Consider the following 67,677-nt stretch of genomic DNA (forward strand, 5'->3'; position numbering starts at 1 on the left):
CATGTTCTCTCCAATCAGCTGGTAGCTTCAACTAATGTCAAACAAAGAAATTGAGAAAATAGAAACAGTTTGAAGCATTAGTGTGGAGAACCTGAGTCTGTTACATACATCATCACCACTCTGCAGCCTCCCGAGAACTTACTCAATCATCAGCTTTACTACCTCGGGATTTCAGTGACTTTGAGTGTGCTCCTCAGCCATCAAAATGACCTACAGATGTTTGTCAGAATGCACATTCTCAGGGCCTATCAGTAACCAAAGAATAGGATCTCATAAATGTAGACTGGAGATCTTTATGCTAATAACTCACAACCTCTTTTCCAAATTTCAAAGGTACCTATACCCCATGGTGAGCTAGATAGCAGTTTGAGTCCTGATTTTACTACCTGCTAGCTGTGTGGTTCTGGGAAAGATACTAAATCTCCTCATACTTCAATTTGCTCAAAGCTGACATAATAATGGCACTTACCTCAAAGTGTCTAGAGCAAACAAATAATGTGATGCACAAAAAGTGCCTGGCACCAAGTTAGCATCCTATGGTGTTGGCTATTATGATTTCACCCCTGGCAGGCAAAATGTTAGAACCACACCAAAGAAACAATTGGTCTTCTTTGATAAAGTGTTTGTGGTAACTGACATTAATTTCTTTTTAGAAAATAAAGTCAAAAACTCCCCAAGCAGGATCTGTCTTCAAATGGGCAATTACTTTGAAGAACATAGAAAATTTGTAAAAGGGAGAGAAATTAAACTGGAGAAGAAAAAACGATGTTGAAAATTGAGTATTTTTGAACCAGCTTAGAATGAGAATTTAACTGTGGTCATCCTTTGTTTGGCAGAACCATTCTTTCAAAACCAGTCAACTTGAACTTGTTTGAGATATCTCATGTTGAAATATCTTGAGTTAACAACACTCTTTGGACAAGTTTCACAATGTTTATTTTGCGATATCCATTAACATATTCACCTTACTTGTCTATATGTCCCTGTAATCTACCTACCTTTTCAATCTCCCAGAGTCAATGCATTGTAAATTATCACTACAAGACAATATTTTTAAGCAGCATAAAATGTGTCATGACCTTTGGGGTACCATTTTTATTTTCTTTCAAAATCTAAATAATTTACAGAATACTAGGGCTTATTAAAGATATCAGGGCTAAATATTGGTAATTCAAGGAAACTATTATTAAAAATAATAAAAAATTTTAAGATATTAATATTTTTTTAAGATTAAAAATATAACTGGGCACGGTGGCACATGCCTCCAATTCCAGTGGCTTGGGAGGCTGAGGCAGGGGGATCATGAGTTCAGCGCCAATCTCAGCAAAATTGAGGTGCTAAGCCACTCAGTGAGACTCTGACTCTAAAAAAAACACAAAAAGTAGGGCTGGGGATGTGGCTCAGTGGTTGAGTGCCCCTGAGTTCAACCCCTGGTTACCCCCCCCCACACATATATGTACATATATAGAGAGAGAAAGAGAGAGAGAGAGAGAGAGAGAGAGAGAGAGAGAGAGAGACAGAGAGAGAGACAGAGAGAGAGAGAGAGATCTTGTGTCAATACTCTTAACAGTCTTTGCAAATCAAACTTCTCAGTTCTGAATTGATAAATCTTCTCAGTCTTGTCAAATTATACAGATAATATGTTTATCAGGACAAATGATAATATAGCATCCTTTGAAATCTAGACAGGCTGGTGATTTCTCTAGTAATCAATATCTGGTTCTATTTTGCTTAAACAGTTCTCTTAATCTCTTTCTTTCTCTTACACTTTATATAAATAGCAGGCCATGTCTTCAACACTTGCTTAGAAATCTCTTCAACTCAATACTCGAGAGCATTATTTCCACATATCTGGTGCACAACTCAGCTAAGATTTCTACCACTATATGTGAAGGATATCCTTTCTTGGAATTCCCAGTAATGTTTTATTCATTTCCATCTGGGTCCTCACCAGCAGTAGTTTTAACGTCTATATTTCTACTAGCCATCTGTTAATGATTTAGGTCTTATCTATATGATATCTCTTCTATGATTTTTCCTTCTGAGGCCTCACTAACAGGGTTCACATCTATAGTTCTCTAAAAATTGCATTCAAGGAAATCAATGCTTTTAAAAAGCTGGTTCTACAAAATTCTAGCCTCTGCCATTGACCAATTCCAAGACACTTCCACATTTTTAGGTACTTGTTGAAGTAGCACCTCTTTTCCAGTATTAAATTCTCTGCTAGTTTCTTATTGCAGTCTTAATAGGTACTCCAACGAGTGCTTAAAACCGCACAAACCTATTATCTTACAATTGTGGTAGTCAGAAGTCTGAAATGAATCTCACTAGACTAAAACCAAGGTGAGGGCAGGGCTGCTTTCTTTTCTGGACACGAAAAGGAGAATCATTTTCTATCCTTACCTAGCTTCAAGAGGGGGCATGCATTCCTGGAAAAGCCTCTCTATCCTCAAATCTGGTAATTTCTGGTCCAGTCTTTTTCACTTGTATCACTGACCCTCTGTCTCTGTCCCTCACCTACATCTTTATTTTTAAAGGACCCTTCTGGTAACATCAGCGCCTCCAGGTAATCTGGGATAATCTCCCCTCTTTCAAGATTCACTGATTATCAATTCTAATTCCTCTGCATCTTTGATTTTTCCTTTCAGCACACAGCAGATTCACATGTTCAGAGAATTATCTTGTAGGGGTCTTTGGAAGGCCATTATTGTGCCTACCATTCTACTTACTGCTAACAAATACCACACTTGGGGCAAAATATAATGGACAACAGGTTTGCCACCATCACAATCTCTTTAAATTTGGATTGCTTCAGGAATGTACATGATAAGAATTGAAATGTATGGACTGTAACCTCAAATAATCTGCTATTCCTAACTAAAATTTCACATTCCAAAAGAGACATTTTGGAATGCTAATATGGCCCTAGTCATTGTTAATTACAGTGCAAAATTTATCTAATCAGATGTGTTAAAAACAGGTTGAAAATAGTAATACTAAGAAGAGAAAGAAAAACAGAAATTAAGAGGTAGAAGTTTATCTTATCTTCCGTGTTCGATAAGTTATCTCCATTTGGGAAATAGTATAGTCAGTGGTTTGTTTATTTAAAAATAAAGAGATGTCTCTCAATCTCTTAGCTCCCCGTGGCTTATGAACTTATTGTGGTACATGGAATCAGTAGAAATGAATCTATTACTCCTCTTACTTTTTTTGAACAGATATGGCAATAGTAACCTCCCACAAAAAATGCAGATGATAGCTTTAAAATTCCTGGATTTAGAAAGACTCCCATAACCCCTTTTGACGTTGAACATTCTTAATGAATTGATTTCAGATCAGTGCTTCTCAGACTTTAAAATGAATAAGGAACCCCTGAGGATTGTGTTAAAGGAATATTCTCATTTGGTTGGTTTGAGGTGGGTCCTGAGGTTATGTATTTCTAACAAGATGCCAGGTCATGTTAATGTTGCTAATACACAAACCACACCTGGAGTAGTAAAGATTTAGATCACATCTTTGGTGTCATTGTCACTTTATCTGCAAGTGTAAAAATATTGTACATTTGAATATTTTTGCAGTGTAGTCAATTGTAGGTACAGAAAGAACAAAGCATTTTGAAAAGAGACACAAACATTGGGGGCTTTTCAGCCAGACACGACAAAGCTACAGGGGGGCCTTACACTGAATAATTGCCCCTGTTAACGTATGTGTTAGGTAGTCATGATGATTTTTCTATCCTCAAAAAGGCAAAGTTGGAAGGCTTTAACCTACATGTCAATCATGACAGACAGATGACTCTGGAAGATGATAAGTACTTAGGTATTCGTTTATGCACTCAATAGTCATTTCATTGAATCCCTATTACAAATCATGTTCATTACTTAGTTTGTGAAGATTATTTCCCTGATATCAAGAAATTTTTACTTCTTTATTTAGATTTTAATGTTGTACTTATGAGGATTTCGGTGACCCGTAAACTTTGGCATCAATAGAAGCAGAAATGATTGGTTTAGGCAAATAATATTCTAGAATGAAAGTGATAATAAGAGTAATGTCAATAGGGGAATAAAACAACACTAAAAAGTTTTTATATAAAACCACAACTCGTAACAACTCAAGGACAAACTAGAACATTTGGACCCAACCAATTTCCACTATATCTTCCTCTACATTATTTTTTTTTTAAGTATCAGGGATTGAACTCAGGGGTGCTTAATCACTAAGCTACTTTTTAATATTTTTATTAAGAGCCAAGGTCTTGCTAAGTTACTTAGGTTCTCACTAAGTTGCTGAGGCTGGCTTTGAGCTCACGGTCCTCCTGCCTCAGCCTCCTGAACCACTGGGTTTACAGGAATGACCATCATGCCTGGCCTTATGTACTTTTTATTTCTACCAAATGGGATCCCTCTCTATTTGCTGACTTTCAATGCCAAGCCTTCCGACCTTGCACCCTTTGCTCAGGAGTTTTTCTGTGTTAGAAAACAAAACAAAAAACAAAAACAGCTTCTATTTCATCTTTGGCCAAATAGGAAAAAATCCTTCAACATCTAACTTTAATGCTCTTCCTTTGGAAGCTATTTAATCTGTCTGAAGGTAGCTCTTCTTCCTCTAAACATTCCTATCATTTACTTAATAACATGACGAATCCCTTTTATTTTTAAGTGTATTTCTTTTTAATTTTCCTTTTAGGTCTTAAGTTTGAAGTCCTCTAAGTATGAATGGTCTACTGATCTGGAAGAGAGTCATGGATTACAGGTAAAGGAAGTTTCTGAGATGGCAGAAAACAAACAAAACAAAAAATGCAGCCTGACAACTCTGAAATTTTGCCTGGTTCTAAGGCAAAAGTTTTTGCAATTACCTGCTTTTGTATTACTTTTAAATCCTGTTCTTAACTTACTTAAATCCCTTTTTTCCTCTTATTCTGACTGATGTTTGCCATGAGGTGAGTATAGTAAACAGCACCAAGAGAATATTGTACAAATGCCAAGAGCCTACACTTGGACCAAACTAAATGATGGAGTTGGAAAGTCCACAGAGGAGGAGATAACCATGAACAATCTGTCTCAGAATTCCTAGGCTTGAAATGGATCCCAAAGAGATCAGGATCCAGGATCAACTCTGACTGCATAATGAACAGCACCACTGGATTTTTTTTTTTTTTTTAATCAGAAAGGCAACTCATAAAAATATCAACAACAAAATACACTTGAATACATGTATTCTTAAATACATTAAACACACACACACACACACACACACACACACACACACAAATAGAACTAATTGTACTGAACCCAGCAGAAGCAGGACCTTCTCAAAAGAAGACAAAATTTCTTACAAATTTTCTGCAACCATTGACTCACATTCACAAAGAAGTACGTTGGCTTCAAACTTGAAAACCAGGACAAGGAAACCATCCAAGCATATATCAACTTCCCAGCAGAAATGCTGGAGTTTTTAATTATGGAAAACTCCAGTATTTCCCAGCCAGTACATGGTGGAGAAAATGTTTTTGTTTTTGTTTTTAAGCGCGCCAAATGTTCCTCGAGTTCCCTCCCTCTTTTTCCTTTCTCTTCCTCGGTCTCCTTCCCTTTGGTGTCAGTCTCCCCAGAGTAATTTCTAGGCTGGCGATTGGGCGGCTGACTGCAGAGACCAGGACTCAGTTCCCCTGACCTAGTCTGAGAATAGTGGGTGGGACTCAGCGCGGAGTCAAACCACCGTCAGGTTCCTATGCAGAGTTTTTCTACACTCTTCCTGAACTAGATCCTGAGGCAAAAACCAGCGAACAGCCTGGGGAGGAACTCCTGGCAAAGGACACCTGCGAGGGAGTGTGTGCTGTCTGCAACTGAGTGACCCAGGTTCTGCGAGACTTCACCATGGTGGGTTTTGGCCCCCACTTTTTCTTTTGCAGTCCTATGGTGCAGAGAAGGGGAGGAGGCGGGGCAAGGTCTCAAAAGAAGTCGAATGTTGTAGGGAAAGGAACCGCTAGGGATCCTTTGGGGTCATCAAAGAGAGATAGCGACTTAGGAAGAAGCAAAGGCTAGAGCGGATTGTTTTAGAGTAACGTGAACAATCGTGTCTCCTAGGCACGTCGCGTCCCGCCTAGCCTGTTGAGCAGGTTGCAGAAGTGAGTCCAAGCGTAAGCGCCTCGGCTGTATGTGCAGTGCGTGCACTCGCGCGGGGACCGACAGGTGCCATTGCAGGGACCCCTCTGGCACCCACTGCCTCCCGCCTCCGACGCTCTCTTTCTCTGTTCACAGTGCAGATTTGCAAGGCGTACCCTGGAGCTAAAGGAGATCTGGCAACACAGTCCGGAGGTCTGGGAAAGCACTAAGTAAGTGGTCGCCACGTAGCCACGCGGGTCGAGGCTCCGCAGAGAGGCGGCGGGTCTCCTGGGCCCCTGGCCTGGGCTCTTCCTTCTTCTTCCCTTCCTGGGAAGATTTCCTTGCGCTCCCAGCTGCCCAGCCCCAGGGAGCCGGGGCCCAGTTCCCACGCTGGGGAGGAGCGAGGAAGCAAAGGAGACGACGCCCGGGTGTCCGGCTCAGGGCCCCGGGGACCCGCGGCGCCCGAGGGAGGAGCAGTGACCGGGTGGGCGCGTGGCCGCGCCGGCGGCTGCGCTGGCGGGGCCGGGCCGTGAGAACGTGCGGAGCGCGCCAGGCAGCTGCTCTCCCACAGCCCGGGCGCCGGGGCAGCGGAGCCCTTGCGAGCCGCGGAACTCCCCAGCCTCCCGCTCACCCGCCGGCGATCCCTGGCGCAGAGGGGCTTCTTCTGGACCTAAGAGCCAGCCGGGACTGCGGGCCGCGCTTGGGCTTTCCTCCAGCCTGCAGGCTGCAGGGTGGGTAAGCGGTTCACCTTGCTCCTGAGCTACATGCTGTTGTCATCGTATTGCCTCCAGAAAGCAGCCAGCAAACTTCCAGCGGGTTGCTCAAGGGCTCCACCAGTGTGTGAGTGCGTGTGTGTGTGCGTGTGTGTGTGTGTGTGTGTGTGTGTGTGTGTGTGTGTGTGTTACTGCTTAGCAGTCTTATTTCTGTTTTTATTACAACGGTGGCGCAACGGTGGCACTTTGGAAAACGTTGGGTAGGGGGTCATCATCGATTTGCCTCTGTGTGAGCAGCCTGTACCGGGTCTGCTGTGACATTTGTGTGAAGGGTCTGGCTTGTAATGTGGTCATGTGATTTCAGAGTATGGATTTCATGCATCTTTCCTGCGCTCACTGGTTTTCACATGTTCCTTTATTTTTGCCTTTGATAAATAGTTTACATCTTCTAAAGTAAACCAGAATATTGTACAACTCATTTATGATGAGATGACTCGTTGAAGGTATCTTTGGTTCTTAAGATATTAAAACCTTAAAGAGGAAAGATTTTGTTTTTCTCCTGAACTTCATTTATAGCCTATCATTAGCGTTTTTTTTAAAAGGATCAATCCTCCAATGGTGATTTCATTAAATGTCTATCAACTCATTAGAACTGGTCCTGGTATAAATATGGTTAACATCTCCCTTACACACATACAAGTGATGAAGCATTTGATGATAGTGATTTTTATATCTTGGTTCATAATGTAAAAATAATGTGTTGCTTTTTCTAAAATGGCTACATATATATACATACATACATACATATGTGTCTTTCGGGAGTGATCACTTTATTATGACAGTGGTAGAAATCATGATAGGAACACTAGCAATATCTGCAGTTCCAAAGCAAAGCTTAATTTGTCCAAATCTTCTAAGCTGTAGTACTTTCTCAGTGACGGTTGAGTAGGTTCTTTGCTTTGTTCAGTTATTAAACATCTGGGTCTATAGGTCTATTTCAAGGGATCACGGAGTACTGGAAATTGTTCACAAACATTTGAGTTGCTGTATTTTTAGGAAGATAGTACTGATACCCAAAAGGAACTGTGACCCATTATAAAAATAAGAAGCACGAAGTTCAACCAAGCAGACCTTGCTGTTTCTTGTCAAAACAACAGACTCTACATAAAGATTTTGGACATAGACTAGGAGGAAGGAGTAAATGTTTCACATAATATAGACTCAGTTGTAAGTTTTAAAATACATCAACAAACTTATTTCTTGTAAATTTTATCAAGTAGGAATTTGTAATGAGGAAATGGGCATCTTTTGTTCCTTCTTGTACTGTAGGATCTTTCTAGTACATATGGAAAATAAAAATGATTTTCTCTGCTTGAAGTCCACCTGAACTCTAAAGTCCTAGGTTTGATACAGTGCTTCATAGTGCAAGAAAAATAAACAACCCTGTAAAGGTCTTCTTTCTAGATGTTCAGGTATAAAAACAACATATCTGAGAGAGTTTTCTTTCATTTGAGGATAAGGAAGGAGACAACTATTTTCTTTCTCTCTGGCAACAGACACACCCACAAAGAAGTGTGGAAACTTCACAATGCTGTACGCTTTTATCTCATAACTATGCTTATTAGATGATTTTAAGACATTTTGAAAAACTTTTCTAATTAATATATTTCAGTATAAAATTAAGTGATAACATCACAATTAAATTTTAGGACTAATACATCAATAATATTTTCTGTACTATTAAGAATTTTGTCAGATTTTTCAAACAAAAATCAAAACATCTAAATGTTCAGCTAACACACTTCTTGACACATTAAGATATTATAAAATTTCAAATTTTATCAGAAAAATCATACAAGAACAATTTATCGTATTTATATTTTTTAGCAATTAATGACTGTGTGCAAGAGTAGAATATGCTTTCCTTTTTACAGGTTGGTTTAAGATAGCATGATATGTAACCCAAAAAATCCCAGATTCATATTTCTTCAGAAGTACATAAATATCAAAATAGGCCTAAGAATTAATCTCTGCAAGTTAAGAGGAAATGGGAAGAAGCAGTGTTTAGCAAAACAAGCTGAAATGTATGTTATCAATGGGGAAAAAATATGATTCAGAACAACTTTCTACATGTCAGCTTTACTAGGAAGTGGCTTGGCTTTTATTTGCTAAGATATTCAATTTTATGGCACTGTTTTTACTCCACTCAATTAGAAATATTTATTCAAGCAACTTTCCTTAAACATGCCTATTTATTACTTTCCTGCGTCTTAGTAGAAACAAATACTTTCCCTTCTAAAGTATCGGTAATTGCAATAGTTTTTGTTTCTAGATCTCTGGATTTCTTCTGTGTCAAGTGCCCTGTAACAGTTTCTTTGAGTGTCTCCATATTGACTTGATGATACATAAAGAGATTTGGCCATCTTTAGTTCTTTTGTTAAACCAATTTATCTGCCTATCGACTATTTCTTTTTAAACTCATGGCTGTTGTCATTTTTTGGTCATCCTGAGTCGCATCCAATTCTTCTATTTTCTTTCAAAACAGTTTGGAACTATTGCACCTATTTCAGACTTTTTTCTCTCTTGCTTGAGTCCAGGTTAGCAGGTTTCCTCCTCCTATACCTAAGGGAAGGAGCTTATAGAAGTGAAGAATTATTTGCGTTCTTCCTCAGCCCACAGTGGAGAAGAATACTACTTTTCAAACTTGAGTGGCTCTTGGGGCATGGTTTCCCTTACCACAAAAATGGGACTCTCACTGACTCTCACTGCTTGTAGTTAACGACTTCTCTTACCTGGCATGCCTTCTGGCCATTAATAATCTTTTGTTAACAAAAATCCTCCCTTTTGTAAAATTGAAGCCAACTCAAATTAATTAATTCACATACCAACTCCTCTGCTCACATAGTAAGAATTAGCAGGAAGTCGACACAAGACAATGGCGTTAGGAGGGAACACCCTGGGGAAGGGAAGTCAGGCCCAATCACTACTTATAAGGCTGGGAATTTTCTTTTCTAGATCCAACCTATCTTCATATTCTCTTTTGTTATACCACATTATTGAAAGTACCTTTTAAAAATGTCTTCATTTCCTGCCAAACTCAAATTTCCCTCAGGATGGCCATCCTTGGATTCACAGTGCTAGAAGACTTCCATACCAGGTGTCTCATGAGCTGAATTTGGTCACTCTCTTTATTCAAGTAAGGGCTTTTGTGCCTTCATGCTACAGGTTATTTTGTTCGGGAATACAGTATAAAGCACAGCATTTGTTTTGCGAGGAGCTCACACAGAGTATTATGACCTGCCTTGGTCTTGCAGAGACCCTTCCTATGTACTTTGCAGTCTGTTAACTGCTTGTAAGCCCATTGACATTTTGTCACCACCCTCTAATTACTCTTTTCCTTTTGAAATTTACACCCTTCACCATTTTACCTTCACCCCTTTGCCAGTGTGTATTGGCCTTTCAAACTTTCCACCTTCCTGGAGATGTAAGATAACCAAGGTTTATCTTTCTACATTGATCTGCCAGTATTTTCAGGGCTCTGTTCAGCATCTAGGCATTTGACTTTGACTCTTTTGAGTTTGACCTTCACTTGCTCTGCTTCCCTTTGGGGACCCTCTGGCATCCCCCCATCCTTGGGCCTTCCCATCATTTAGAATTGTCCCAACTGAAAAACCTGAGTTCTGACCACAACCTCTTATCCTTTCAAAAATTTTCCTTACTTGTCACCACCTCCCACCTACCTCTCATTTTTGCTCCCTGGAGACCTTTATTTTGCTAATGTTTTCCTTTCATTATCACATGCATCTGGGATAACAATTTTAACTCTGCTCCAATCCTCAAATCTCTTGCTAGTAAACCTGTCAGAACCTGCCTTCTGAATCTCAGCTTCAATTTAATGTCTGCTTTACCTTCCTTGCTGTGGATTTAGCTGGACAAAGTATGTGACTACATCTTTTGGTCAACTATAAACTAATTCACTCCAACTTCAGTTTAGGGAAGATTAACAGCGCTATGAAGTTATTTTATTCTTTCTTGGTTAATTCTGCATCAAATCTCCATAGTGCATATTCTGGATTTTTACAGACTTTCTAGTTCATTTCAGTCATCCTCAATTTTCATTATTAGCAGATAACCATATTCCCTAATTCACAGAGACTGTTAAGGTCAATTTGGACAAATTATTTGTCAACAGTTGAGTATAGTGGGGCATTTATTTGGCCAGTTCTGAGTATTCCTAAATTAAATTATAATATTTGTCTCCATAATATTCATATCCTACTTTAACTACTTCGAATACTTATACAAAAGTCTTTTACATAGAACAAGACTCAGATAGTATTCAGTTCTTTCAACCCATTCTTACTTGGGTTGAAAGAATCTCATTATCAGCACAGATTTTCTCCTTTGAATGTATTTCAATTTTTCTTAAAGTGTGATCCCCAGAGCTGAAGAGAGAATTTTCCTGATATCACTGGATATATTAGATTATCTTCTGTGGATAGTGTATAGTAAATCAACCTAAGATCTAATCTAATCTGACTTTCCCCCCTCTTTTCTTATACCTTCTCCCTGCCCTGTCTTTGTCTCTCTCTGCATTCACACTGCAGTGTTTAATTACACATCTTTGTTTGCATTCTTCTGAAAATACATTTCTCCCTGATTTTACATTTGACTACTTCATTTTGAACTTAAAAATCATACTTCCTGCAATTAAATGTAACCTTTAGATAGCCTGTTATTCCAGAAGGTCAAGATCTTTTTGAATTTTGATTCCATAATGCAGATGACCCATTTCCCTAATTTAGAGGCATTAACACATCAGTAGATAATTAATGCTTTCATCCAAGTAACTATGTAAAATGCTGAACTGGAAAGACATTTGGCATGATCTTAAACACCTTCTTCCTGCTTTGGTTAGCCCATGAATTAGTCCTCTTTATAAGACTGTTCAACCAGTTGCATAGTTAAATAATTCTTTTCTTGGAGTTTACATTCCTTTGTGTGGCCGAAGAGTGTACTGTGGCAGACCTGGTCAGATTCCTTGCTGCAATGTTTCCACTTTCTGCACAATAGATATTAAGTTACCTTATTGAAGACAAAAGGAGGTAACACTAAGTTATAATGACATGACCCTGTGCTCTCCAGTGACTTGTGGGTAACAGCACTTCACTTTATTTATTTATTTTGTTTGGTACCCGTGATTGAACCCAGGGGTGCTTAACTACTGAGCAATATCCTCAGTCCTTTTTATTTTTTATTTTTATTTTGAGACAGGGTCTCTAAGTTGCTAGGGCTTTGGTAACTTGTTGAGGCTGGTCTTGAACCTGTGATCCTCCTGCCTCGGCCTCCTGAGTTGCTGGACTTACAGGTGTGAGTCACCATGCCCTGCAGCACTTCACATTTTGAACACACATACTATATTTTAAAGAATCTTATTAAAATAGTGCCTGAAATTAATGTCAACTTCACTGGGCTTGAGTTGGTGGAATCCACCTTCTATATTTTGAAAATTGAGGCTCTGGCTAGATTCCTCATTCTCTGACAATCCTTCTCTTCTTCATATTTTTAAAGATGATTTTAATAATTCCCTCATTTTATCCACAAATGCTTTCAGTGATTTGTAGTGTAATTTCTCCATACTGATGGATCGAAAATCAATTCAAATGTTTAATATCATGTTATAGCCTGATACTTGAATTTGTTTTAATATTTGTTCTGTTTTTAATCAACATGAATACTTTCTTGAGATGAAACAAAATGAGAATACAGTAGAACAGCCTATCTTATCATGTACTACGAATTGAATTTCTTCATTCCCCAGCATCCAAATACACCTTTTCTGTATCTAATAAAAATGCTATCATTACCACTTTATCTGTCAATCAGAACAGAATTTAAGGGATTTTTGTTTGATTGTTTTTGTAATTTTTAAAAACTCTTCCTTGTTTTATGTTTCATAGTTGATGATTCTCCTCTTAGACAATGTGCCACTCTTCAGTACTTCTCTCAATAAAGTTTATTATGGATTGTGATTTTCACTGGGAGAGATACAAGCTACATTTATGACACAGTCTCTGTGTGTGGCAGAAAACAAAAGCAAGACCTGGTCTCGGGATTATGTTGTCAGCACCTAACAATGAACTTGACATGTCCAGGACAGTTGTAATAGGTTCTAAGGAATTCAGAAGGGAAGTGATCTTTCAGGATAGAAATATGGATGAAAATGTTCCAGAGAAGATCTAGGGAATAGTTGAGATTTTACAACAAGCCCAGAATAGGACCCTTACAATTTAAATTATAGAGAATAGGAGGAGAATACTCGAAGCAGAAGAAAGAACAGGAGGTTTTGCAGGGAACAGAGGTGTGGTGTGTGTGTGTGCCTGTGTGTGTGTGTGTAATCAAGGTATGGAGGCAGAAAAAGTAACACCAGGCCTTTCCAATCCAGCCCTTTGAATACTCTTCTCTTTTTCCAAGATGGGGTCTCACTTTTTTGCCCAGGTTCCTGGGCTCAAGCTATATCCTCTTGCCTAAGCTTCTCTCTGGAGTAGCTAGAACTACAGGTGTTCACCACCACGCCAGGTGGAAGCATTCTCCTCCGACTTTTTCTAGCTTTTACTTCTTGCTCAGTCTGTGGGAGACCCACCCCTACCCATCCTTTAGATGGCTAACTCAGCTCTATGCCTCAGAAACTCTCTCTGAACTTCCAGGTCTACCTTGAATGCTTTTCAGGCAACCTCTTATACTTCCCCTACTGTATTGTTATACTTTATTATAAATGCATGCTGAATCAGCTGTTTTTACCACTAGACTGATGCTATGTGGGAAGAGGTACCGTTTTAGTTTAATTTCCTATTCTATGCACAGACACCTAATGGAAATGTTTGTTGTCTCTCAGTAAGCACTCAATTAAAATGTGTATTGTGATATGGACCTTCTTGGAGCAATGAGATTACATTGGGGAATATTTGTACAACATATTTAAGATAAAAGGAGTTATATTACAAGAAGATAAGGATGTTGAGTGAGTCTTTTATATTAGGTAATGTGGAACCATATTATGCTTTTTTTAATTTGGGGGAACTGATATATGACATATGCATTACTTTTAATTAGACCTTTATAAATCAGTTCAAACTAAAGTTCGATATGCATTTGTAGACATAACTAGAAAACTATTTGGCATCCTTATCCTGTGTCTTAGTTCATTCAGATTGCTGTAACTAACAAATTACCATATACTGGACAGCTAATAAACAAAAGAGATTTCTTTCTTATAATTCTGGATGCTGGGAAGGCCAGGATCAAGAATCTGGCAGATCAGATGTCTGGTGAGAGCCTACTTATGCATAGATGGACAGATGGCCATCATCTTTGTAAGGTGGAAAAGAAAAGGATTTCTCCAGGGTTCTTTTCATAAGGGCAATAATTCCATTTATGAAGGCTCTATCCTCATGACCTGGTTACCTTCCAAAGGTCCCTGGGTTTAGGTTACAAAATGTAACTTGCCAGGAAACACAAACATTCAATCTATATTGAATCTATATGGAACAGAGTAGTCATCCTTAAAGTTGTGAAACCCTATGACTTTGATTCTATGTGTTTTTACTAGAAAGTATTATTTTATTAGTTTCTTTATACATATATGTTTATACATACTCATTCAGTGCAATTGTCTGTTTAGCTCAATTGTCAATCATTTTTGCAGCTTCATATGTGCTGTAAGTAGTTAAATAGTATGTGTTTTTTATTACAAAAATCCCCCTTATTCATGGCTTTGTTTTCTGTGGTTTCAGCTCCCTGCAGTCTACTGCAGTCTGAAAATATTAAATGGAAAATTCCAGAGATGAACAACTTACAACTCTTTTATGGCAATATATCATTATAACTGTTTGAGTTCATTATTAGTAATCACTTAATATGCTGTTAATCTCTTAATCTCTAATTTATAAATTTAACTTTATCATAGGTATGTATGTATAGGAAAAAACCATAGTATATGTTGGGTTTGGTACTATCTGCAGTTTCAGGCATCCACAGAATACCTTAGAATTTATCCCCATGGATAAAGGGAACTATTCCGCTAAATTAGCAAAACAAAGGACAAGTAATTTCAATATTCCATCAGTATAATAAGAACTTTTAAGGGTTTATTTTTGAGTATAAAGCTTAATCAATATAACTGTGCAACGTATTTAGAAAGTTACAAATGTAGCAAGGAAGAAGAATTGGATAAGCACTGTAAAACTGTCAATACTCCAGATGTCAAGATATTCTCACACTGGGTTGGAGCTATAAAGTTGCAAATGTGATTACAAAACACTGTCTTTCTAGTGGAAACTCTTAGGGTAAAATTCCATTTTTTACTGTTTTAAAATATTTGTATTCACTAACTATAGTTAACATTCCCCCTTGTCCACCTCTACCCCAAATAATAATTTAAGATGCCAAAAGTTTCTATTTCTGGTTCTTTTCTGTGGCCGCTGGCTCAGAGTGGTTCTAAAGCTCTTGTTATGTAGTCCCATGCTAAAATATTCAGCAGGAGTGTGTAGGAGAGTTGTAGTTTTCCTCAATCAGAGCTTATATTTTGCTTGGAGAGCAGATTGTCCTAAATGAAGTTGCTGCCTTTCTTCTCCCCTTTTTTCTCTTCCCTTGGAAGGTAAGAATTCAACTTGACTTAAACTGGTCACTACCTACAGCTGGTGTGGCCAAGAACAAGAAGGTCCCATGTGAAGGGCATCACCAGATCACCTTGCACGGAAAGCTTGTCCCACCCGTCCTGCCCTGTGCCTGAGTTCCTTTGGGTTGGTCTATTGGGTTGTGTCTCTTGGATTCCACAGGATAGCTTTTATTCAGAAGAGTAGTACGACATTGTTTCCTCAATAACAAAAGTTTCTTTCACTATATTGCTTTCTGCCTTCAATCAAGAGCATTGTACTTAGATATAGACTTTTTAAATTTTATTTTTATTTAAAAATTTTTTTGGTACTAGAGATTGAATCCAGGAACATTTTACCACTAAATCACCTTCCCAACCTTGTTTATTTATTTATTTTTTTATTTTGAGACACTGTTTCACTAAGTTACTTAGGGCCTTGCTAAGTTGCTAAAGTTGATCTTAATCCTGCAATCTTCCTGCCTCATAGACTTTTTAAGTTAAGAGAGGAAGTCCCAGCGTGTGGGGCATAGATAAGAAAGTAGACCCAAATAGGATCTATACATATACAATAATATGGTGCCCAAGCAGGAAAAGGAAAGCCAAAAGAAAGCAGAAAGGGTCCTGAAAAGAGAGCAAATCGTAGATTTGCTGCCAATTAGTTTTCTTCATAACTGGGAATGATTAGGACGTTTTTTCTCATCAGCGTGTCATGGCCTTAATTATCTATCTAAATCAAATCAGAGTAAAATCAGTTTAGTTCTTTTTATTGTAACACTGGATCTATTTCAGTGCACAGTGAAAACTAATAGCTGCATGTTGCCATAGTCTATTTTATACACAATGTGATATTGGGCTATGATTCTTTAACTGTCCTTGATAAATGATAATCGGTCAGGAAATACAGATCTCAATAATTTTGGCTGCATGCTATGTATTAGGACCGCTTTAAGTGGTTTGTGAGTCACACCATCATGCTGTGTTCATAACTCAGTCTGGTAATCTGACAGCCACAGCAGCTGCTGAACTGCAGCCCCTAGGTCTCTTTTTTAAATGGCTGCGTTACAGCCATTGTCTTAGTTGCAGTGTGTAGTCAAATTCCTTTTAGCTTTTATGTCTTTGTCTTTTGTGCATATTTTTCTACTCCTGAAATACCTGTTCTTGTTTTCACTATTCTGCTGTTTCCTACTTACTCCATAAAATTCAACTTAAGTATCTACACTTTTGGGAAAGTGATTGACAATGTAGTATGAGAATTTAGATGCAGATTTTTGGTGTTACCATCAAAACCTGTCATGACATCACACTGAACTGAATTCATTTGGTTTTATTCTCTCTACTCCAACACTTGCTTGAAATATTCCAAAAGGGTCTAGGATTGACTTGTTTTTATTTGCTTGTTTTTGCTTTTATGTTCTTGAAACCCATCCTTTAGAATGCAACAATAGGGCTTAATAAGTACATTTGAAATATATGAATGAATGAATGGTTGGATGGATTGATAACAGATTTTAAGTAGGTAGAGTCATTATCAAGGGAAGGACCAAAAGAAACTGATATGATGAAGTCCAGAGCAAAATACAAACTTTAAAGTGGAAAGAATCTTGTCTAATATTGATGAGCAGGCTGCACTGGTGGATATAGAAAACAGTTACCCAAATGATTAATGAGATATAAACTTAGAGCATAAAATTCCTAAGCAGTAACTAGGCATTTGGTAAAAGAATCCAATCATTTGAAATATACTTTGAAATATAAAGTAATCTTTATAATATTAAATAAATCCAGGTTTTTTGTTGGAAATACATGAGAAAATCCAGTCCTACACTAATACATATTTTAAAAGGAAAAAGTGGTATTACAGTGTATAAAAATTTTTAGCTATTCTTTCTTATATCACCAAAATTGCAAATTGATGATTTCTTAAAGGTTAACTTGCAGTGTGCAGTATAAAACCATTTCTATTCATTTTTCTTTCAGGTTCTTTGAATAGATCCTTTATGCATGCATGATTTTTTTACATCATGATCTTGTAACTTGATGGTCATTTGGCAAATATTTGTCCACTGAAATTTAAAGATTTTCCATATCGTGGCACACTTCATTATACAGTGTCAAAAAGTCATGCTAATTAATTTCATCACTGACCTCAGAAATTTTAAGTATCATGAAGCCATCAGGCTCACTATGGAAGATGTAGATGGTATAGCTGTGGTTTGAGAATGTTTTCCAGTTTCCTCTTTTGCAGTCAAAAAAACTCTTTAAATAGAAGAAAGAAATAGATTTTTCTTTAAAGCAAATACTAAGTTCTAAACTATAGCATTTTAAATTAAAACTTAAAAAGTTAGAATTATGATAACTTAATATTACTGCAAAACACAAAACTACAGTTAATTAATTTTTATATGTGAGTTCAAGAAAACTCAGAATTTCAAAGTATTAATTTGTTAGACAATAATGAGATTATAAAGTCTGTAGCAAGTATGGTGGTAACAAGGAAAAGCAAAATAGAAGTTTTGAGAACAAACTGCATTAATGTCCCCAAAACTTCATTTATACCCTAAAAGTACTAATTTAGAAGATTCTGTAAAAACATAAATTCCATTAGCATGATTAAGTCATTATGTCATATAGCCTCTTGAAAACCTCACTGTACTAAATGAGAGAATGAGGGTGAGAAGGCACACATTATCAGAGTTTTATTATGAAAATGGATTTGACCCTGCAAATCCTCAAGAGGTCTCAGGGCATCTTCTAGAGTTTACACACTACACTTGGAGAAATGTGGCTAAAGGTCTATTGTGTCCTGAACATGGTAATCATAAAGGTGCTGCAATAATTTTATATAAAATATGGGTAATAATTAATACTTATGAAGCACATAATATGTTCCAAGCACTGACTCAATTGCATTACCTTCATCAAACCCCTAGAGAAGTGTTCTATTTCATCACTATTTTATGGAGGATTTCAAGTGAAAAAGTAACTCGCCTAAATGTCACACATTGTATTAGTGGAGTACCAGTGTTCGTCCTGTCCTTCTTTTTGATTACTATGCTAGGCAACTTTTTTGCCCATGTGCAAATTTTCCTGATGGTTTGAAATTAGTTAAGTTTTACATGTAAATAATATTATTTGTTGATATCATAGTCGGTCCTCTCTAGCATATGATTTGTAGTTAGGTTTCAATGACTTGTGATCTTCTAAATAAAATGCATAAAAGAAGAACAAAATTAATACATCTGAAAGAAGTTTGGTAAAAATTAATTCAAGTTAAAATAAATATATGATATTCAGATTTCCTCCTTGTCTAATGCTGTTTGCAATTGAAATATTTGGGCAACTTTTTTTTTTTTTTGACTTTCTTATGCACTCCTGAAGAATATTTTGTTGGGTGTGGAAGTTAAGGTAGGAAGATTTTAGTTTGTTTTGGTTTTAGACTAAATTATTTTGATAAGAACTCAGTAAATTTTTAAAATCATTTCTCCATTTTCATTATGTTCCTTTTCTTCTCTGGCTAGTTTCAAAGTTGGTGTTTTGATCTTTGAGTTTCAGAAGTTTGACTTTAATTTTTCTGGGTTTGGTTTTCCCTTATTTATTATTTACTTAGCTTCTTGGATTTGTGAAATAGTGGTGCCATTAAATGCATATGGTAAATTCCTAGCCACTATCTGTTTGTTTTTTCTGTTCCTAATCCTTCTCTTTTCTTGTTGTTATCTGGTTACACTGCCTAGGCCATCATTTCTTGGTTTGTTTCTATTAACTGTTTTTTCTCTTGACCTTGAGTACTCTCTTTTTCCTTCTTTGATCATATCATGCAGCAAACATTTAGTACTGAGCACATCTGGGTCTGAGCTTTCTTGCAACTTTACTTACATTCAGTCCATGGCTTCAAATATTTTGAGGATAGTATTAAGACTTTCTTTTCAGCAGGGTTTAAGAATTGACATATCTGATATCTTTGTATGCTCTGTAGCCCAGCAGTCAGTTTTCTCCGGGTCTCTGGGGAGTTCTCTTCTCTCCCAGCATTCTATCTATTGAGAGATCTTTCCTTACCCTGCTGTCCATCAGCAGCCACTGCTTTATACTCGTAGAGGCTTCGAATACTTCTGTCTGTTCTTTTACCTGCCTTACAGCCTTCAACAATCCATTGATTTGCTCTTGGGGAAAGTCTCACAGATCAGAGAGAATCTCTCAACTCTCCTCCTTTGCTTCTAGCATTTGTCATCCTGCCCTGGATGAAGGCCAGTAGGAAAGAGCTGGCATATAGTGGGACTCCTCAGGATTCTATTATGTCCTGCTAGTCTGCAGAGGCTCAAAGTTTGATCATTGTTTAAGTATTTTCTCTTTCCTCTTATCTGCAAAAGAGTCTGTCACCTTCCACCACTTCGTCAGGGATGAACATAGCTTTGAGTCTCATGGTCCTTATGGCTTGTTATTTTTTGGAATGTAGCTCAGTTTAATTTATTTGCCATCTCAACTCTCTGAGTTCTTCATTTTTAATAACTTGACCAAGGTAAAACTAACGTACAAAAATAGTATATATATATATTAAATACATAGTTTATTGAGATCTTGCCAGATGTATAGAACTGTGAAAACCACCACCCCAATTGAGATACCATTTTTATAACCTCCCTAAGTCTCTTTCTCATGGCTCCCTCCTTCTCTGACCCCAGGTAGCCACCAATCTGCTTTCTAGCCTTATAGATTTATTTTCAGTTTCTAGAAACTGAACATATATAAAAACAATTTTATATATGCCTTTTGTGTGTGGAGTCTCATTTAGCATAATGATTTTGAAATTTGTCTATCTTGTGGCATGCATCCCCTGAGTGATATTCTGGTGTGTGCCTGGCTCTACAGCACTTTGATTATAGATTCATATGATGATAAACCCTTGAATTGTTTTTAGTTTTGTGTTATTAGAAATAAAGTTGCTATGAATATTTATATGCAAATCTGTATTATAATATGTTTGCATTTCTCTTGAATAACATGTAAAAATGGCATAACTGGATGGTATGAAAGAGAATATTTGATATTATAAGAAAGTACCAAACTTTTTTCCGAAGTGGTGTTATCTTTGTCCCATAAGCAGTGTGAGTATTCCAGTTTTTGGAGTAAAACATTGACAAAAACTTGACCTTCTCAAACTTCTGAATTTTAAACATCCTGACAGGGTTTTGTCTGAAGACTAATAATATTGTACATACAAAAAAATGTTCATTGTCTAGTTATTTAGCTTCTTTAGTAAATTTTCTTTTTAGATCTCTCACCCATTTTCAAATTGAATTTTCTGTTTTTTTACTGAGTTGTAAAATTTTGTGCATTGTCAGTTCAGTTCTTGTGTATGTATGTGTATGTATGTGTCTTTGGAGTCTCTGACTTTGTTATTTTGTTTATTTTAGGGTGGTTTCCAAAGAACAAAAACATTTCTTAAAATTTTGATGAGGTCCAGTTTATCATGTTCTTTTATGTTTCATGCCTTTCTCCCCTATTTAAGCATCTTTACCTCATACATAGTCCAAAATATTTCTCTTGTGCTTTCTTCTGAAAGTTTTGTAGTTTTAACTTTTACCTTTAAGTTTGTGATTTATTTAAAATTAACTTTTGTCTATGGTATGAAGTACGGATAAAAGTTCATGTTTTCCCTTATGGATTTCCAATTGTTCTGAGGTGATTTATTTTAAAACATTTTTTCTTGAAACTTTTGTTGGAGATCAATGAAAATGCGATTTTAGATTTGCTTTTGGATTCTATTCCATCAATCTCTATGTCGCCCATTTTAAACCAATACCTTCCCACCCCCCACTCCAGATGGTATTTCACTATGTTGCCCAGGTTTATTTTGAACTCCTGTATTTATTCATCCTCCTACCTCATTCCCCCAAGTAGTTGGGATTATAAGTGTAAATCCAGCTTCAAACTTTTGATTACTGTAGCTTTAAAATAACTTTTAAATCAGATATGTGTAAGTCCTCCGATGTTGCTTTACTTCTTTAATGTTGATTGCCTGTTTTGTATCTTCTTAATCTTAGCATCATTTTCTCAATTTCTACTAAAGATTTGAGTCAGATTTTGATTGGGATTGTATTGAATCTGTAGACCAATTTAGGGAAAACCGACCTTAACATTGACCTTAACTGACCCAAACTGACCTGAACAACAAACTTTCTCCGCTTATCTGAGACTTTCCTCAAATTACCTCTTAAATGTTTGTGAACAGACAGTATTACCCTATGTATATGTTTGATTACATGAATGGTGTGAATCTACATTGTGTACAACCATAGAAATGAAAAGTTGTACCCCATTTGTGTACAATGAATCAAAATGCAGTCTGTAAAAATAAAAAAAGATTTTAATAAAAAAAAAGAAAACAACTATGATTATGTGATTTTCTGCAACTAAACCAGAAATGAAAGACCCTGTACTATGACATTGGTGGAACTAATTTTGTCCACTATGTAGGGATTATTTCTATATAGCTAGAAAGCCACCAGTAGAGGTGAGTAAAGCAAAAGAGATTCCCTATCCAGAAAATCCTTCCTTTCAAATTTTCTATTCCTCAATTCACCGGTCTTAACATAATCTGTGCTCAGTTGTAATATTTCCATTTATCATAACTCCTTATTTCTTTTCCATCTCACTCTACTATTGTTAGTGAATTTTCTCTTATAGGTCATAAATTCCCTTTACTCAAAATCAAATTATATTCTCTTAGTCTCTTAGACCCTCTTGCAACAGACACCTCTTTTTTAACTTGTCTTCTCTTCTGTGTTCATTCCTGTCATGCTTTCTAAATTGTTGCTTCTCTGTGTTAATTATAACATCCTTCTTCAATCCTTAAACCTGAGAATTCCTCACAGTATCAGATTTGGCCCTCTTCTTTCTGTGTATGTAACACTTTGACCTTGAACTGTCCGACTTAAGTGGCTGATTTTAATTTTTCTATTTATATGATGATGAATTCATATCTGTAGTCTATTTAATGCTTCAGAATTGAAGATTCCAAATTCAAATGTATTGCATCTTCTCTACCTAGATGCCCTACTAACAGCCAAAAACACAAAATTCGACAGCCTTTAGGACCTATTGCTTAACTTTCTACTTCTTTAGGACCTATTGCTACTTTCTATTAATGCCACTTTTATCCTTGTAGAACAAACCTCAGAGTCATTGTGTGTCTCAGATCTGGTGAGTGGCCACCTCATATCGGCTTTAATTTCATAATATCTCAAGCACCCATACTTTCCTGCCTCTTCCCACAGCTTCCTTCATTACTTGCATTCTCTTGTGCTAGTTTCGTCTATGGCATGTCCTTCTGCAATGTCTTAATGTCTAAACCCTAGTCATTTTAAAAAACTAGTTTGAATTCTGTACATTCCAAGGAGGGCTTTCTGATTGTCCTTCTGCTGTCACCAGTGAAAATTAATATTTTTATTAGCATTGTTAACTCTCGCTCTACCTATTCACTTTTTATTGCAGTCACTTAAGAAAATTTGATGTGTGTGTGTGCGTGTGTGTGTGTGTGTTCATCCCATATTATTACACTTTGAAGAAAATTAAAGAAAGGAGTGGTTTTATCATTTTGAGAAACTCAGTCAATTTTGAGTAAATTATCAATGAATTTATTAATAACTAATTTAAACATTTGCTTACAAGAAATAAGATACAGTAGAGGCTCCAGTCCAGCTTCATTTTATTTGTATGTCATGGTTTTGCTTGCCTGCACTTTACCCCATATATTGTTTATGATTTATAGCCTAATATTAACATATTCTATTGGCCTTAGTTGCATTTGTTGAATTCCCAATGATGCAGGGAACTGTAAGGAAGCAGTGATCGAGAGGAAGCATGCGTGGTTTTTCATTTAGATTCTTTCACACTGGATGACAAGGAGTCACACACACATCACTGACTTCATGAGCAATCTTCGATTTTAGCAACATTCATAAACTTCTGTGAATAATGAGATTTCACCCTTTTAAAAGACGTAAAAAACCAGAACTAATAATGATAAAATAGAAAAGGAAATATATATATATATATTATATATATATATATACATATATAAAGGAAAACTTTAAAAAATGTTTTTCTTCTCTAGTTGTGTAGCATTCACACGTGCATTTGTCTCTTACAAAAGATCTAGGGAAGGTAAAAGAAAAAGATCAAATGAATTGAATGATTTAGGTCAACTATACTTATTCTACGTTCATGCCAGATGACATGGAGCCAGTAGCTCAGTCTTTTCACTTGAGCAGAAAATAAATTACTGGCAGTCCAAGGTTGGATGCACCGTGATCCGCCTGCAATGACTATCTAGATGCAGGGTGGAAACATACCTAACTCTTGATTAAGTGACAAAGACAGGACAATAAGGTTATGTAGAAAACCTGTTCATAAAATTGAAAAGGGGCTAAACATGGCTTTTTGAGAAAATGCAAAGGTTGATGAGAAAATTATGAAAAAGGAATCTGAATAACTACTTTTGAAGATATAGTCAGCCAGAGCAATTTTACAGAGTGCTCAACGTTATTGTGATGTGTAGATGAAATGGAGTCTTCTAATTGGATGAGATGAAGTATTTACAATAATGCTCACAAGTTACTAAGCATAGAATTAAATGAAAAGAACTCATTGGGAGATTGGGGCACAGCTCAGTGCTAGAGAGCTCGCTAGCATGTGCGAAGATGTGGGCTCCATTCCCAGCACCACAAATAATAATAATAAACACATAAAACAACTGAGTGTTAAATTTTTCTCCAAGCTGTTCCTGCAGTGGCTGTGGGCATGTAGAGAGAGGAGAGTTTCGCTGCATTTCAGTTGAGGAGGTGATCAACCGTATGTTAGAGTGAGTTCTGGGGTTGTGATCAAATTCTCTGAATCCTTGTTTCACCTCTACATCCATTGAGCTTTGGAGTTGAGGTCAAGTCTCTAAAGTCTTCTGTAATTTGCAAGCGGAAGAGATTGCAAGAAGTATTCTCTACCATTTATTCCAGTTTTAAACTTTTATTATGTAATGTCTGTGTTTTTACGTTAGCTTTTATGTAAGAGATACACTAGAATAAGAGCACAAGTGGTTTGGGGTTTATAATGAACAGGGAGGTTACTTTAATTTACCCTATTTTGAATCAACTAGAGGAAAGAAGACATTTAAAAAGTTGGGTTGTGGTTTTGGATTTAATGGGAAAAGACTCAATCGTTCTCATATATGTTCAATGTGTTTTTTGAAAGTATACAAATAATACCTGCAAAGTACATGTTCAGAAGCCCCACATCATTTTTGGTAATGGTTTCTTTGAAATTAATCACTGTGTTAAAATTTATAATGAATCAAAATAAATTTATAATGAATAAAATGGAATAAATTTTGCTGCATGTCTTTGCTAACTTGGTTTCAACATAAGCATCAGGGAGCTCTGTCCCAGTTTCCCAGTGTTGGGGGCAAAAGATCATTTTATGTATCAAGAATCAGGAAGAGCTGTGCTTATACCTGAAATCCTGAGAAGGCCCCTGACTGACTGCACATGGGTATCCAGCTACTCTATGTCTGTACCTTTAGGTCTCCAGGACTCTAATCAAAATCCTATACCATCTGTGTCCACCATTCAAACAATTATTCTTTTCTTCTTGGTTTTCATCTGCTCTCCTCCCTGTAGCTAGGCTGATACCTCTTGTTTAATTTGTTCTTAACTAAGTTGTATAAAATCCTATCTAATAGTATATGGAACTCTTAAATTTTCATAACTGTATTAGTTTGTGGTCCTTTTTCTCAAGGAACTTGGGAAAAGTTCCAGTGGCTGATAGAAGAACTGTGGACATCATTATGGACTCTTATTCTAGAATCTTCTTTCCAAATAGGACAGGTTAAAGCCCAAATAAGTTGGCTTTCCTCTACTGCTGGGTGAATTCTGTGCTAAGTCACCCTCACCTTCCCATCGAGGATGAGATGGCCTTTACATCTCCCAGAATTTGAAATGTTAATACAAATGCTCCACATGTGTGATCAACCTCAGAATCTATTTTACTTTGACCAGGAACATTTGCATCTTTTAATTTAATTGGATTCTCAGTCGTTTAACAAATGTTATAAAATGAACATGTCAATTAGTGTTCCATCTCTCCCTGGCCTTCACCTAAACCTTTCTTCAAAATAAGCAAATACTGAGAAAGTAAGTAGATAAAAGAGTTAATGTTGAATTGATATTGAGCACAGCTCATAAAAAGCAATGATTAGAGGTAAGACTTTGTCTAGTAAATATTAATCATTTTTTAATCTAACATTCTAGGAGAAGAAAATCATAAAACAGAATTTCTACTTAAACTTGATTGTCATGAGATTTTATTACAGAATTTCTACTTAAACTTGATTGTCATGAGAGTTTTTATTTCCCTGTTGGGAATAATATGGATTTATAGTGAGTAGTATGAACTCCAATTTCATAAGAATTCCTTGATTTATATAATAGTTTTGGTTTGATAAACAGAAAAGAGCTTGAAAATCCAGCATTGCCTGATTTTCATATTCTAATATTGTATTAAATAAATTTGACATGTAGCGAATTGGTTGAGAGAATTATATAGGATAAAATCAAAATAGGATCTTCCTACTGTGGGTTGTGCTATAACCTCCATTATTTTGCCATTCAAGAAAAGCAAAAATAACTATTGACATATATTTTTACTTTCCTAGTATTTATTAAAGTACTTCAATGGAGATTGTTTTATTTATAGAGTACAAAGCACTTGATAGACATCACGGTACCCTTAAATAGGCTTTGCTGAGTGATATAAAACATTCCTGGATCTTTCTGAGAAGATAGCATGCATGTGCTAATCATTTATTTAGTAATGTCTGTTAGAATCATTCCTGTGCAGAATGCAGTGAACATTTCCAGTTGACTGTAGGTACCCAAAGCATTTATTGCGTGGGCTGTTCTAAAGTTATCAGCCAGATGCTGATAATGTTACCTCTGTTGTAGAAAATGGACTACCTACGTAGAAAAAGAGGCATCATATGTTTTGCGAAGCAAATGACTTAAGATTTGAATACAAAAATGGACTTCTTTCTTCTTTTTAAATTATGGATCTGTGGGTACCAACCAAAGCTAACCACCTTATGTATATTTTCTTTAATTCATAATTTAACACTGTTTTATCACCACCTTACCATTTTAGGGGTCAGATGGCAGAAGCACAGTGAAATTAAGAGATTTTCCAATGCTACAATACTCCTGAGTAGGAATTGTGATAGTCAAAATGTGTTCATTACATTCTGGAAGCTAGGACTTTTTTTTTTTTTTTTTTCTTATTGCTCTTTTCTTTCTTTCTTTTTTATGGTATTAGGGTTCAAACATAGGGCCTTCCACAAGTTAGGCAAACTCTGTACCAATGAACTACATCCCCGGCTCCTCTATTTATTGCTTTGGTTAATCTCATAACACAGTTATGAGAGTGTTGCTATTAGCATTGTTATTTCTCAGATGGAGAAAATTGAGGTAAAGTTTGGCTAAGACTTTGACTTAGTTCACACAGCTAATACATGGCAGAGGAATATCTGGTCCTCTAAACTCTTAAGCATTGCACTAAATCCACTAGCTCAAGACACTTCTGAGCGTGACACCTACCTTTATGTGAACCTATCCCTCCAAATCACAAAATCTCCCACTCTGATTGCCTGCATTCATGCGACACATACACTCACACATATATGCATACATGCACTTTTAAGAGCCTTAAAAAAACATCTTTGAAGAAGAGCAAAATAAGTGCATGTAAGTATGTGTGTGTGCGTTATTTATGTATTTCTTTTATATATGATGTAAAGGGTGGACTTCCAGGACTTGTTGCCAGAGAAAAATATAAAAGAAGAGAAAATGGAGACATTACAATGTCTTCAAATCATCCATTCATAATATCATTTAAGTGAAATGTATCAATCAGACCCATTGTTTACTAATGAAGGTTTTACTACTTAAATCACTGTCCGATCTGAGGGGTCTTAGAAAATGGAACCCTATTTAACATTTCTTCCAGATAAGTTGACTTTTTACCACACTCGCAAATTTAAGTCAAAATTGTTGAGGGTAGAGACATTTCTGCTGTAACGTGATATGTGTTCTTGGAAAATCTCAGATGCTGCAAAACTACGCACTAAAAATAAAAGGACTATGGGAAGAAAATGTTTTGGGTGAAACCTTTCAATATCTATGAGGCACTAACTAAAGCAATAATAATCCTAAAAATGATATACACTTAGTAGAAAGACAATTAAATTCTAATGAAGACTAGACTACAGCAGTAAGTACTTGCAAGATAAGGAAGGTCTCTGGTCAGACAGAATTCAGGGGAAGACCATGGGTGAAGTGGATCTAGTGACTGCCACTTCATACTGACATCATTTCCCTCTTCATAGGTGCATCTGAGCTAATTCATATTATAGAAATATGTGATTTTCATTTGCAAATAGATGAAAACAAAATGGCTTTTGTAGGGTTAAAAAGGAATTATGTTTCTCCTTTAACTCATTTCAGAATAATTACTTCACTTTTAGTAACAATATTTTTAATGACAATCTTAAGGAACTATCTTAGCAATATAACTATGATGAGAACTATAGCAAGGATCTCAGGAGGTTGCTTTATGTATTTTAGGAATAAAATATTGAAAAGTTTTTCTGATTTCATCAAGACCTGTATGACTCACCACAAATGGCAATAATTTTTAATTCAAAGATGTATTAAGCTTATATATTCATATTTCAGTGATTATCACATTAGTTTTGTAAGTGTATATAAATTGGATTCATACTTCCAAAGGTTCTGATCTTTAATTATTTATAAAACATTCTGTAAACATTTTGAGACCCAAACTGAAATACAGAAAATGCTAACCCTTAGAGTTATCTCCTTATATAGTAAGCTAAATTCAAAGAGGTCAGAGGATGATGAAAAAGACAGGGTTACCCCCATCTTACTTTTAATGAAGAATTAATATTGTTAATTAAAATAATTTGCATTCAGTAATGTAGTGTTAGTAAGGCAAATGTCATTGGACAAGGAGATGACACCTGGCTGCATTTGGTCATTGGAAGTGATGTTGTCATTAACTTTACAGTTGATCTCTTTGTCTTGGAAGACTTAACATTATAGGCTTTTTAGTTTCAGAAATGTAACAGAAGTACCCTCTACTCTTAAAAATATCTGGAGATAGCTCCCAGTTGAATATTGATGTAGTCTATTGAAAAAGTGAAAGCTCTACGCAGTAGCATAAACTGGAGTTTGCTTTCCCATATCTTAACTTTTGAAGAAGCAGCAGAAATAATTTTCAAAAATAAAAAAAAAGATTCTAACAGGAAAGTTCATGTACCTACCACCTCCTTCAAGGTGTTGCATGATTTTGAAAACCCCAAACCTGGACATAGTTTCTACTGAATAACCAGAGTCCTGGGAAATGTATTATTTACTATCTTAGGTGCTCTTCATGGTCCTCCAGGTTATTCATGACCTATAATATTAAGAAGTAAAATCACATGATGTGTCTTCCCTCTTATTTGGAACCCACAGCCAGTTAGTAACCAAGACCTACAGATTCCCTCTCAAAAATATTTCTGCAATTGGTCCACTTTCTCGTCCCTAGTGTCACCATTTCAACCCGACCCAGGTCTGCCATCTCTCCAACTCTGAATCCTTTGTCATTCCGTATCTCAAAATATCTTTGTAAAATACAGTCTAAGTTATTCACAAACTTGTTTCTTACTCATTCAATTGCGCATAAACTAGAGTTTTAACTTGTTTAACATGGTTTTCAGAACCTTGCAAAATCCTGACCTCTGCTTCTTTTCCCTCTCGCCACCATCACCTTCTCCTCTCAGTCACTCTATTTCCACTAGCCTAGAATTATTTCAATTTATATTCTAGATCAGACATGACCAGATCTCTTTATCTCCAAGCAGGCAGTTCTTTCTGGAACTCTTTCACTGGCTCGGCTCTGATGTTTCTCATGGGAATGAGTTTGGATGCCGGATTTGCATTCCTAGGGAACACTGTGTGCATCCCCCCTTTGTGGCACATGCCACACTTGGGACTGATGTCCCTGAAATAGTTTTTCTACTAGGATGTAAACCTCTATGAGAGCAGGGGATGTCCCTTGTGCATTGTCTGCCCCTGTGTCCAGAAGAATGCCTGGGGCATAGCAGGGCATTATAAATATTTGTGTAATGAACTATATGAAGTAGAAGATATTCCAGTGATGTCAGAGAATGTACTGGAGTCAAGATTTTGAAAAAGAAAATACTAAGGAGTGGAGAATTCAAGTATGTTAAAAGTCAAAAGATCCAGGCATGGTGGGCCATGCCTGTAATCCCAGCCCCTCGGGAGGCTAAGGCAGGAGGATCATGAGTTCAAAGCCAGCCTCAGAAAAAGTGAGGCACTAAGCAACTCAGTGAGACCATCTCTAAATAGAGTTCAAAATAGGGCTGGGAATGTGACTCAGTGGTTGAATGCCCCTGAGTTCAATTCCCTTTACCATCCCCCCGCAAAAAAAAAAGTCAAAAGATTCTTGAGTTTTGACTTTTAAGCATCATTGAATTTAACAAGGAGGTCTCAGTAACATACTGAAAGCAAAACCCAGATAATCATAGACTTAGGAATAAAAAATGGTTTAAGGAATTGAAAAGAATCCACAGGCCTGATCTTTCAAGAAGTGTGACAATAAAGACATAATGATAATGCTAGAAAGAAGGATGTGATAAAGGAGTCAGAGATGGGTTTGCTTTTTGAATTTTTTTTTTAACTTAGTACTGGAGAAACTTGGACAAGTGCCCCAGTTTTTCTACTACCGTGAGCTGCTTTCCTGATGTAGCACAGAGAAAGTTCTATAAACATTTCCTACTGCACAGTGAAAAGAAACACATTTTAAAAGACTGATTTATGGGATTTTATTTAAGATTTTTTCAATTCTTGAGGAAGGAAAACTTTCTAGACTTTAAGCCTACCTGAAAATTTGGCTGTTTTCCTTATGTTTGTTTATGAAAGTGGTTGTGTTGTTTTGTCCTGGTGAATGCAGATTTTATCCTTTCCAAGATGATATGATATTTAGTTCTCCTATTGGCTACTATTAGAAGTCTAGACTTTGGGATTTAATGGTAAAACACTTATGTTTCTCTTTATCCACAGATTGTGGCATGTCTTGGCTCTAGGTCTGGTATTAAACATTGGATATATTTATTTGCTCTTGGGATGGAGATTCAGTCTATGCTGCCCCCCAACTCAGTACCCATTTTTTTCCTTCTTTTTTTTTCTTTTTCTTTTTTTGGTGGTACCAGGGATTAAACTCAGGGTCTCACGTGTACTAGGCAAATTCTTTACCACTGAGCTACATCTGTAGACCTTTTCTAAATGTTTGTTTTATTTTGAGACAGGGTCTCACCAAATTACCCAGGCTGGCCTCAATCTTGCAATCCTCTTTCCTTGGTCTCCTGAGTCACTGGTATAACAGATGTGTGTCACAGCACCAGGCACTTATTTTTAATTTTGAAACCTGCTGCTGTAAAGGAGGCATTCTGTGTCAGAGAGTACATAAGTAGTGTTTTCCTCAAGTCCTCATGACTTTGTTACATGTAGTAAACAAGGTGTTCACAGTTAATTAAATCCTGGAGTTTCAGTGATGGAGAGTCTTCTTACCTGAACAATAATGTCTCTGATTATGAGGATGAGGCTGTAGCTGGGTCATTATTCCCAGCACAGTAAAGTTAATCACTCACTAGTAAAAGCGAGAAAACATTCAGTATATTTGGAAATTATTTAATCATCAACTTTTGGAATAGCAAGTATCTCTCCAAGTTTCTGAGAACATATGATCCTGTTTCTCATTAAGACCTTGTCATCAAATTTATTACTTTAATTAATTTTTTTCCCTTAACATGTTACTACCATTTCTATAATCCTCTGTGTACTGAGTTCATCAATGCCCCAAACCGTTTCTGAAGTTAGTGCTGACATTACACATGAAAATCATCACTAATTTAGTGGAAGAATGTACTCTGTATTCCTGGCAGGCAAACCCAGGATGAACATAGGTTTCCCATGCATGGCTGTGTGTGCTTCTATTGCCCAGTGTAGTTTCACCAAAAACTACAACCATGAAAAATACTAATTCACTTGTATTTACACGTGTGACTTAATGAGACTAAACACAACTGATCTTGAAGTAAGCACAACTCATTTCCCGTTGCCCTTTTTAAGTCAATAACAAAAAACACCAATGTTAGGGACAGTTTCTGGAAATTATAGTACTGTGCAATAGTGCAATACAAGAAAAGAAAGAATTTCGCTGGGTGCGGTGACACATGCCTGTAATCCCAGCTATTCCGGAGACTGAAGCAGGAGGATCTCAAGTTCAAAGCCAGCCTTAGCAAAAGTGAGACACTAAGCAACTCAGCGATACCCTGTTTCTAAATAAAATACAAAATAAGGCTGGGGATGTGGCTCAGTGGTTGAGTGCCTCTGAATTCAATCCCCGGTATCCTTACCTACTCCCCCTGGCCAAAAAAAAGAATTTTGAGGAAGGTTGATTGGTCAGTTGTATCCAGCTAGAACCAGAATAAATAGATGAGAGTTAAAATGTTGAGTTTGGTTCCTGGGTTAAAATCCAATGTGAATGAGAGTTTAAGTATAATGAAAGAATTTATCATAAACTATATTCTGCCAAACATCTAAGTCCAATACTAACATTCTAATATGTATCAGAATAATTTATTTTAGAAAGAAGTTCTATATTTTTGTCAGATGCAATCTATAATCTTCTCTTTCTCATTTACCTTCATTTTTTTTCTTTGAGTATCTTCTGCTAATTCTTATAGTTATATTTTGAGATAACTGAAATCATGACATTCAGTTACTCTTCTTTCTTGTTGGCATTAACGCAAATACTGGCATTTTTATTTTAAAAAAATAAATAGGTATTTAAGATTATCTACTAAAATCTGATTATTTTCAAGTTTTACAAAAACTGGATCCACAGGCTGGGTGTGTAGGGTAGTGGTAGAGCACTTGCCGAGCATGGGCGAGGTCGTGAATTTAATCCTTAACACTACAAACAACAAGAGGCAGATGCACATAGTTGATATTTTTGGAAAGAAAAGGAGTGGACCATGAAGGTGAAAAAGAAACTCTGGCCTTATAGTCAGATTAAAATTAGATTAAAATGCTTCAGTTAACTTACTCAGTTTTTTACAACCAGTGGTCAGAAAACCAAAAGCCTGTGGACCAGATTTACAGTCTGATTTTACAAATAAGGTTTTCATGGAATGACTCCATGCTCACTCATTTATGTAGGGTCTGTGGCTCTTTTCATGGGGCAACAGTAGAATTGAATAGTTGCAAGAAAGACTGCAACTGGCCCTTTACAGAAAATGTTTACTCATTACAGACTTAAACCATAAATCAAGATAGAAGTTAGTTAACAATAATAGTAAAATAATATTAGGATTGAGATGCAGTAAAAATAGAAATATGGATTTTTGTTGAATGAAGGTTCTAAAGAAACATAGATGGAAACCTTAGACTTTTAGGTCTTTGAGAATCCACATAACTGTTCCCCCTTCACTGTATTACCTTTAGCAGGCCTCAGTGGGTGATTGAGATACAGTTCCATTCCCTTTGGGCAGAATATGTTTTTCCACTTGTGAATACATAGAATCTTCCTATGTGCCATATTGATTCATAAATTACATGTGATCTAAGAATTGGAGTATAACTTTAAGTAACAGCCCCTTCTGGCAGCTTCTGGCAGCATCCATACTGTCCCTGAATCTAACATGCACGACACCTCGTGGGTGTCCGGTGTTGAATTTAGTTTCCTTATTTTTCCCTATTCAGAAAATGAATTGTCCACTGTTCAAACCTGATAACTTACCTGTGACAATTTATATCCATACTGAGAACATATTAAGGACACTGGGAAGCACAGAAGAGAAAAAGGAAAAAAAAAAAAAAAAAAGACAGATCAAATTCCAGTACTAAAGATTGAAATATAAAACTGTACGTGAGATGATTCAGATAACACTATCCAAGTGACAGAAGACATAGGTATCTGATTGATTTTTAATATAAACTTGTAAGCTATGTTCTTTTAGATAAACATATCTTAGTTTATAGACTAAGCCTGATTATGTAGAAATTGATCTCACTTGGAATGAGCCTGAGTAATAGAAAACATGTTAGCTTAGAAGTCAGATGGACCTACATTTGAACACTGGTCCTGTCAATTTCTAGCCTTTCTAAAAAGGAGAAATGGCCTGAACTTTGGAGCCTCTGGCCCTTTGGGGATAATAATATCTGTGTCTTATGGCTGCTGATAGGTTTAAACCTAAATATAGAGTCCCAGCACTGTGTCACACACATTGTAGAGAATTTGTAGCTGTGGGTTCTTTTCCATTTTCTTTTTGTTTTTTTTTTAGAGTAGAAAGTAATTGGTGGACCCAGCCAAAGATCATCAGTGTTGTTAATGATGCTTTGAATTCAAGCTAGACAGTTTTAGTGACAAATAACTAGCAATGGTTGAGTCATGAGTTGTGTGAAGATTTGCAATCATGAACAGGAGAAAATATGCTGGATTGGAGATGTATATGAATTTAGTGAGTTTCTAGAAAAAGAAGCTTTCTTCATTTATCCAAGTGTGGTCTATATTTGGATCCAGAGACCCCTGAAAATCCTATATATTCTTAGTTATTAGGAGTTCTTTAAAGAGAAATTAATTTTTATGATAACATTTTAAAGTTATTTTTTAATTTATAATAATATTTTCTTTTGCAAAAGTCATTTTCACTGATTTTTTTTCATCGAAATTCCATGTTCCAGATCCAAAAACATATAATTGGGCATCATTATATCTTTCTGTATATCCTTTTTTCTTCAGGTATTTTTAGGACATACTGGTTTATATAATTCATACTTTTTTAGAAAGAAAAATATAATGGAATATTGTAATAGAACTAATAAAATATAGATTTAGACTTGAATTCCGTCATGGTATTTCACTCTTATAGAATCAAACTGGAACAAGTGGATTATAAAATAAAAAGTGGTAGTTTGTGCCAACGACATTTTAGCAAAATGTTTTATTTGACAAATGTTAAAATACTAAAAGCAAGTATTTTGCTACTGTAGTATACTGAAATGTGCACACATTACATATCTTTGCTAGATGTTCTACTCATTTTATAATTGGCACCTGCCTCAGATTTCATTTTAATTATTTATTTGAAAATGACATGACTCTGTGGTCTTTGTGTTTTGGCACCTGTCTTCTTGTTTTCATAAGTCTAAAAAGTCACTCCTCTTGCTCCTCTTTCTGTTCTGACTCTTTGCCCATAGACACACCGATCACCAGTGTCCTTGAATTGATAGTGGCTGTTGCTTATCAGTCCCTGTAAAACAACAATTCAACAAGAGGAAATCACAGCAGAGTGAGAGCCAGCATCATGTTCTGCACAAAGCTCAAGGATCTCAAGATTACAGGAGAATGTCCTTTCTCCTTACTGGCCCCAGGTCAGGTTCCTAAAGATCCAGCAGAGGAGGTAGCAGGAGGTGCAGAGAGCTGCAAAGCAGCCCTGCCCATCTGTCAAGACATCCCTGAGAAGAATGTACAAGGAGGACTTCCACAAAGAAAGACCAGTCGGAGCCGAGTCTATCTTCACACCTTGGCAGAGAGTATTTGCAAACTGATTTTCCCAGAGGTGAGTGCATATCCTTTAGAGAGGTTAATGATATTTTTGAAATTGTAAAAAAAAATAAAAAATATATATATATAATTAAGCATATATGTTCATATATGTATCTATATGAACGCACAAGGAAAATGCTTAAACACTTTCTCACTTTTAAGGTTATACTAAATATAGAATATTTCCTTAAAGCATAGGAAAAAATTTTTAAAAGAACCATGCTTTAAGTTGTATTTAATCTTAAAACATTTAAGATCTTGAATTCTTTTCAAAAAGGATTCTGCATTTTGACAAACTTTATGACTTTGGGCAACTGTTTAATCCCTGTTAGCCTCAGTTTCCTCATCTGTGAAATGAAAATAATGACATTATGTATTCCCTCAAATTTTATGAGTACTAAGTGAAATCATCCATAGCACTTGTCGTATCATAAATGCTCAGTAGCTTCATCAATAATATTGTTTTAAAATTAAATTCCTTGATGAATAATGTGCTTTCTGCCAGGCTTTCCTCTTCTAATTTCAAAGACGGTCATAGATTCCCAATTTGCAGAAGTGTGAAATCTCCGTTGTTTTACTGGCTCTGAGTCAGAGGACTATTCAAATTAGGTTTAACCCAGGCACTCCCTTGAGTCAGTCATGAGCTTGTGATTTTCAGTACTCTCTGTTGTTAACTCTGGGGTGATTATGAAGGAATACTTATGCACTGTCAGTGGGATTGTAAATTAGTACAACCACTATAAAAATCAATATATACGTTCCTCAAAAGATTAGGAAAAGTACCACCATATGCTCCAGTTATACAACTCCTCAGTGTTTATCCCCAAGCATTAAAGTCAGCATTTATATTGATACATGTTCATAGCAGCATAACTCATAATAGCCAAATATGGAACCAATTTAGGAGTCTGTTAACAGATGAATGAATAAAGAATTGTGGTATGTAATGGGGTTTTATTCAGCCACAAAGAAAAATGAAATTTTGTCATTTTCAGGAAAATGAATGAAACTTGAGAGTATTATGTTAAGTGAAATAAACCAAACCAGGAAGTCAATGTTCATATATTTTCTCTCATATATGGAAACTAGGGGGAAAAGGGGGAAAGTATCTTATGAAACTAGAAGGGAGACCAGTAGAGTAGAAGAAGGGGATCTGGGGCAAGGAGGAGGGAAGAGAAAGAAGTACTGAGGAATGAAATTTACCAAATTATATTGTATTATTGTATGCATGTACAAATATGTGATGATGATTTCCACCATTATATGTAATTATAATGCACCAATAAAATTTTAAAAAGATCTTATATCAAACACAGAGGGTGTGAGGAAACTTTGGAAGAGGGTATATACCAAAGGAAGTTGGTATATTTTAAAATTGGAGCGGGGAGCTCCTCTCTCCCTACAGGGTTAAAGAGAAGAGCAGTTGGCAATGCTCATGATACCTCCATCCTGCTTTTAGTGTTCATAGTTTTATATAAATTCACTTAATCTATAAGGTAGGACATTGGTATAATTCAACTATCATAATACACTGATAATTTTAATTCATAAAAAATAAGCCCTTTTCTGTCATAGAGCACTGAAGAACCCAGACTCGCTGACATTTAGGAATAAAAGTAATTTCAAAGAAATCTCCCCTCACCTACAGGCTGGAAGTACCAGAGAAATTCAAGCAGCTTTCAATGAGAGAGCAGTAACTAATTTTAAAATAAGGATGTGAGAAAGAGTAGACAAATGGAAGCTTAAAGGAGGGGTGAATCAGAAGTAGCAGAAAGTTGAAGGAGCTTATGTCTAATATGATATTATCACTATAGCATTTTGGCTTATGGTCATTGAAATGGAAATCCTTAATTGTGTTCATCCCACTTCAGCATTAGACAATCAGCTTTGACTGGGATGAGAGATACAGCACTTCTCAGGGAGTTTGCCTCATAGTCAGAGAAGTGGTTAATACTCTTGTTTCCAAAGACAAAGTAAAATGCACAGAGAAGAACAAATAGTTATCATAAGAAAATTGTATCACTTCTATTTTTTTCTGGAGTTCTGCTACATATAGTTTTATTATTTTGTTTGATACATTTTGAAATGCTACAGTAGAAATTACCTACATGTTGGACTCTCCTTTTGAAACATTCTGGTTCATTTGTTTGTGTTCCAAAAGGCCCATAGACTCTCTTCTTTCTTTTTCCTTTTTGATCTTTTAATGAGTAGTTTCAGATGACTTGTCTTTGAGTTCACAGAGTCTTCTGCTCTATCAAGTCTGGTATTAAGACTCTTAGCCTACGTACATGTATGATTACATGAATGGTATGGATCTACATCATGTGCAACCATAAAAACAAAATGATGTATCCCATTTGTGTACAATGAATCAAAATGCAGTCTTTAAAACAAAAAGAAAACTCTATTGAATTTTTCAGTTTAGTTAATGTATTATTCAACTCTAGAATTTCTGTTTGGTTCATTTTTTATGATTTCTACCCCTTTGCTTTTATTCTCCTTTTGTTCACAAGTTTTCTTGACTTTGTCTATCTGTGCTAACTTGTAAATTACTGAGCAGAACAGTATTATTTTGAATTCCTTGGCAAGTAATTTGCAGTTCCTTATTTTTTGACTGTAGATTATTAGAAAATGATTTTGTTCTTCAGTGGTGTCATATTTTCCTGGCTCTTTGTGTTCATTATAGCTTTGTTTTGGTGTTTATACATTTGAAGAAGCAAGCATCTTTTGAGTTTTTATGAGCTGGGACATATTAGAAATACCTTCACTCACTGTCCAAGCTAGAGATTCTGGGGCCCTCTGAAACCTTTTTCTATGGATGTACATGTTCCATTTCTCTCCCTCTCTCTTATAGAAGTCACAGCGTTACATGAGTTCTGTTAATCTTTGAGATATGTAGTCCACTATAAACTGCCTAACTTTTTTTCCTAATGGACTGTACAGAAATGCCAGATTGGAATATGAAATATAGGTAATATTTTAATTTTTCCTTATTTAGAATAAGCTGTGTTGTTTTCTCATGAACTCACAAAAATCCTCAAAGTTTTGACTAGTGATGTAGCAGAGAAGAAAAGGTTATAGGAATTATAGTAGGAACAAGTACATTTGGCATTAAGGACTAGCACTCTTCTCCATCTGAGGTCATTTGCCGTGTGACAGTAAGTGCCCCAATGTTAAAAGCGTTTGAAATGTGTACTAATCAATCTGGATTTCCTCACTGGCTGTCCAAACATCTGCTTGTTTTTGATACATACCTCTATTTTTCACTGTTTCTTTTTCAAATTGACAGATTTAATGTTCAGCCTGTTATAGTTTCAGTTCTATCAATAATCCAAAGGAAGAGACTCAAAATAGCATTGACGTCATAGTTCTTATTTTAGGTTTAACTCTCTGATTAAGTTTTTGTGAGGATGGCAAGTATTAAAATTCATTATAATTCACAAATTTACAATGGGAGCTGAGTTTCCAGAGTAGGGGAATGTTTGAGTGTAAAAGGTCTTAGATTGTGACTCAGTGGCAGAGCACTTGCCTAGCATGTGTGAGGCATAGGGTTCAATTCTCAGCAAAACATATAAATAATCAAATCAAATAAAGGTCCATCAACAACTAAAAATAGTTTTAAATTTTTTAAAAATCTTGATCATTACATTACATACAAACTAGTAATTCTTGTCTGAAAAGAATAAAGGCACATAAACGTAGAACACCAGTTTAAAGTAAAAATAAATTTACTGGAGTGATGGAAAACTCTTTGTATTTCAATAATTTAGTGACCTTCTAACTATCACATTTTTTGCTCATTTTTCATAGAAGTTGCCCCCTGATAATCCTGTATGCTCCTCAGGCATAGTGTCTAAGGAGCTTAATGGAGTACAAGCCTTAGTTGTAACAAATCATATCCATTTTCTGAATTGAATCAATTGAATTAAATATGTTAACATAAATGATTTTACCCCATGTCACAGACCTAGAGAAGAGGAGGATATAAGGAGAATCATGTGAGAACATATGTTCCAGAATATAGGGTTGTAAGGAGAAACAAAGGAACAATGTTATCATTTATCCTTATGAACTAAAGTATGCCTGGTCTATAAAAGCATCAAAAACTATATAAAAGTGAAAAAAACAATGAAGTAGTGACTTACCCAAAAACTATGACAATGAAATTCTGCTCATCCAAAGTCAGGGTTTTCACATGAGTGTTGTATCATATAGCAGTTTTCATAAAATTTTCATTCAGAGTGCATTCGTAACACAGGTACTAGTTCAACTGGTGAGACTGTAAATGAGGTTCACCCACCAGAACGCTGAGAAAGCTGAATTTCTCAGGAGTAGAACGTTACCCTGACATTAATAGTAAAAAAGAGTACTAAAACATGGCTACAAATCCATGAAACCATGGGCTTGAGTGAAATCTTTCTTTCTGCAAAATATATTAATATGGAAAAAGTTTCATCAATAAAATCAGGGTTTCTGCCTTTGTAAATAAGCTATAAGTTATCCTTCATAGTGTTTGCTACTCAATTTTTTTCCCTCTTATTAAAAAAAATTTGTTTCCTCCACAGGCGTATGTCCAGAACCTAGAATGACACTTGTTCATAGGACATATAATATACATAGTTATTAAATGAATGAGTTACATTCCTTTTGTCCACTATTCAAAGCCTTGAATACTTAATCTATAGATTTTATCAGAGAAACATTATAGTCAAGTATAGAGATGTTACTGTCTTAGATTGCTTACAAATTATTTCCAAAGTAAGCTACTTTGAACTATCTTGTTTATATATGAATTGCTGCTCTGATCAAGAAGTTTTTTTTTGTTTGTTTGTTTTGTTTTGTTTTGTTTTGTTGTTGTTTTGTTTTGTTTTTTTTTCTGGTGCTAGGGATCAAACCCAGGGTCTTGCACTTGCTAGGTAAGTGCTCTATCGCTGAACTACACCCATCCTGGATCAGGAACTCCTGATGGGCTATGAGGAGAGAAAATGCAAACAATTCTGTCACTGGAATATTTTTCTTCCTCTTTGTCAGTGCTACTCTTTTGTCTCTTTCAGTCGAGACCCTTCTTGATGCTTCATGATCCTCTCATTGACACCAGGAAAAAAAATATATCTTTTTTTTTTTTTTTTTTTTTGGTCTTTTTCTCCTAACCTATGCTGTCATTGGAAGAATGATGGTCCCTCTTCCCACTATTACTGGGTTTGGTGAAGCACGTGTATTCCAACCCTTCCATTTTGAATCAGAACTTATTTTCCTAAAGAAGAAAGCACTAAAGTCCAATAGAATCATTAGTAGCATACTCTAGAGACATAATGAGTTAAGTGATGCTTTGATTAAGCATTGGCAGGACATCCGGGGGCATTTCCTGCACCAGTGGAAGTGATGCCTATGGATTCTATAGAAGACTTGACATAACCAAACTGGAGTCTTCTGTTTGGACTCAGACTCAACTTGACAGTCCTGTGACTGTCAGTGAGATTGTGGCCAAAGGCAAAGCCTATGGACAACCACACAGCCAAACTCATGTTAGTCTGAGCTCATTGTTTCTTCCCAAGTTTGAAGAACACACAGAAACCCAGTCCCAGCTTCCAAGGTGTAAATCCACTACATTAAATCATTCAAGCAATAAAGTTTCGGCTTCTTTGTAAGAACGCTTCAGAATGAAATTTTTAAAATCTGCATTTTCAAATGAATTGTTAGGTAAGGAAATGTTTAAAAAAATTATTTTCCATTTCCAGTTTGAACGGCTGAACCTTGCACTTCAGAGAACATTGGCAAAGCATAAAATAAAAGAAAACAGGTAAGTCGAACCACTTTAGTTCTGTGAATCCCGTGTTATAACTACTAATATGGTTAAAAGTAACCAGTAATTACTGAATGCATCGACCTTTATTGAATCATTATGGTATGCCAGAAATTGGACTAAGTGTTTTAGCAACTACTAATTTGAAAGTGAGTACATTTACTTTTCACATTTTATAGATGACTAAATTCAGGTTTATGCAAAAATTTTTAGGATTTTACAACTGTGTAAAAGGCAGAGATGAAATTCAGGCTTGGATTTTTCAGAGCTCATGATTTTAAACCATGTTTCAATATACTACTACTTTTAACAAATTCCCTTAAGATTTATTCTTTCAACTAAGGGGTTATGTCTAAAATATTTAGCAAGTATTTAGCAAAATATTTAGTAAGGCATAGACAGTAAAAAATCAGAACAGACTTCTTTTTTGATATTGTGTCAGAAGGTCCAAGTAGCATGCCAACAGGCACCCTTACCTTAACACACTTCAACATGTTAAGTCTTTAACAAATGCAGCAGAGAAGGTGGAAGTCTCAAGGGGATAAGAGGAGGAGGACCCAGGCTTAAGGAAGAAGCTAAGCTATTTAATAGTTCTTAGGGAAGTGTTTCGGTATCAGCATTCTCATAACCAGTTTGGTGAATATCAGCATATTCTGTGTGTATGTGTGTACTCTGTTTTAAAATTTTCCTTGAAAGAATTTTGGAAGAGACTTAAGGTAAAGTGATATTCCTTTTGTAAGCTGACATATATCTGTCACTCAGCACATTTACATCTGGTAAATTATTTGATCCACCCTATTTCTGATTCCTTGAAATTTTAAGGATAATTTAATTTGTCAATAATACAATAAATATTTGAGTTCAAATCTGCAGAATAGAACACTGGTTCTTTGCAAAGCAGTACCATCACTGAACTCTTTTATAAATGCATTCATCCTGACTCCTACCAATGAGTGGATAATCTGTCCTGGGGATTATCTGGGCTTAATTTTCCTGGCTGACTGACTGGTCCCAGGCTACAGGCAGCAGAAACAAGCCAAGAAGGGGTCAGGGACAGGTTCAGAAGGAGAGAGTGTGAATCTATGTGTCTGACAGAAGCTTTGTTTACACGAGTGATATGAAAAGCATTCCAGAAGGCCTCTGACCTTAATTCTCAGTCAGACTGATAAGATAGCCACAAGTCATTCCTGCCCTGCTACTGTGTCTGTCTGCTTAGGTCCTTGGCAGCCAGATCCTTCGAAATTTATTCTTAGAGTTTTGCATCCTGAAATGTTCCTGTAACCACAGCAGATATGCAGAAAGGATATGTTCCCAGGGTCCTATCTCTTAAAATAAATCTCACAACTTAACCAACAATAATCATTTTATTTGGAAATCTTGAAAAATATTTTACCACTTTCCCTATTTCTTAAAGAACAAAAAAGATGATGGTACTTTTAAATAATTATTTAGTTGTTGATTGTTAATCCTGGGACTGCCTTGCTGATGTGCTAAATGGCTCTTTGCTCTGCTTTTCTTCTTCTTCTTCTTTTTTTTTTTTTTTTTTTTACATTTTTGGGGCTCTCTTTCTGTTTCTGTTTCTCTCCCCCGTTTCTTGTTGACAAGTCAACTATCATTTTCACTGTTCTCTGTTTGCCAATTGATATACACACCTTAACTCCTTTTTGTGCTGCTTATTATCTTCTGGAACTTGAAAAACAAACATAGTTAGGGGGAAATTGCCCTTGACTAGAGTGCTTCATCCCCTGTCCCTACTATCATGACTGACCTTCCTTCTGTTTAAGAGAAGAGTTTTAGTGCAGTTCATTATGTCACTCAGGTTGGTTGCTCAGAGAACTTTAGCCCTGTTTCTTCTTTTGGGATCTTCTGATCATAGTATCATCTGTATGAACTCCCGGCTAGGGTGTGTGTGTGTGTGTGTGTCTGTGTGTGTGTTGCACACATGCATTTGATGGTACACATGCAAATGATGATGATTGCTTATTTTTTTGAAGGCGGGGGTAATAAATTCAAGCACATGAATTGTACTATGTGCTGTTTGGACAAACTAACCTCTGTTCACATCTAGTATCATGGGTGCTGGGAAATGGCAACATTGTCAGGGGCTCATGGGGAAGCTGAGGCAGGAGTCAAAAGTTCAAAGCCAACCTCAGCACCTTAGGAAGGCCCTGTCTCAAACATAAAAAATATATATATATTAAAAAAGAACTGGGGACGTGGGTCAGTGGTTAAGTGCCCCTGGATTCAATCCCTGATACAGTGAAAAAGAAAGAAAGAAAAAAGAAATGGCAGCACTGAGTGAGGAAATTTGTTCTCACTCTTAAGGAAAAAAAAAAAATAGAAGATGCATAAATGAAGAAAAATCAAATCTAAAAATTGATTAGTATAGACAAATATCTAACATGTGATTTGGGGATTTCTAGGTCCAAACTTCATATAATATATGCATACACACACATGCACACACACATGAATATACACACATATATAAATAAAATCATAGGGTGATCTTTAGCCCACTTAGATAAAATATTTTTACTTAGTATTGAAAATAATTATAAGCAGCTTACCTTTATGTGACAAATTAGTGACCAGTTTCCTTCTTGAACATATTTGCTTGCATAAACTTCTTGACATGTTATTGAAATTTTATTTAAAAATTTAAATTTATGCCTGATTGTAAACTCAACTTATCTCATGGCATACTGAACCACAGATAGAATCTTGGGTGTCTTTTAATAAGCTTCAGTAATTTAGTACATTTTGTCATAATCAGTCATTACTGTCAGGAATTTTCAAAAAAAAAAAAACAATTGGGTAAAAATAAATTGACACGTTATTCTGTTGAAATTACTGATATCTTTTTTTTTAATCAGAATGTATGCTATTATGTTATCAACTTCTGTGCCATAGAACTGAGTGCAGTCATTGATTTAATACTAGATTTTTCTGGTTACTAATTTTCTATATAAGAGTAAGGATGAAAGTGTAATTTGATGATGTCTGAAAGATAAATATATAGAACTCTACACTCAAAAAGCAAGGAATACTTTGTATTTGCTTAAGGAAAAACAGCAGAACAACAGTGATACTTAAAAGTAAAACCCATCTGTATATGTATTTTTCTTTTTAGGTGGATGATAAGAAAACCCAGAAAATTTGTTACTATCTTTAGGGGGGGAGGGTTGGGGTTACTGGGAATGAACCCAGGGTGTCACACATGCTAAGCAAGCTCTTTACCACTGAGTCACACCCCAGCCCCAATCCCTCTTCTTGAGCAGTTCACACTCCTGGTTTTCTGCCAGTGCATATTCTCTTAGTTATTAGCCTGTGTAAAGGGAATACCAAAGGCAAATATGCTTCAATAAAGATGATCAAATACTCTATGCCATGTGTAGTTCATGTATAGTTTGGACTTTCCCAGTATTGTTTTGGACTGTACATGTCACTGCTCTGTTCCTGCAAAATTGATGGTCAAGGGCTGGGGATATAGCTCCATTGATAGTGTGCTTACCTCGAATGCACAAAGCCCTGGGTTCAAAAAAAAAAAAAAAATTGCTTGTCAAGATTTGTCTCTGCAAAGCTATTGCCTGTCATAATTTCTGTATGTTTTATATAATATGAATTTTTAGCATTCATGTATCAGTTTATAATTTAAGATATTGAATTATTTCCAGGAAATTTTTAGAAAGAGAAGACTTTGAAAAAATAATTGCAGATCAAGCAATTGCAGCAGGTAATAGAAATGTTTTCTCAAAAATATATTAACTTGAGGGTAAAGTAGTCAATATTTTATTTTGTGTTAATGTAATGTACTGTATGTTGGTGTTTAACCTCAAACATGTCCTCTTTTTGTCATCTTTATTTACTGGATAGGAAACTGAGGTACAGACATTTGTAGTCTTTGGTCTTGAACTCAAGCACTTCTAATATACAAAGGAGAAATTCTGCTCAACAAGGCAAAATAAAGAATGTTTTCAAAGGCTGAAATCAATCATGGGAGAAAGGGTTATCAGTGTTCCCACATTAAGAATTAGCTTGGGGGTAAAACAGATGAGTGACTTTTATACTGCCTTTTTCAAAGTTTGAATACATAGACCAGAGATTACCTCTTTCTGAAAGTACAATTTGTAAAGAATTATAGTAATAATGGCTAATTTATATTAAGCCCATCTTAGGAGCCAGATATTATTTTAAATGTAATCTCTACATATCACAATAGTACCTTGAAGAGGGTGGTATTATTTTTAAATACATCACAGGGGAGAAAATGTAGTACACAGAAGTTTTGGAAGGAGAAGCTGTAGAAAGTTAATAATATATTTCAAGCAAGTCTTCATCCAGGTAATATTAAATAAGAAGGATGCTGTTTTGCTCAGAGGAAAAAATACTTTATAATCTTCTTCACACAAAATTGAGTCTCTCGACTGGTGATAGTAAATTGATTCCAGTGTTGGACATGTTACTGGACATCCTCTGAGGGGTGAGGCTCTTCATGAAGATGTATCATTTTTGTCATTAATAGAAAGATGGGAAGAAGGCTTTGTCTGAAATGGACTTAATCCTGAGATTCTAATTGTTCTTTCATAGTTAAAAGAGGTTAAAAAGTAATGTATTATACTCAATGAGTCATTTAAAACAAAAACAACTCTGGGGATTTTTACTTAGAGTTACCAGACTTTTAGAAGCTAATCTGTATTGATAATTTGACTTTAGTATTTGATCTTGGTTGGAACTCTTATTATAAGATAAAGAGGAAACTAAATAAGCAGATTAAGCCAGGTTGAACCTAGGAGTGGCAGAACAGCCCTACCAAATTGACTTATTCTATGTGGCAGAAAATGTGCTCTGTTTTCAGGCGTTCCGGTGGAGAGTATCAAAGAATCTCTTGGTGAAGAGCTCTTTCACATTTGCTATGAGGAAGATGAACACATCCTTGGCGTGGTTGGAGGCACCCTGAAAGATTTTTTAAATAGCTTTAGCACCCTTCTGAAACAGAGCAGCCATTGCCAGGAAGCAGAAAAGAGGGGTAGTCTGGAAGACGCCTCCATTCTATGCCTGGATAAGGAGCCCGATTTCTTAAATGTTTACTATTTCTTCCCCAAGAGAATCACATCCCTGATCCTTCCGGGTGTCATTAAGGCAGCTGCTCACACATTGTACGAAACCGAAGTGGACGTGTCCTTAATGCCTGCCTGCTACCGGAGTGATTGCACAGAATTTGTCAATCAGCCCTATTTGTTATATTCTGTCCACGTGAAAAGCACCAAACCATCCCTGTCCCCAGGGAAACCCCAGTCCTCCCTAGTGATTCCCACATCGCTCTTCTGTAAGACCTTCCCGTTCCATTTCATGTTCGACAAAGATCTGACCATTCTGCAGCTTGGCAATGGCATTCGAAGACTGATGAACAGGAGGGACTTTCAAGGAAAGCCGAATTTTGAAGAGTACTTTGAAATCCTGACTCCAAAAATCAACCAAACCTTTAGTGGGATCATGACAATGTTGAATCTGCAATTTGTCATACGAGTGAGACGATGGGATAACTCTGTGAAGAAAGCTTCAAGGGTAAGGAAAGCACAGTATCATCTTTCATATAAATGTTATTTCATATTTGAGGACTAAAACCAAAAATAATGTAAGCATCCTTTCAAATGCTTTGTTTGATTCACTTTTTTTTTTTTTTTCTGCAGAGCTGGGGATTGAACCCAGGGCCTTGTGCTTGCAAGGCAAACACTCTACCAACTGAGCTACATCCTCAGCCCTTCCCCTTCAAATGCTTTGATTATGCATTTATATCTAGAACAACTCTAAAATAATACTAAGGGTGGAATACTCTTAAAATCCTTTCTGAATTTCATTTGCTTGCTTACTTGATTCATTAATTCACAAATATTTATTGAATATAATTCACCTTTTAAAATCCTTGGGAGGATTTGTAATTAAATTAGATAAATGTTTATATAAAATTGATTTCAATTATCAAATAGCTAATTTAGTTTGAATAACAAAAAGTATTGTTTTTTTGTGGTGCTGGGGATTGAACCCAGGGCCTTATGCATATAAGGCAAGCACTCTACCAACTGAGCTATTTCCCTAGCCCAAAGGTATTATTTCATAATAAGCAAAGAAAAACTACATATTGTAAGAGGTAACTAAATGAATATTTATTTGTTTGTTTTTCGTTGTGTTGAAACCAAAATGTTTTGACTTGTCCATTGGAAATCATGATTTCTATGTACTGGATACAACAATATATTCTTCCAATATCTGCAAGCATTTTAGAACTCATATCAAGTTGGAACTTTAGAAAGTACTTTTTCTTTTGCAACAGGTTGAAAAACAGTTTGAATGCCTAGGGATTATCACTGTATCTACTTCCTCTCCTTCTATCTCAGAAAAATTTTGCAAACTTGAATAAACCACAGCAGTTGGGTCTCCTTTGCTTTGCAGGTTATGGATCTCAAAGGCCAAATGATCTACATTGTTGAATCCAGTGCAATCTTGTTCTTGGGGTCACCCTGTGTGGACAGATTAGAAGATTTTACAGGAAGAGGGCTCTACCTGTCAGACATCCCGATTCACAATGCACTGAGGGATGTAGTCTTGATAGGGGAACAAGCTCGGGCTCAAGATGGCCTGAAGAAGAGGATGGGGAAGCTGAAGGCCACCCTTGAGCAAGCTCACCAAGCCCTGGAGGAAGAGAAGAAAAAGACAGTAGACCTTCTGTGCTCTATATTCCCCTGTGAGGTGGCTCAACAGCTGTGGCAAGGGCAGGTGGTGCAAGCCAAGAAGTTCAGTAATGTCACCATGCTTTTCTCAGACATCGTTGGGTTCACTGCCATCTGCTCCCAGTGCTCGCCACTGCAGGTCATCACCATGCTCAATGCCCTCTACACTCGTTTTGACCAACAGTGTGGAGAGCTGGATGTGTACAAGGTAGGGTTGAGGCAGGGCAATGGCCATTTTACAGGCAAAAGTCACTGCGGAAAAAGTACTATGCCTAGAATCTGAATTGTAATGCAAATGACAGGCTTTCTCTGCAGGGTCAGGAAAGCTATATCCTGGGAACAGTCTTTGTGTATCAATTATGTGGGTGTTCTCCAGCCAAAAATAGCTCTGGATCTGTACAGAAACAGAGCTAATTGTTCCAGAAAAAGACTGCCACATTGTCTTCTCAAAGAATGAGAGTAGAGTGGAGGAGGAGGGAAAGGATGAATGGAAGACAGTAAAAAGGTAGAGTTTGCCAAGGGACCAGCCACTTCACTGAGCAAACTGAGTTGAATTATGAAGCATGAGCTAATTCAAAGTATGACTCACATAGGGAAATTTTATCCTTTGTACCTTTGAGTAAAGAAACATGAAAATCATAAAAAAATGTCTTTAAATAGATTAATATACATAAATAGAGTTTACATGACACTTTTCATAGCCACTTAACAGAAATCAAAACTACCTACTTAAGGTATTTTTGCAACTTGGTCAAGGATAGACATTTAAGTAAGACAGATCTGTTTTCAAATTTCACTCTCTACCTTGCATACACAGTAAACTGAGCAAATGACAAACCTTTTCACATTTCTGCAACAGAGAAATATCCTCTAGAGTTTCTATACATGAATAACACACTAACTACATCCCATAAACTTTGTGAACAAGATTGTTGCAAAGGTTATCATAGAGAAAGTTATGGATCAGATATTCAAGATTTATTGAATGATTATAGTTAACAGTGAGGATACAACATTGACTCTCCCTGACACTTAATAAATTACTTTTCAAAAATTATAACTATTGTTAAGAAGAACGCTAATGAAAAAATTTCAAATTTCTGCTTGCTTCATTGGAATTAAAAATTTTGCCTTGATTTAATTTTTTTTTCCTGGGATTTGGGATGTGCCAACAGGGTAGATTGCTTGCCTAGCATGTGCAAGACCCTGGCTTCCATCTCCATGACCACAAACAATTTTTTAAAATAAAATAAGAGTATTTGGCCTTGCTATGGATTTTGGCATTAAGAGTAAAGCACTCATCTCGGTTGTCTCCAATCATCTGCTTAATTTGCCACACATCTGGCATTCCAGAGTTTGAACATGAAATAAATAAATTATTGAGGAGGAAACATTTTATTTATGGGAATACATAAACGCTTGTGTTGTTTTAGTCGAGATGCTAGAAGCAAAACTTCCTTTTGAAATTTCTAACAGGAAATTCCAAACAGAACTTTGATTCCCTTGGTGGTGGTGGGGGGGACAGGGAGTCCCTGTATAATTGCAGTAAAATAATTGGCTTCAGTTGGGTTAAGTTTGATGACCTCTTGTGGAATGTGCTATATTTATTTGCAGTTATTTTCTGTCTTGAGAATGTCTTCTCTCTCAGAGTTGTGAGAAGGGTGTCATTTTCTCCATTGCAACCCGCTGTGACTGCTAGCAGAAGTAACCCTCTTCTATTCTGACGATTCCTATAAAGGATAGAGAGTAGCCTCCAAATACCCAATCAAGAATTTTGGAAACTCTGCTTCTTCCTACAAGCCCAGCAGTCATAGAGTTCCCAGATGAATCTAACTGCAGTTGGAGCTAACTAAAAATCACCTGCTCTCCCAGGATTTCCCCTCTTTTCTGATTTTGCATGAAAATATCTGGAGAAAGCTGAAAGTAAACAAGGAAGGGTCTTAGCCATTGGCTAAATTAAGATCTCCAAAATGCATAAACACAGACTGACCTCAAGCACAATGACTCTAAGGAATAGCCAACATTATATATTGCAGGACTTGATTGCACCAGGACTTTATTTAATTTCATTTTCTTTCTGGCTTTCAATCTCCCAATCATTGCCATGTGTATTCTATATCCCTTGGTTCATTGTTTTAGCAAAATTTTATTCGTTATTCAGCATCTTCCAGCATGAGTAGGCAATGGATACAAAGAAGGAGGAAACAAACCTGGGGAGAAGGGTTCCTATGTGATGAGAGCAAAGCTAACAAATGCCAGATTTCTGTGTGACGTGAGAGTCTTCTCAAGTAGGAACAAAATTCTACAAGATAGACTGAAGGAACTGGTGGGGCTGGGGGACCAGTCAAGTTTTATCAGCAGAGTTTGTTCCAGGAGAAGAAATAGGAAGTTGGAGCACAAGCGGTATGTTTAAGGGGTAACAGGAGGTCAGTGACATTAAAAGAACTTGAGCAAGAGGTAGATTTGGAAGATCAAGTCAGAGACTAGCAGAAAAGTTAAGAACAACTTTGGTGCCATGATAAGGCTTCTGAGTGAATAGGAAATGACTGATGGTCATGTCAGAAAGCTTGTCTCTCTTTTGTCCCTTTCTCACCTTCCTCCCTTCATTGAGGAGGATTTGGGAGTAATATGATCTCATAAGTTACAACAAATATTTAGAGGAGAAGAAAATGCAGCTATTTAAATTAGGGAAAATATTTGTGGATTTAAATTAACATTTAGTTTTTTGTAACCAGTATCATATACAGATGAAAAATTACCAGTAACGACAATGACGGTTATGATGATGATGATGATGGTACTTGGAATTTATATAACAGTTTGATTTCGAGTAGCCTATTAAGCATCGTTGTTTTTAGCTTCTGGCTTGACAGCTATTTTCTATCTCTTGTAATTAATATACACATATACAGTTAGTAATTGCCGTAAGAGCCCCAAAAGTCATTTAGAAAAAAACTCTTTTACTCTTAAGATTATTAGCGTCTTAGTTTTGCTTTACACATTTTTACTACTTTCATATGACATTTATTGAGGATGACTTCATCCTACACTATTTTATGATGAGGAAGATATAAAATGACTAAATGATCCCAATGTCTTAGGCAATTTATTATAAATCTAAAATACATTATCTGTTTCACACAAGCTATTTTACATGGTGGAGAGAAAAAACAAAAAAAAAAGAGGTTAAATGACCAAGTGAGTTATTGGCAACTCTGGAATAGAAGCCACTTGACTCTATATTCACAGGATTGTGCAGTGTCCCAGTGTAAGAGGTCTAAGCCTTGTGAATTTTCTGAGAGGGAAACTCTCTTCTGAAAGTACATGATTTACCCCAATATTCCATAGGGCCTAAGCCCTGAGATTTCTGCTATTTGATTCTTGTATTGGAAATCAAGATGTATACAGTGGGTATTCCTGAACTTTTATTTATAGTATGCAACATACTCTATATCTAGGTGGAGACCATTGGCGATGCATATTGTGTAGCAGGAGGATTACACAGAGAGAGCGATACCCACGCTGTCCAGATAGCCCTGATGGCCCTGAAGATGATGGAGCTGTCTGACGAAGTCATGTCTCCCCATGGAGAGCCTATCAAGGTAAGACAGATTACATATTGTTAAGGGAATGTCATGAGGCCAGAGGCTTATAAGTTGGTTATCAAAAGAATGGTGTATTTATTAGTCAGTGTTCATTGCAGACAGCAAAATGTTCTCTAACTCGTTTAAGCAGGAAGAAATCTACTAAAGAATATTAAATGGCTTAACAATTATTGATAGGACTGGATAAGTCATTTATAATATGGGCTTTTAAAAATTGATTTTCCAAAACAAACTTCAGGATCCAACTTTTCCATGGTCTGAAAGCTGGCTCCAGAGCAACAGTATTATAGTGACCATCAGGAAACTACTGTGTTCACAAAGCTGCTATCGCTACTACTGACTACAGAGCAAAAAATGCACCTACTACAATATCACCTAGCAAGATGAAAAATCCTACCTCATAACCATCACAAGATACTTAGCTAGGGAATGAACTCTCTGGTAAGCATCCCACAGAAAACCAAAAGCTTCCACAACTATGTTTGCACCTGGAAGCAAAATAAACATAGTCACAATGGAAATCTTGCCTTCCAGATCTTATATAAATATATCTGATTCACCAATTTTTCTGCATCTAGAAACTGCAAAGCAGTTTGGAAAATGCAGTTTTTAGTTATATAGCTCCTGCACCTGTAGGGGAGAACATTTTGTTACAATGGATGTTGATTATGAATCCACCAATATTTTCTAAGGCATAAAACATTTCAAAAATTTGGATGACCCAGATCCCAGAAATAATGTCTTATTACAGATAAGAAATAAAATCAGCATGGTAGGTATTTGTTCAATAGACCATGAAGAGAATCACATTCATTTTTCCCACTTACAGTGAATTTGCTGCTTAATTTTTATAGAATACTTCTCAATTGGTGACCTTTAGAAATGGCCCCTTACAGCAATATATAATTCCATCTGGTGTGCAATAGAAGAAAAAAATGAAAAACAAAACTATAATAATTAGAGATTTAGTCTTGATTTTCTTTAACCAAGCATCTGCCCAAGCCTTCACAACAGTTTTTGAAATTTTCTATCATCCCATTTATATCTTGCTGACTAACATACTTCCCTACACTTAGTGTTATTAGACCAAAATCTTTTATTATGCACTGATACTGATTACCAAGGAAACTCTGAATAAGTCATAGGAGAACTAGTGTGTCTTTGCTTACTAGGATCTGAGAACTTAGCTAGGAAAACACAGGAGGAGTGAAGAATACCTGGAATACTTAGGATTGTATCACTTGGAGCAAGTGGACCTATTCCAAGGTGGTGCTTCTCTTAGGTGCCTGGTTCCCTGATAAGAATGACAGACAGCTTGAACTCTGCTGGGATTGTCAACTCAGATGCTACATGTGACATTTCAACATGGCAGTCTCAGAGTAGTCACTTCTTACATGGTGACTCATTTCCTAGTGAACAAGATTCATGGAAGCTGCATGACCTTTTATGATCCAGTCTTAAAAAAATAGAATGACAGTTCTGCTGAATTCTATTGATCAGAGTAATCATACGTCTGCCCAGAGGAGAAGCAGCTTAGACCCCATGTCTCAAGAGGAGCATAAATTTTGCATCTGTGTTTTAATTGCATTTTTAGAGGAGAATCATGCATTTCTTTCTATTTCTTTTTACAATATTCATAGCATTGAAATAAAATTAAAATATTGAACTAGAAGACCATTGTTTTCCACATAATTGAATTTTATACTTAAGATGTGTTTCAGGGGGTGGATTAATGACATGATTTTATTATTTGTCCAAATGTATTTTTTAGATTTTTTCAATTTGAAGAATTATGTATAAATAGCTTCCAAAAAGTTACCTGAGTAGTAATAGATTATATTTTCTGATCAGCTTTAAACATATAATTTTATGTGTTCTTACTGTCAGTCCTGTGAAACAGCTTATAGTTTTAGAAATATATGTGAAACATCACTAACGCAGAGTGTAAAGCATTTTTAATAGGAAAGAATCATAAATATGTATCAGGAATGAGCACATTGTAACTTAAACATTGTCTCATTTGATCCTTCAACATTAAGAATAGGCCACAATTCACTGAGATGAACAAGAGTAAAATCTCTTATGAATTAGGAGTTGGAGTCAGGTCCATTTGGTTTCAAATCTCAAACTTCTACTTCTTATCTGGCTACCTCAGGAATGGACGTGAAGTGAAAATATGAAAACATTTTTCTTTTCTTTTTTTCAAACTCTGTGCTTTTTTCCAGCATGTCCCAATTGCAAATTATTCATCTGTGCACTTCCTATTTACGTCTTCACTAATGTATATCCAACTCCAGCTTAGAAAAGTGTAGTGGACAGAAAATAGACCTGAGTGCCGAATGTCACAGTGAGAGTCCTAAGTGGTAGTGAACATGGAAACAAACATCTGGTACCACACCTTCCGGTTCCCAGAAGCCTAGGATAAGAAATGAGTTAGGTCAAAAGTGGTCCCCAGATAGGAGACTCTCCCAGAAGGTTCCCATTCAGCTTTTAGTCAGAGACAGAATTAGAATTCTCTTAGTCTTCAATTATTTTCCATAGAAGTCTTTTTCCAGTGAAAAGACATACATTCAGAGCATGATGTACATCTTAAACTTTGGATCATTTTCTTGCTCATGAATTTGAAAAGTTCTCTAAAAAAACCCTCTGGGGTAACATGAGAACTGGAAAAGGGGAAGAAGGGAGACAGTCATGGGAAGAATCCTCTGAGCATTGGCTTTGGCTTTGAGGAGAATGTATTTACATATTATTTATGAAATAATAAGATTAAAATGTCATGGTACATGTATCATATAAAAAGCTAGAGTAACTATGTAAAGAGAGAAAATTGGTTTAACCAAAAGAATCCCCAAGAGGGCCAAGAGAGTGAAGATTTCTTAATCTAATTGTGCTGAAGTCATGGTTTATATTTTTGGGCAGAAAAGAGGCTAGAGAACTGAAGTTCTCAGACTTTTAAATTGCATCTAAGTTATTGACTCCTTGGCTTTTGTTTAAATTGCATGTATCTAATAAAATGTTTTTAAATGGTCAACTACACATAGAATATGAAAAGATGTATATGGTATTTTATTCTTATTTAAAATATGTTAATGTGCTCTGTTGTAGTATTAAGAATTGTTCTTCTTAATCAAGTAATCAGATATTTTAGAAGATTCCATTAAAATATTCCATGTCACTCCATCCTTAAATCATTCATAACTCCTAAATTTTTATGCCAACACATCACAGACTGCCTCTTTTTCTAGATATGGCACAGCTTTGGTGTTGCAAGAATCTGAATTTCACTTTAGTGTATATAGAATACATAGATTATAGTCAATGTGGTCTCATCTCTGGCAATTATCATTTTCATTTACCTGTGTCAGTTTTCTGCTTAAATATTACAATGTCTCTTCCTTAGTCATTTCAAAATGGGATAACATTTGACATAAAATTATTTTAAAGTGAAACATCTTTCAAAACAAACATTTTGGGGTACGTTCCCATTATGTTCCCCAGGCTTCCTTGAACTCCTGAGCTCAAGTGATTCTCTTGCGTTCAGCCGCTGGAGTAGCTAGGGCAATAGATGTGTGGTACCTTACCAGACTTTTACAAAGTCCATTTTAGAGTCTTAGAATTAGTTTCTTTTGCCATTCTCTGTCACCGTGTTTGGAAACAACTCCCAGAGTCCAGAATTTATATCTTTCTCACTTGATGGACAGAACTGATTTACATAAGCAACCCACAGATTCCTTGTTATGTGACTGTAGTGACCATAGGGGTGTGGGTGGATATCTGTTTCAGATATGGAAAATAGATAATAAAGGTGTTCTGCCTAATAAGCCTAACCACATAAATAGAAAAGAGGTAAGGGGTGACTACTGATTCCTCATTAGTAATTTTTGCTTGCATGTGAGAAGTAGAGGAAGTTGACTGGAGTTTTGAGGAAGGCGGTGGTGTGATCGCAGCTACTGGTAAAAATAATTTAGACAGGACATTGAAACAGACAAGTAGGAAGTGGTTTACCAGTGACAAGTGGGAAGTGGTTTACCAGTAACTGGGAACATTGTTATTTTTTTCCTTTCAGATGCGAATTGGACTGCATTCTGGATCTGTTTTTGCTGGAGTTGTTGGAGTTAAAATGCCCCGTTACTGCCTTTTTGGAAACAATGTCACTCTGGCTAATAAATTTGAGTCCTGCAGTGTGCCAAGAAAAATCAATGTCAGTCCAACAACTTACAGGTACGAATGGCATTGGACACCTGAAATAATTTGTTTTTACTTACGTAAAATTGTCATTTTTATACTACTGATTTGATTCATTCTCCGTAACTCCTTTCTTGCATAGATAATCTTAAAGGAAAAAGAAAAGTGTTTGCCATCCTCACTTGAACTGGTTTTAATTTGTATTTATTTATTTTTTCATTTCGTGGTGCTGGTGATCAAACCCAGGGTTTTGTCTATGCTAGGCAAGCATTATACTACTGAGCTACACCTCAGACCCCTACCTTATTTTTAAATCACTCATTAACTTCATGAGATATTTGTCACCCAACTGTAATTCTGGACAGATATAACTTCTTCCTTCATTACTCTTCTCTTAAAAGCATGTATCAATGTTCTCAAGTACATCAATAGGCATTCAAAGATCTATTGGGGTCCTGCAACACAATTCTGGCACCAACAACCCAGAGTTAGCATAGAACCATGGTAGGGCACAGTACCCAACAGGACTGTCTTTAACCAGATGCCCGCCATACTTAGGGATCCTCAGGTATCAGCACTTTTGACTCACTACAAATTCTCATGTTCCCAAGACTCCGTCAAGTCAAATAATTAGGTCCTCACTACGGAGATTCCATGCCTCCTTCCCATGGAGTGAGGACAGGTTACCCTCTCACCACCACATCAGTGGGTTCACCCACCAAGATGCTCCACTGAGCTGTAGGCTTTGGTGTTTGGACTCATTGGTTACATTATGTAGGCATGATTGATTTACTCAGTGGCATTGTATTTAGATTCAGTTTCCAACTCCTCTTTCTCCTCCCCAGTTTCAGTCTTTTATCACCTAGTTGTTTCTTCTGGAACCCTGCATCCATTTGGAGTCACCTCCTTAGCATAAACTCTGGTGTGATCCAAATGGTTCATGGAAAGCAAAAACATACCTCAAACTCAGGAAATTCCAGGAGTTTTAGAAACTCCTTCTCTGCAACCAAGGACAGGGGCCAGTGCAATTCCCTATCTACAGCAACAGTGGACAGCTTCCCAGAGGAAAACTGGCAGGTCATTAAACATCTTCCAGGTTTGCAGAGTCTTATGGACTAGCAGTTAATATTCACATAGTAAAAGATGAGACATGTGTCATGTAGCATTAAGAGCACTTCTGTTCTATGAAGCACTTCTGTCTCCGTGACAGCATGCCCTGGACAACCTGAGTGAACAAAATCTGTCATTGTGGTATTTCTTATCCACTTTTACCCAGAAAATAAACCATTCCATACAGACAGGAATATACCTGTCCTATAAATTTTGTTACATTCAAATAAAACATTATAATTGGAACTATTAAATAACAAAACCTTCTCCCAGACCTATTTGGTAGCTCAAACACTACGCAGATTGCTTTTACTCTTCTCAGAGATAAGGGAGCATCATTTTCTCCTGAACACTCCAACAGTATTTGCTTTCCAGCGTAGACTCCCTTGATGACCGCGCTACCTATTTCATGGCAGTTGAATGAGAACTACACCAGCCGTCTTCATGCCGTTGAACCCATCGTCACCATCACCCCAGTGCCCATTTCTTTGGCTCTTGTTCCTAGGGCACTGGGCCAGCAGCCCTCCTCCAACTTAAATAGAGTTTTGCTCTGAATGCTGTTTCCTGTCACCTTCTGAAGAACTTTCCTGCTAAAAAATAACTGTAATGTTTCCACGATTGATTTCTCTTGGATGAAATGATTACTCGCAATATCATATAAGCACATCTTACTACTGAAGCTCATGAAAATGTAAAAACTTGCTTATTGCCAGGTCCATCTCCTGCTACCATCTTCTATTTCTTCTCCTTTACACAGCAAAACAAAAAAGGAGCCATCTGTCCTCGGTATCTTTGTCTTTTTATCTTATCCTGGTATTTTGTCTTTTTTTCCTTCACCTCTTGCTGCTCTCCAACTCACTTCTTTGAGTGTTTGCCCTTCCTCCTCACGGGAATGGTCCTTATCTGATCCTCAGTGAACCTTGCTAAAATCATGGTCATTTCTCTCTCCTTGTGTTCCACACCCTCTCAGTAGCAATTGAAATGGGCTTAGAGAGCATTCTCTCATTTAAAAAGTTTGTTCTTTAAATTTTTGATACCTCATCAACCTGGTTTTCTTTTTGCCCCAGGGCTACACCATCTAAGTGTCTACTGTTCGTAATCTTCCCCACCAGACCCTCCAAGGTTGCAGCACTGGGTTCTGTCCCTTCCTTCTTCTGTGTCTTAACATTTATGAATGACTCACTTGCTGGGTGCAGTGGTGAGTGCCTGTAGTCCCAGTTACTGGGAGTCTAAGAAAAGAAGACGGCTTAAGCCCAGGAGTTCAAGGCCAGCCTGGTCAACCCAGTGAAACCCCAACTCAAGAAAAAATAAATTAATTAAATTAAAATTTAAAATGAACTTTTATGACTCTAACCATTTTTTTTTTACCTCTAGCCCATTCATAATTCTCCAGTGAGCTATAGACTCATACATCCCATTCTATATTTCCTCTTAGATGACTAATTGACAGAGTAAAATTAACGTAAATGAGTGAGTTCCCACACACTATACCCTGGTGAAATTCACTTCCCTCCCAACCAAGCTTTACTAATCACCTTAAAATTACACCACTCTACTTTTTACCAGAGGATTCTAAACTGTACAGTGGGCATTCCTGTCTCCTTACATCTCACCAGGTCCACCTACAAATTACATCCTGAATACAGTTTTCTCACCTCTTTCAATGCTACCACTCAAACCACCCTGCCATTTTCTCTCCCACGTGAGCTAGCCCACATCAGCTTACCACTCTCCCCACTTCCTTTTTGTAGAAAAATAGGGTGTAGCCTTTTTCTTTTCTCATTGATTTGAATTGATAATTTACTTTCACTTTATTCTTATACAGGAAATACTTATACCTTATCCAAAGGGCAAGCAATAGTTAATATGCTTTATTTGCACAAGAACTAATGCAAAAGGCATTCGCAATATTTTAAAATTCTTTATTTTAGTGGCACTTCATTTTTTTTCAATGTGACAGGAAAACTTAAAAGGGAATAGAAAATTTAAATTTCAATAAAATATGCTCTGTTAAATTTGATCAATCATGGGTAAAAATTTAGTGTTAAAGTTCAAGGCAAGCAGTAGACACTACTGGAAGCTGTGCAAATATAAAACAATGATTAACAGTTGGCTCCCAAGCCAGTGTGATCCAAATCTAGCATGTTACTCTGTGTGAATGTTATGTGTTCTATTATATGTATTTTAGAGTATAAATAAACCAGAGTCTATGTGCATGTTCTATATTTTATATGATATGTATTCTAGAGTATGTATAAGCCAGTCTTTCTTCTACTTAAGTCACTTTAGAGTGTATTCACCAAATACTATGTCCTACAAATAAAAACCACTTTAAAATATTGATTTTATGATAATAAAAGCACATTTTTTGTTAGTTTTCTTATCTTGCAGACAAAACACTCATTGATACACTGATAGCAGTTAGTTAATAGAATATTCATGTGTTGTATTATACTCAAAGTCTCATTCTTGAGACATGAATTCTGATTCAGTTTGTTTCTTCAGGGCACAGAAGAAAATCACTGCACCAAAACCTAATTCAGATTTCCTTTAGACATGAAGCACAGACAGGTGAATAGAAAAAGTAGCCATTCCTGGTAAAGCAGAAATGAGAAGTGGTTTTTCGTAGGCATTGGTTTAGATCCCAGAACTATTCAATAAATTTTATTCAGGGCCTGAATTGTGAATTAGAGAGAATGTTTGACAATTGTGTATTTGATAGAAAGTTAGGGAAGCAAATGGGAAGAAGAGTCAATAACTTAACCAGTACGGTTCTAATTTAAAATGAATTCAGCACAATGGACAAGTAACAAATAAAAGCTTGGTAGAACTGGTGGACTTGAGATGACAAATATTATAAATACTACCAAATGGAAAGTACAGAGCCAGTATGTTCAATGACATCTCATTTGAATTCTACTAATCTGGAATTCATAAAAATTCTATTGAAATATACAATATTTATGTTCACATCACTTTTCTCATTTTATTTTTCTTTCACAAGTTCTTGCCCATGATTTTTCTCAGTAATATATACACAGTTCATTAACTGGTAAAGGGACAATGACTTAACACTTTCCATTTTAAGAAGCCTTACTCAATAATAATTTAATTATGCTGCTATTAGATCTTTGGGTTATTAATTTTTTAATAGTATGAATTGTACTGTTATATAGATTATATCTCTTAGAAAACTTAACAATTATTGATTCTTTTCTAAAAAAGAGGCAAATATATTAGTAGAATTTTCTTATTATTTTGAATTTGATTCTTCATTATATTTATTCAGTGAAGATATCTGTTAACATCATGAAAATCTTTCTGTCAACCACACCTAAAATGGCTGGTTCAGCTATATTCGTTTATTTATATTGTCTTCTTCTCCTGGATCATCAAATACTATGTCAGCATTAATTTTATTATATTTATTTTAATCTTTTCAGATTACTCAAAGACTGTCCTGGTTTTGTGTTTACCCCTCGATCAAGGGAGGAACTTCCACCAAACTTCCCCAGTGAAATTCCTGGAATCTGTCATTTTCTGGATTCTTATCAACAAGGAACAAATTCAAAACCATGGTTCCAAAAGAGAGATGTTGAAGATGGCAATGCAAATTTCCTAGGCAAAGCATCTGGAATAGATTAGTCAGCTGTACGCTTGTTAGTCTTTGGGGTCTGACTCCTTTGAGGATTTATAGAGTTTCTGAAAGCACTTTAGGATTGCAGAAGGCTCAAGAGCAGTATTAAAATTTCAGAAGCTAAGTCATAATCTACCCTTTCTCCCATTTAACACGACAAAAATGTATTCCTTTCAGTCCTTCTATTCTTCTGTTTAAGAGAAACCTTTAACAGTGACTTCTGGAGGCGTATTTCTGTTATATAACAATCACTTACTGCCTGCACTCAGAATTCAGCACGCATTGTACATATATCAGGCAATCGTAGTCAACTGTACAAAGTGACGCGGTCACCTGCAATCTTGTGTCCTGGTGCAATGTCATGGTCTAAAGTGTATTTGTGATAGTGTTGCCTTAAAAAAAAAACTATCAAATAGAAATTATAGCCCTTAATACTGAAAGTTTTTTCAACCTTTCAAATTCTGCATTTTATTAAATTTTCTCCTTTATCTGTTAGTATATATAACAAAATAGGCTGAGTTTTTTCTGTTGCATCTTATAATTTTTGTGTTGTTGTTCCTTTTCTTTTTAGAAAATAAGCAGTTAGGGGTCAGAAGCAATATGTTATGAAATAGTTTTGTAAATATCAAATAATAATTTTCAGTTTTTGAAGTTAAAAATATTCTTCATAATACAATGTCATACAATAAATATTTCCTTTGGTTTGACAGTTTTTATTCTATATGCAGTAAAGGCTCTTTAATTCACATTAGCAATTGAATTTCTATTAATTCATTAAGTATCAGATTATCAAACTATTCAAAATAAAAAAAGGCTTTTAGCCTATATTAAGAGGCAATAATATTTTAATTTAATTTAGCCATAAGTAATATGGATTCAAGTATGCACAATAATAAAATATTCAACACATATACACATGCACGCATATTTGGAATAATTTGGATCTACATCAGTGGAATCCTCCATTAACATGCTGAGCCAAAGAAGAAAACTTAAGTTCAGAAGTGAAAAATAATACTTCATTTCTTTCAACAACTTTCTTAAGTATTTGAACTGAACATTTTAGTGTGTGTATATGTACTATGAATCAAATTTTCATCTTACTAAGTATATGTTTGTGAATTTTTAATATTCTATTTGAAATAACTTGATTTGACTATCTTGATGGTATTTTCTAACAAAACTGACAGTATTGATCAAGAAAATGTAGCTATGATTTCATTATGAAAATTTCTGAATAGTTTCTGGAAGTTGAAGTTGCTTTTGTTTTGTTTTGTTTGTGGTACCCAGAGTCTCGCCTCTGCTAGACAAGTACTTTACCACAGATCTAAACCACCAGCAATGGAGCTTAAACTTCTATTTTAAATTATGTCAGTCTAAGTTCTCTGGTGAAATTAAAAAATATGCACAATTTATTTGGGGAAAAGTATTTTATTTTCAAAAGAGATCAACTTGAAACCAAGAGAAAGAGGAACATTATAGTTTTTAAGTCAGTATTAATAGAACCATAGATACTATGAACTCTTATTTGGGTTTCTGAGAAGGAGTTCATTTTAACAACTCTTTAATTCTCTCCATTAGTCCCCAGATTAGTCTCTGGTAACATGAATAATAAAAGTTATTTCTGATTGTCCTACTATCCCAAGGGCACCACTGTAGATATTACAATGATTGCTATTTATTCAATGGCCCTCCATGTCTTATAGGACTGCATGTGTCTCCATAAACACTCACCCTATTAGAAAGTAGTACTGTAGGACTTGGGAAAATATATTTATAATCTCACAATGATATGAAGTTGATGTAAACACATTTTTCTTTCTGGAACTGAACCTTTACTATAGATAAAATAATAGGAACTACAAGAAATTGAGAAACATAAAATAGAATGCCAGATATGTATTTAAGAGGCTCCCAATTTGTATTCTAAAAATTTATAAGTTAATTGGAATTCAAAAGTGTATCTTGTTCAGGGCTGGGGTTTTAGATCAGTGGTAGAGATCTTTTCTAGCATGTGCAAAGTACTAGGTTTGATCCCCAGTACCCAAACGAACCAAAACAACAAAAAAGAAAGTATCTTTCGAGTATATATGATGTTGATATGTAAACATGCACACACACACACACACACACACACACATGCACACACACAGCGCAAATGGGGAAAAATGTATATAACCCGAGTAGAAAAGATGTATGAGTTCCTTGTATTATTCCTGTAACTTTTCTATAACTTTGGCATTTTATCCAAATAAAAAAATTACCAAAACATTTATAATAATCTGTTATAGTTTCCCCCAGGACAGCCTAAAAAATCCTGCTAATTATGGAAAGGAATAAACAAAAGAAAAAAACAAAGCAGGAAAGAAGAAGGTTCATTGACTCTGCCTCCCTCTCCAATAGTTTTAAAGCTACTAGGACAAGGGAAAGGTGAAATCTTAAAGGAGAATCATGGTAGGACCAGATATATAGGTAAGAATGTTTACCTGCACAGAGAACTACAGGAACATTTTGTCTATGTGTGACTCTTGCCATATTCTGGGTATTTTACCATAGACATGAACAGAAAGCCAGGATGTCTAGTACAGGAATTTCATATCAATCTCAAAACCATTAGTCCTTCGAATCCATTGCTAGGGAAGAAGAGTTGCTAAAGTATTTTAAATTTCCTTTCTTCCAGATTTTTTCTCCAGTCACATCTAGGCAGACCCTGACCAGGCCACTTCTTGGGTCAGGGCAAAAGAAAGTGTTGGATAGAACATGCCCTATGGTGGGCCTAGCAAATGGAGAAGAATGAACAGGAGTGTTTACTCCAAATATCAGCTGGGCATAGAACTAAACCTAGTTGGAAAACTGCCCAAACAGAGCTTCATGTGCAAAGCCCCAGTGAATTCTAGGACAATATAATTCTTTTATTTTAAGTGTTATTTTGTTTTTAATTGATACATACATATATATACACACACACACACACACACACACATACATGTATAATGAATATATATGTGTATATACATACATGTTTATATATATGATATGCTTATATACATATATGTATATATATATATATGTATTCATTCAAGTCTCTGATCAAACAACTGTTATATTCCCAAAGAGAATGGGTTAAGAAATTACTGCAATAATTTTAAGTGTGTGTATTTGAACTGTATAAATTATTATTAAGTAACATTATTAATATGCATCCTTTTGATGCATACTCATTGGGGTCGCTTGATAGATCATGTATTAGGTTTCTATTACTGTCTAATCAACTTATAAAGAGAACCTGTTTATTTTGGCTCACCGTATTACAAATTTTCGTCCACTATTGGGCAGACCATCCACCTCATGGCTGGAATGTGAAGAAGAGGTAGAGAGAGGTCCCACAATCTCCTTCAAACACATGCCCCCAGTAACCTAAAGAAATCACACAAGGACCCATTTCTTAAAGGCTCCATCTCCTCCAACAGCACCAAGATGGAAACTACACCTTTTACTACACCTTTTATTAAAAGGGCCTTTGGGGGACGTTGAAGATCCAAACTAATGCAGATCACTACCTTTCACTGAACAGTAAAACATAGAAGTGTATTTCACCGAATAGTGCCCTTCGGTGTTAATTCACTCTTTACATAGCAGGATTTGGACAGTTAAATGGAACAAGATGTAAAGGGTACAGGGTTGGGGGGCATGACATGTGAGGGGGAAGAGAATTCATAGAGAGATCTCAGCAAGATACATTGCAATTCCTGTAAAGAGGGATGTTCCATCTGCTCCAAAACAAATTCAATGCTGCAGAGAAAATAGGAAAGTGTGATTCTCTTGTCTATAGCCAAGTTAGAGGCTTGTCTTACATAGTCAAAAACACCAAAATGTCATTTTCAATCAAGATTTACAATATTATAATGTACAGTGTTGTTGGGATACATTTTAAATTCTAGAAAATCTTTGTGTCCTTTAGTAAGAAGGGGAAGAAACACTGAAGTTAGGAAAGCTAAGAGCTTGTGGTAATGGAAGCAATTAGTTCGTTGTAACCTGTTGAGTTTAGATTACTTCTGATTTTAGCATATCAGCTTCTATATTTTTAATGCAGTTCTGCTCCCTTTTAAATGCTGCTTTTATTATCTTGATGATATGCATACATTTGGCATTCTTATTTTAAGTCACTTCAAACACTGCACATTTTCTGTCCATCTATATTTTCCATGGAACAGCTTTGCTCTTAGCCACACCTGCATCTCTTTCAGCCGAATAACCACCAACTGTTTTAGCAAGTCTACACAATTCACACATTATTTTTCATCCTGAATTATCCTCTGAATTTTCAGACTTTTTAATTTTTTTAAGTATATAATGTCGGAAAATTAAATTACTATGAAAAAACCTTCCAAATTGTGAATAAAATTGCTCTGGTAGAAATTTATTTTGCATAATGCCCAAATCCTAATGGATCTGCTAAGATATTCACTTGATCTGAAATGCTGCCAGATTCATCTTTATTGAAGAAAGAACTAAGCGGTAGCTTCAGAATAAAGTAAAATGAAACAAAGCAAAAGATAATGCTATTATAGAAATTGGACAGTCCAATGTTAAGTAGTACATACCTGAAATAAAAGCAACAAAACTGAAGCTCTTTGGAAAGCTGTGGTGACAGTAGTCATGGGATTTAGAACTGTCATAGCAATGCCCAGTGTCTTAAGCCTGTGCCGGTGCAGGCACTGCTCAATCACAGTGAGCTGTCTTCTTCCCTTAATAAATTGTATCTTAAAAATTGAAGAGAATGCAAATATATTATTTGAGTATTTACTGTTTTTTTTTTGCCTCCTCCTACAAAGAAATTAAAACTGCCCGTAAATTTTAAAAAGTTGATATTCATTGACCCAGCAGCACTAGTTCACTCTCTTTACATATATGTATGTATTATATAGACATATATGTATCTTTTTCTGTATATCTACATATATATCTATATACATGTTCAGAGAGCATATATATGTTCTCATTTATAAATGCAGTATGCATCTTTCAATTGATATATTATGTATTCATACAGTTGATTTTCTTTTCTATATGAACATGACTATAAATAGAAATTCTAGTGTTTTCTTCACCTACACCAGTGAATCATCATTATCACTTTGAGAGCTGAATAAAAGGTGGAAGATATAAATGAGCATCCCTCCAAAACTGTGCATGTGCCTTCATACCCCAAGACAGATGCTTCCAGAGTTTTGGGAACTCCATGGAATCTACTCCCAGACCACTCCCGTGGGGTATGGTGAACCCTGTTGTCTAGAGGGGGCAAAATAGTTAAATTGTGATTAAGAACTTATTGTCTAGAGAGGGAAAATAGTAAATAATGTTGAAACTGAGAAGAGAATGAATTACTGGCAGAAGTCTCTGGCTTTGATTTAAATGAGGCCACTTTTGATTTTTGAGGAATAAAGGGAATTTGTTTTCTGATCCTACTCTTTATAGTGATCATGTGACTTCACATACAGATGAGATTTTCTTTTCAGCCAGTATTCAACATACATCTCTATGTCTTTTTCTAGCATTTGATAAACATACATTGCTCTAGTTATTCTTTTTTTTCTGACTTGTTATTCTTGTAATTTTGCCTCTGTGTAAAGGAGGAGAGCTATTACACCTTGCATTAAAAATCTTTTTGGTACTAACAATATTCCTTTTAATATTACTTTCGCAGTTTCTTTAAATAACACATTTATTTTGGGTTCTGCTTCTGGCATAGTTCTTACTCTGTCTCATAAGTTTGTTAGATATTGCTGCTACATAAATATGCTAATAAAAGTGTTTAAATAAAAATCCTCTTAAAATTTAAAATGAGTTCTGTTTAAAAAGAAAAATGAACCATTGAGTGAAGTAAAAATAACACTGTTCCACGTTATACAAATACATTTATTCTCATGTAGATCTTGCTGCTAGAGACAGAATGAACCTCCGACAGAATAGTGTGAATAAACAGATCAATAACTTTAATATCAGGCTATTGCTGTGTACAGGTAAATAAATCCAAACTGCCTTCTCAGAAATTTAGTGCTAAAAAGGTATAAATATAGCCAAAATACATGCCTTGAGGGATGTAAACCTCCCCGATCAAGCAAAACTCATGAAGTTTTTTAAATCACATATAAAATCAAATTTTAACAAAACTGAATTTAGAAATAAAATTGTCCCTGGCTTATACAAATATAATGGCCTTGTATTGTAGCACAGGCTTGGGGATCAATTTGTCTTCATTACACTGTTGAGAGACAATTTTCCATCAGTCCCTGCCATTTTGTTTAAAAAAAAAAAGACTATTGACTGTCTTAGTTCAAAAAGATTTGTGTCCCTAAACTCAGGATTTCTCTCCTATAAAGCAACCCACTGTGTTCATAGGTGTCACTTGTTCTCTTGACACTGTCCTGTGGAAATTGGGATCTAGGAAATCAGTGCTAGATCACACCAAAGCCCACTGTCTGGTGCTGTTATGGTGAGTTAGTTAAACCTTTGTCAGTGAGAGAGGATTTTTGCATTTTCTGTGAGCAACCATGAAGCTTTGTCACTCTAATTTGCTAATTTACAAAATCTCAGACTCTTCTCATTTATTATAAATTCCTGCAATGAGGATAGAAACCTGGCTTTCCCAGAAGGTCTGGTGGGCTCAAAAATAGGGTTTGAGGAAAAAGTCTATGGAATTGTTAGCAAATGTGGTGATCAGACTGTTTATTCAACAGAGGAACAAATGGTTCTCCATTTTGTTTCCACTAGTGAAGAAGAATGAAAAGAGTTGTAAGTCAAGTATCAGAAAATAGGAAGCCACGTGCAGTGGTGCACACATGTAATTCCAGCTACTTGGAAAGCTAAGGCAGGGGTGTTACAAGTTCAAGTCCAGTTTGGGCAACTTAGTGAGACCCTGACTCAAAATAAAATAAAGATGACTGGGGCTCAGTGGTAGTTTGTCTAACATGTGCAAGACCATAGGTTCAATCCCCAGCACAAGAGCGGTGGGGAGAGAGAGAGAGAGGGAGAGGAGGGAGGGAGGGAAGGAAAGAAGGAAGAAAGGAAGAAGGAAGGAAGGGAAAAAGAAAAAAAGGGGAAAAGAAAGGTCCATAGAGATCTTCATGAACGGATTCTTAGTTACTGATAACTCTTCTCTGGGTGAGCAGAGCTTCTAAATAGGTTGCCACATGCAAGTGACATGACCAACCTCACTACAAGGGATGCGTTATGAGAATTATTTGGGTGATCAACATAATACCTGCTAAAAATATTTTTTTGTGGGCCTATGCATTGCCAGACAGTGTTCTGTACTTTGTGCTATTCCATTATTTCAGATTCCCACATAATCAGGAGACCGATGGGTTTTGTACTGAAAATGCCCATCTTAAGCCTGGAA

General features: G+C 36.0%; 1 protein-coding gene and 1 non-coding gene across 5 annotated transcripts; one reads left to right on the plus strand and one right to left on the minus strand.

The window, feature by feature from the left end:
- The first annotated feature begins 5,603 nt into the window (after positions 1 to 5,603).
- On the plus strand, positions 5,604 to 60,746 carry Gucy1a1 (guanylate cyclase 1 soluble subunit alpha 1). Of its 4 annotated transcripts, none has more exons than XM_047567244.1 (10): positions 5,604 to 5,879; positions 6,261 to 6,334; positions 34,856 to 35,217; positions 40,943 to 41,004; positions 44,685 to 44,743; positions 45,866 to 46,575; positions 47,461 to 47,946; positions 51,197 to 51,340; positions 55,410 to 55,564; positions 60,082 to 60,746. In XM_047567244.1, the coding sequence occupies exons 3-10, from the start codon at positions 34,963 to 34,965 to the stop codon at positions 60,281 to 60,283; spliced, it is 2,073 nt and encodes a 690-aa protein (XP_047423200.1). In that variant the 5' UTR covers positions 5,604 to 5,879; positions 6,261 to 6,334; positions 34,856 to 34,962; the 3' UTR covers positions 60,284 to 60,746. The 4 variants fall into 4 exon arrangements, with proteins under 4 accessions (XP_047423200.1, XP_047423201.1, XP_047423202.1 ...); XM_047567245.1 differs by having other exon boundaries at positions 6,266 to 6,334; XM_047567246.1 differs by lacking the exon at positions 5,604 to 5,879 and adding an exon at positions 6,019 to 6,127.
- Positions 46,696 to 46,770, minus strand: Trnaa-ugc (transfer RNA alanine (anticodon UGC)). The gene has a single exon. It is a non-coding gene; the product is annotated as a tRNA-Ala (tRNA).
- Positions 60,747 to 67,677: the final 6,931 nt, after the last annotated feature.

This window comes from Sciurus carolinensis, chromosome 10 (genome assembly GCF_902686445.1).
Source record: "Sciurus carolinensis chromosome 10, mSciCar1.2, whole genome shotgun sequence".
NCBI classification, from domain to species: Eukaryota; Metazoa; Chordata; class Mammalia; order Rodentia; family Sciuridae; genus Sciurus; species Sciurus carolinensis.

Excerpts from the sequence above, each read along its gene's own strand:
- Gucy1a1 (XM_047567244.1), top strand. The coding sequence starts at position 34,963 with ATGTTCTGCACAAAGCTCAAGGATCTCAAGATTACAGGAGAATGTCCT. Across the intron at positions 47,947-51,196 it reads GAGAGCTGGATGTGTACAAG|GTGGAGACCATTGGCGATGC; the intron begins GTAGGGTTGAGG and ends CTCTATATCTAG. Across the intron at positions 51,341-55,409 it reads CCCATGGAGAGCCTATCAAG|ATGCGAATTGGACTGCATTC; the intron begins GTAAGACAGATT and ends TTTTCCTTTCAG.